This window comes from Oryctolagus cuniculus, chromosome Y (assembly GCF_051225735.1).
Source record: "Oryctolagus cuniculus isolate XC-2025 breed Fujian yellow rabbit chromosome Y, ASM5122573v1, whole genome shotgun sequence".
Taxonomy (NCBI): Eukaryota; Metazoa; Chordata; class Mammalia; order Lagomorpha; family Leporidae; genus Oryctolagus; species Oryctolagus cuniculus.
Window position 1 is genome coordinate 33,710,592 of NC_142889.1, and position 69,969 is coordinate 33,780,560.

Here is a 69,969-nt window from a genome sequence, read left to right on the forward strand (position 1 = left end):
AAGTACAACTAGACTAGATTGTGTTTGAAGAACTGCCTGCTGCAGTTGTTTCTCCTCAACCCTTTCCTAATTATAATCAGTCCCGCTCTTGTGAGATCTCCAGGGCACCCCCACCCTCCAAATGACCATGTAAATACTCTCAGCTTTTCCAAACCTCCAGACCGAGTGCAGGCGGGGAGTGTTTTTGTGTTTGCCCACATATATAAATACCCTCTTTTCAGTTGAGTTTCTGAAGAGGATAAATGTTTCCCCTCCTCCCTCGGTGCACTTGTCTGTCTCCCAGCACTCCCCACAGTGCGGCAGAAATTGTAATATTCAAAGAGACAAGAACTGCCTGGCTCTAGACTGCTACACATGAAACAGGAGACTAGGAATACAGCGTGGGACTGAAAGAGCCCTTAGGAGGGATGAAGTGGAGTAGAGAGCTGGAATTCCAACCAGGGAAGAGATGCAATTCAGGGGTAGGCTAGGAAGAGAAAGAGGGGTGAGGGGTAAGTTGTTAAAGTATTTGCAAAGTCAAAAACCCAAGGGGCTTAGCAAGATGGGGAGGAACAAGTAGGTAAGGGCTAAGTTGGAAAGAGGTGAGGGACCACCAGAGTCTGCAAGTGATTACGGGGTAAGTTTAGGGGACCCAGAGGGTGACCTTCAAACAGTGGCCTGAGCCCCAGATTAAAGGTAGGGGTAGCAGGGAAGTGTAGGGGGCGGGGCACCCCCGGTAGAGACTGAACGGGCTCCCAGAATCTGCAGCGAGTGGAGAGAGAAAGGGGGCAGAAGGCAAGGGGTTCAGCAGCGGGAGAAGCCCTGGAAAGATGCTGGGGTGGCTGAGGGTTGGGACGGGGATGGGGGGGGGGGGGCTCCTGGAGAGCACACGAGTCGTGCAGCAGGAGCCCTTGTCCACGGGACGGACCTGTATCGGCCGTCCGGGTCGCGGGCGGGAACCCCGGAACCGTGGTCGCATAGCCACTTCTCCTGCACCGGGGGACCTTGGGGCGGGCTCCACCGCGCCTCCCTGAGGGACTGGAAGGAGGAGGGCTGGCGGGAGAAACGACCCGTTGACTGACAGCAGGTATCGCCCAGGAGCCTGCAACCTGAGCCGCCGGCTGTCCCGCTCAGGTGCCGAGCGGCACCGTCCCGGGAACTTGGAAGAGAGAAGTGACGCAAGCGCGCCGGGTTTGCCTGCCTCTCCGCGCAGGCGCAGCAGAACTGGCGAAAAGCGCGCGGCGGCGGTCCAGTGGCCGCAGGAGCCTGGCGTTAAGGATTCTTTTCCCTCCTAACAGGTTCCTGCGTTAGCAGCCGTGAGGTGGTCTCCAAGTTGGAGCCAGGAATAAAGCTGTGGTGGTGGAAGAAGCCCTCAGCCTGAGCCTCTCAGGTCCGTCAGCGCCTTCTGAGTCGGAGGCTGGGACGAGGAGGAGTCAGCGGGTGTGCTGCGTGCTTCTCCCGGTTCCTCCTGCGCTCCCGGTCTTGAGGAGAGTTGGTTCAGGCATCTGCAGTCTCCATGGTAGGCCCTCCTGTGTGCATCCATCCTCCTTGTGTTCTGTTGTCACTGACTGTGCCAGTGTTTTATTTTTTGTCTACACTTTGTTGAAACGGGTTACTCCCGTTAGTCCTGGAATCCTGGTCCGAGTCTGACCTCTATTTCCTTCTCTGACCCTGTTGGATACCCTTGTACATAAAGACAGTCGTGTGTGGTGCTATAATAGTTTTACTTGGATTTTAGTCGTTTTATTGTCATTATCCCCCTTCATGTTGATCCTCAGTTTCATTCAAAGTTGCTGTGAAATTCTGTTTCCCAACCACAAGGTCCTCTCTGACTTCTGATTGGATTTGCTTTTAGCTTAGATCTCAGCAGATCCCCAGTCAGGACGGACACTTCACCCAGGTCTTCCCAGGTGACCAGGCTACATGCTGATGGGTGCTCTAGCTGTAGTCACGCCTTTCTTGTTGTGCATGCTGAGGACAGGCCTGCAAATCACCCTCCCACCTCCACTGCTGCCCTTTGGGAAAAGCACATTAGCCCTAGTCATGGCCTTTGAGGATCCCCCAAATGCAGTCATGAGATGCAGACCTGCAATACAAGAATAAACAGATTTAAAGGGAAATAAATGCTTATTTGTGTTTTGTAAAAAATTAAACAAAGGCGAGGTAGCTATTCTTCCCTCAGAATTGACTTAAAGATAATTTTTTTAGAGACTGAGAAAAATCAGTTGTTTTAAGAAATTTAATTAAGTGTATTTAAAAGCTATACTTTTTTGTATATTTCTGTCAACTCACATATATAAAGTGAAAACTAGTGTAAGGGAGCTGGCAGATCGTAGTAGGAGACATAGTCACCTCTCTCCATGGGTTTATAGATGGAGTACAGCAAGGAAACAGGGGTAAGAAACAGAAAAGAAGAAAACAAAAGTAGGACCTGGACATGGAAGCTTTAGTTATTCAAACTGGATGCCCCAAATATTGATGCTCATTTTTTAATTTTTCACCAAGCTGGGAAGATATGATCCCAAAGCACTGGTCCCGTCCTGCAACTGCTTTGTATCAGACAAGCGTCTTGCAGAGTATCTCTGCTCCCCAGAGTATCTTTCAGGCAGTTGGGAGACCCAGGCTCCGAGAGGGATCAGGAGTGGGTTGACCTGGGGAGGTATATATTTGGACAGAGCTGAAGCCAGGTTTACTTGGGAAGGTAGTGACTTCAGGGCCTTCTTCCTGAGCCTGCATGTCTCAAAAATGAGGTCAAGGGGTAGAGGGAAGGAGTGACTGGGAATGATGGGACTCACTGTGAGTGCAGCATGGATTATGGATGAGGCTGCACACATTCTATCCACACTGTGAGTCTGATCTGTCTCCTGAGGTGGAGCAGTTTCAGTACCTGGTCACCTGGTTCAGGAACCACCAATGGCAGTGGGCAGGACCTCATTTGCTTTTGCTTTCTGAGATGTGTGCAGCTGCTCCTGTGACTGGACTAGGGTTCTGATTTCTCTGCCTTTCTTGACCACCACTCATACTGTGTTCATCAAGATCCTTGCATATCCCCTGGTCTCCAGATGAGACATGGGGATCATTTTCCTGATGAAGAAATTCTGTATTTATCAGTGAGTAGCATAGTTCTCTCTTTTACCAGGGTTGCAGATATACTGTTAGTGTCCAGGAGATCCAAACATGCTCAAGCTGCTTACATGTGAACTTGGCTTACACACTATACATTTCTTGACACTGCAAGCTAAGCAAGCCTGCCAGGCGTTGGGTGGACAGAAGCAAGTGGGTTGTGAATCTTGCATGGCCTGTCCCAGAGGAATCAGCAGAATGCAAAAGTGAGACAGGAATGAGTAGAGCAAATTGGGGTCAAGGAGAGATCCTGTACGGTATGGCTGGGTGCAGAGATAGCAGGATCTTGCTGGGCAGAAAGATCTCACAATGTGCCATCATCCCTAGCCCCTGGTTCCCTACCTGCAAGTAGCCACCGCTGCACCGTCGTTTCTTTGTCTTTTTCCACTCTACTCTCTATATCTTTTTCCTCTTTGGTTTGGCTTTAGCTTTTTCCAATTTTTCTAATTTCTTAAGGTAGAAGGGTAGTTTACTGATATCAGATATTGTTTTTAAAATATCCCCCATTCACTGGTTTACTCCCTAGATGCCCACAACAGCCAGAGCCAGACCAGGGTGAGGCCTAGATCCTGAAACTCCATTCCTGTCTCTCTCATGCACGGAAGAGACTCAGGTACGTGATCCATCACTTGTGTGCACATTTTCAGGAAGCTGGAATATTGGGCAGAACCAAGGCTCAAATCCAGGACATGGACACTTAAAGGGGCATTTTAACCACTAGGCCAAATGTGCGCCCCTAATTTTCTCTTGTGATCCTTCATAATCAGAAAATACCTCCTGTGAGTTCAGTCCGTTTAACATTTATTTAGTCTGTTTTATGACTTAGTGAATCTTATATGCATTTTGGCTTTTCAGAGTTCAGATATAAACAAGATAATATATTTGCCTTTCTGTGCCTGACTTGTGTCACATAATATAATGTGCTCTATTCATGTATCTTGTCATGTGACAGAATTTTCTTCTTTTTCAATCTGAGTAGAATACATTTTAAGTCCATTCATGTGTTGGTGAACATGTTCATGGATTTTATTTCTTATGTACTCTACATGGGAGTACAGCTGTATCTTAAATATAATGGTTCATGTTCAAATATATACTTAGTTTTGGAATTACTAAATCCAATGCAAGTTCTATGTTATGTTTTTAGAGGAAACTTCATACTGCTTTCTAAGCTGTCTGATTTAATTTACATTTCCAGAGACTATTGTACTTATGAACACTTACTATTTTGCATCTTTTTGATAGTAGCTATTCCATCAGGTGAAAAGTGATACATTATTTTTGTTTTATTTGTGTCTCATCATTAATAATATCAAAGATGTTTTCATATGTTGACCATTTATATATCTTCTATTGAGAAATGTCTATTTGGGTCCTTTTCCTGTTTTAATAAAAATATTTGAGTTATTTTGAGTACTTAGATTCCCTTATACATATTTGTTGTTAGCCTCTTACTTTCTAATGTGTGGCTTTTCTCTTCACTTTGTCATTTTTCTTGCAGTATAAATATTTTTTAATTTCCTATAATCCTAGTAATCTGTGTTTCTTTTAATGCCTGGCTTTTGGCATCACATCCAATAAATCATTTTCTGGACTGATGTCTTGGGACTTTTTCCTGTTCTGTTAGTACTTTTCTAGTTTTAGATTTTATGTTTGAGCATGAAATCTATTTTTTAGTGATTGCATGTAAATATTTAGATGTAGCCAATTTATCTTGCATGTGGATGGCACATTTTTTTCAGCAGGATTTGTTGAAGAGACTACTATTACTACATTTTATGTTTACTACATTTATGTACCTTATTTGAAAATCAGTTAATTGTCAATTTTCAGGTTTATGTCTGGGCTTTCTGTCCTAGTCCATCAGTCAATGTTTCTGTTTTTGTGCCAGTACCATGCTGTAGCTTTGTAATACATCTAGCTTTGGTGTTTTTGCTAAAGATTGTTTTGGTGATTCTGAATCTTTCCTGTTTATACAAATTTTAATATTTTTTTCTGTTTCTGTGAAGAATGACATTAAAATTTTGATTGGGATTGCATTAAATATCTACATTGTTTTGTGTGTGTAGGAAGGACATTTTAACAGTATTATTTTTCTGATCTATGAACATGGACTAGCTTTCCATTGTTTCTGCTGTCTTCAATTTCCTTTACTCATATGTCACACTTTTGAGTATACAGATCGTTCTCCTTATTGGTTAATTCAATCATAAGTAGTTTTATTTTTTGATGTTTAAATGAGAGCTTTATTTTAACTTTTTTGATTTATTTATTTATTTATTTGAAAGGCAGAGTTACAGAGAGGCAGAGGCAGAGAGAGAGAAGTCTTCCACCCACTGGTTCACTCCTGAAATGGCTGTGGTGGCCAGAGTTGGGCTGATCTGAAGCCAGGAGTCAGGAGCTTCTTCCAGGTATCTCAAGTGGGTACAGGGACCCAGGGTCCTGTGCCATCTTCTACTGCTTTCCCAGTCCATAGCAGAGAGCTGGATTGGAAGTTGAGCATCCAGGACTGGAACCATTGCCCATGTGGGATACTGGCACTGCAGTCAGCAGCTTTCTCCCTATACCACAGTGTGGCCCCCCACAATGTATTTTTAATTACTGCTTTAATCTCTGTCATTTCCTTTTCTTGCTGATTTTCTTATTTAGTGTTTTTTCTAATTTGTTGAGCTATAACATTAGATAATTAAGTTGTTTATTTCATATCTTCTTTTTTGTTGTGGTGATATTGTACTACATTTTGCTACATCCTATTAGCTTTGTATGCTGTTTCCTTATTTTCTTCAAGGTATTTTTAGCTTCCCTCTTTAGTTTTTCTTTGATCCTGTAGTTATTTAGGGTTGTATATAGCTTAGTTCCTACATATTTGTATATTTTCTAATTCACCTATTATTAATTTCTATTTTCAGACCACTAGGGTGTGAAATTATACTTGATATGATTTTAATCTTAAACTTGTTGACATTATTTTTGTGGCTTAATGTATGACCACATATATTCTATGTGTACTTTGGATGACTTTTGATTTTATTGTATTGTTCTTGGACAAAATATGTTTTTTTTGTTTGTTCTTTTTCTAGATTTTATTTATCCCAAAAGTTACCTTTAGCAAGGTCAGAAGTACTTTGGGAGCTTCCAGTTTTATCATGAGGTCTTTGACTCTAATAAATCTTGCTTTTAAATCTCAAAAAATTATTTTTTATTTATTTATTTGGGAGGCAGAGCTACAGAAAGGGAGAGACAGAGAGAAAAGTCTTCCATCTGCTGGTCTGCTCCCCAAATGGCTGCAATGGCCGGAGCTGAGACAATCTGAAGCCCAGAACCAGAAGCTTCTACCAGGTCACCCTCACGGATTCAGGGGCCCAAGCACTTGGGCCATCCTCCACTGCTTTCGCAGGCCATAGCAGAGAATTGGATCAGAAGAGGAGCAGCCAGGACTAGAACTGGCACCCACATGGGATGCCTGCACCATAGGCGGAGTCTCAGCTCACACCATAGCACCAGCCCCCAGAATGTTTTGTATATGTCTGGTAGGACCATTTGTTCCTAATGCATAATTCAGTCCCAATGTTTTCTTGTTGATTTTCAATCTAGATGATCTATTGTTGAAAATGGGATTTGAAATCCCTGCCTTTATTGTGTAATAGTCTGTTTTCCTTTAAATTTCTTATATGTATTCCTGTGTTTTAGAGACAGAGAGATAGTCTGAGTTTAGGTGTGTGTATAATTTTATATCCACTTGATGAACTGATACTTTTATCACTATACAGTGACCTTTGTCTCTTTGTTACAGCTTTGGCCTAAAGTCTGATTTAGTTGATCTGACTTATAGTTACCTCTGATTATTGTTGCTTTTCATTTACATTGATTATCTCTTTCCATCCCTTCACTTCCAATCTATAAATGCCCTTTAAAGTAAATGAGCCTCTTGTAGCCTCTATATAGTCATATCTATCTTTTTTATGTTCTCCATCCATTGTTTGCCTTTTATTTAGAGAATTCATTTACATTCAAAATAATTATTAAGAGGTGAGGATTTATTACTATTTTATTAATACTGTTGTTTTATAAATTCATCTTTTTTTCATCTCTAACCAATATCCTTTGTGACTTGATGATTTTCTATAGTGACATACTTTGAATCTTTTAAAAAAATCTTTTTGTTATCTTTATTTCAAAAAGTTAATGAAATTAGAATTAAAATATAAGTTTATTTTGGTGAAAAATATTTTGAAATTACACATTTTCCTAAACTTTTAAGAGATCCCTCATGATATAGTTGTTTGCCTAGTGGTTTCCTAATTCTTCTATTAAAAAACAAAACAAAACAAAACAAAACAACTCTAGGTTGAGAGCCTTAATTCTGATATCATTCAAAGACTATCCTTTTACTCCCCCTCCTCCTACATTTTATGTTGGAATGTCACATTTTCACCTTATACTTTGTATCATTTAGGAAATGTTGCAGCTATAGTTATTTTTCATTTATTTATTTATTTTATTTAAGAAGTAGAGATACAGATGGAGAGAGGTAGAGAAAGAAAGAAAGGTCTTCTGTGCATTGATTCTCTCCCCAAATAGCCACAACAGCTGGAGCTGGGGTGATCTGAAGCCAGGAGCCAGGAGCCAGGAGCCAGGAGCTTCTTCCAGGTATCTCATGCAGGTGCAGGGGCCCAAGCACCTCAGCCATTTTCTACTGCCTTCCCAGGCCATAGCAGAGAGCTGAATCAGAAGCAGATTAGCTGAGACATGATCCTGAGACAAGAACTGGTGCTGACCTGGGATGCCAGCGCCACAAGTAGAGGCTTAGCCCAGTATGCCATAGCTTCAGCCCCTATAGAGTGGCTTTTAACCTTTTACTAGTGATATAATTTATCAGTCCTCCATAATTAGAATATTAGAGGTTTGAATCTGATACTGTATGCACACTGGCTGATGAGCTTTGTATTTTCACATGATTTCTTTTTTTTTATTTATTTTTATTTTGACAAGTAGAGCTATAGACAGTGAGAGAGAGAGACAAAGGTCTTCCTTCTGTTGTTCACTCTCCAAATGGCCACTATGGCTGGCACTGCACTGGCCTGAAGCCAGAAGCCAGGTGCCTCCTCCTGGTCTCTTGTGGGTGCAGGGCCCAAACACTTGGGCCGTCCTCCACTGCCTTCCCGGGCCACAGCAGAGAGCTGGACTGGAAGAGGAGCAACCAAGGCTAGAACCCAGCACCCATATGGGATGCTGGCACTGCAGGCGGAGGATTAACCAAGTGAGCCACAATGCTGGCCCCTCACATGATTTCTTTATACTAGTTAGTATCCTCTTCCTTCCCCTTGAAGAATTTCCTTTAGCAGTTTTTCCAGTGAATGGCGATAAACACCTTTACCTTTTTTTTTTTAATAAAGTTTCTTTATGTTCCATTTTTGAAATACAGGATCACTGAAAATAATACATTGATTCACATTTTCTTGTTTACTTCTTTCAGGACTTTGAATAAACCATACCACTCCCTCTGGACTGCAAAATTTCTGCTGAAAAATATATTGACAGTCTTACTACAGTTCCATTGCACATAGTGAGTTGTCTTTCCAACACTACTCTCCAAAGTCTGTTTATGTCTTTAAGTGAAGAGCCAATTTTTCAAACCTTCCTTTTAATGTAAAATGTAAAAATGTGCATTTCCTTCCCTGACCCTCTGTCCTCCACCCTTCTTTCTTTACACTTAACCCAAAATGAACCCATTTCCTTTCTTCAAAAGTTTTAGAGTAGGAATCTTGCATCTCCTGTGCTCCTGCCCCAGGCCCTGACTTGCTCTGACACACACAGCAGCAGGCAGGGATGGTGCTGTGCCTCTTGTCCACTGGATATGCTGAAAGTTACTCCCTGTCTGAAATTCTCCTAGGTAAGGTACCCTGCACTGGTTTCTTCATGCTGGATTCATCCCAAGGGTTAGGGAGGTGGGGGTGATATTGAGGCCTGAATTTCTGAGGGATCCCTCCTTCTTTAGGGCAGTCTCTTCCTAAGGAGACATGTCTGGGGCAGGGTGGGGAGGCAGGAAGCACAATAGGAAAGGGGTAGATGGAATGTTTGAGAAAGTTGTTGAAAGTACACCTGCAGTTTGGGGAAGTTCCATAGGGATATACTTGCTGGCCAAGGATGGTAACTGCCCTTTGGAGAGCTCAGATACAGTGCATGGGACAGAGCTAGGATATCCTTGGTGACCCTGGTATTCTAGCATACATGCTATCCAGTCACTCCCTGGCATTGAATATGGGGATTGGCATACCAGTGTCATGCCCCTAGAGGGCAGAATCTCATTGTTTAGCAGCCTTCTCTCCAAAATCTACACATTCCTCTCCAGGGTGAGTCTTTGTCACAGTCTTCCTTGTGTCAAGGTCCCCCTCTTCTCCTGGCATTCCCCTTTCATTCTCCCCTCTCTTGGTGAAAAGTGACTTTCACTTGTGTCCTTCCCATGACTATAATTAAGATGGTTATTGTGCAAAGGCTAAGTCAGTTGTGTAGACATGTGGATGGCACCTGCCCCTTTCTTAATGAATAGAGCTCACCTCCACATGCCAAGGCTGCTGTGACAGTGTTGGTATGTGTTAAACAGAACCCTCCAGCTTGCATCCCCTGTTCCCAGCCCTTACACCATTGTCACCATTTTGTGTTTTTACATTGCCATCAGAACCTAGAACTTTTGTTTTCATTTTGAAAGGGAAATGAGTTTGTTGAGAAGGCTGAGAACACAAGTATCACATAACAATTTAGCTCAGTTTCTCCTATACTTTCAGGTGCAATGGAGAAGTCATTTGGGACATAGACTCCTAGGAGTACTTTCTCATCTGGCCTTGTACTAGGCATGCACTTTGTCATCTCTTTCCCTTACATGTCTGTTCCTCCTTAATCTGTCCTCAAAACCTATGGCAACTTCATTATGGTGCATGATGTGTTAGAGTAAATGTCCCTTTGTCTATAGCACAGTCTGTAGCACAGGAATGCCCCTGGCCAGAATGTCCTCACTGTAGCCATATTACCGCCTTATTGGTGAGAATGCACATGTTCTTGTTAGAATGTGACAAAGAGTAGACATCCTCAGACATCAAGTAACAGCACTGGAAACAGCAATCTAAAGTCACTTGAAGTCATACTTAGTGGTCCATCCTGCTTTACCTGCCCTTATGTGGGTCTTTTTGAGATGACGCCACTTATCTCTTACCACTTATCTCCAGATACTTTTGAGGTCTCAGAATCAAGAGATGTATTCTTCAGGTTTTCTGTTGTTGCTAGGGCTTGAGACACAGCACCCCTAAAGTGATAGTAGGAAACCAGAATACACTGCCCCAACATTCACTGCTCTTCGCTATTATGTGCTGGTTATTCTGGGAAACTGCAAGCACCAAGGAACTGTGAAGTGTGCTTTGTTAATAGAAGTTTCCTTCTATAAAAATATTAGAATTATTATCCTGTTATTCTAATAGTAGACTAGTATTAGTAGTATTCTAACAAACATTTCAGGAAGAAGGGGGCTCTGGATAAGCATTACTACCAAAGAGGGTTTTTATCCATTTTGAGCTTTTAGCTGCTGACACATTAGATTATGAGTCAGTTCTGTGTCCTTTCCAATCAGATTTCATTAGAATTACATACTTTAGTGCAGTAAGAGATTCCTTTTATATATTGCTCACAGATGCTACATTCTTTTTTATAATATATGTTATAAAAACAAAGGCAGGCTATACTTGTATATGTGGACTAAACATATGGAAATATTACCCACAAAATGTGGCTCTTATAGTCTGCAGCTTTGTAATGTAGAATTTTCAGAGGCTCCTGTATAGCAAAGACTTTAGCTTGGGAGGTTTAGTGTAAGACTCAAATTGTAGGCTGGCGCTGTGGCTCACTAGGCCCGTCCTCCGCCTGAGGTGCTGGCACTCTGGGTTCTAGTCCCGGTTGGTGTGCGGTTCTGTCCCAGTTGCTCCTCTTCCAGTCCAGCTCTCTGCTGTGGCCCGGGAAGGCAGTGAAGGATGGCCCAAGTGCTTGGGCCCTGCACCCACATGGGAGACCAGGAAGAAGCACCTGGCTCCTGGCTGGCTTTGGATCAGTGCAGTGCACCAGCCATAGCGGCCATTTGGGGGGTGAACCAACGGAAGGAAGACCTTTCTCTCTCTCTCTCTCTCACTGTCTAACTCTGCCTGTCCAAAAAAAAAAAAAAAAAAAAAAAAAAGAAAAGATTTTGTGCTTAACTTCTTGGAGGAGGCCTACTATGGGCCTGTGTTTCAAAAGTCAAAGTATATCGTGCAGAATTCAATGGATATGCTTTGAATTAGCCTCCAGCACTTCACTTTAGCCATGGACACACTCATTGTGTTTCCTTTAGAAGGAAGGTAAATATCAAGACTTTACTGCTTGCAAAGTTTTGTCTTTCCCTATTAATGTTCACGGTGATTTATGGAGCGATTCTGCAGAAAGTTCTATGAGTGTTGATAGGGAATGAGTTGTGTAGTTTTATATGTACACATACACACACTCAGAACATTCCTTTAGCTCTTTTTCTCACGACTCAAGACTACTACAGTTAAATGATCTGATTATGGACTCAGTCAATAAATGTAACTCATTTTTACTGGATGCTGTTTTGATGTCATAGCCATGATTTTCTATTAATTTTAATTTTCCCATTCTACTGTACTTTTCAAGAGGTCTATTTGATCAAGAATAAGTCTAATGACTGAAAGGATATACTGGATTTGGAGACTCGACCAAGACAGCACTGTGATCATCTCGGAGTATGAGGCAGCTACATGTAGCCTGTGAGCAGTACATGATGAGAAAGATGTGGAGGCACCCTGTGGTGAGCTCCTTGTATGCATGTCAGTGTCTGCTACTTTAGATCCACTCATGTGTGAGCTCTGCTGAGAGGGAAATACTCTAGTCAACTGGAACTCATTCAGCCAAAACCTTGATTTTGCATCCCTACTACCTATTGACTGGACTTCCATGTGCATATTTTGAGCTTAATTATACCTCTATTATCTCATTTCAGATAGTGAAAACTAGACAAAGAGTATAGATTGTGATCAATGATCATTGTTACTAAGCAGCCAAAATATGATTTAAACTAAGATCTGGGGCAGGCATTTGGCCTGGTGGTTAAGATGGTACCTGGGACACCTAAATCCCATGCTAGAGTGTCTAAGTTTGCATCTTACTTCACTCCAAATTCCAGCTTTCTGCTGATGCACAGCTGTCATTTATTTCTCACTGCCCCATTTGGAGACCTGAATTGAGTTCATGGCTCTGAGACACAGCCTGGTCCATCCCTGGCCATTATAGTCATTTGAAGAGTGAACCACCCAATGGGACTCCCTCCCTCTCTCTATCTGAAACTCTCTGTCCCTCAAGTAGATTAATATAATTTTAAAAATACAAAAATTAAGGTCTGTTTAGCTTTCTAAAAATACATATTTATTTATTTTTAAGTCAGTTACACAGAGAGAGCGAGACACAGAGATCTTCTATCCACTGGTTCATTCACCACATAGTCACAATGGCTAGAGCTGGGCCAGTCCAAAGCATGGAGCCAGGAGCTTCTTTCAAGTTTCCCATGTGGGTGCTTGGGCTGCCCTCTACTGCACTCTGAGGTACGTTAGCAGGGAGCTGGATCAGAAGTGGGGCAGGTGGCAGCTTAACCTGCTATGCCACAATGCCATCTGTTTAATTTTTAAACTTGAGTTGTTTGGGGACCACAGGTAAGTCTTAAAAGCACCCAAAGTGTTAATTTTAAAAAGCTGTGGATGTAGTTGAAAAGCTGGAAATCAGAAGACTAAGCACATTGATCTATATAAGATCTGCAGCTGCAAAGGATGATAGGCTGAATGAACCATCAATTTCTCTTGACTCTTGTTAAAATTTTTGGCTGCAGGGGTCTGTGCTGTGGCACAGTGGGTTAATGCCCTGGCCTGAAGTGCCAGCATCCCATATGGGTGCTGGTTCGAGACCTGGCTGTTCCGCTTCCAATCCAGCTCTCTGCTATGGCCTGGGGAAGCAGTAGAAGATGGCCCAAGTCTTTGGGCCCCTGTACCTGTGTAGGAGACCTGGAAGAAGCTCCTATCTCCTGGCTTGGGATTGGCACAGCTCTGGCCATTGTGGCCAACTGGGGGAGTGAACCATCAGATGGAAGATTCTCTCTCTCTCTCTCTCTCTCTGCCTTTCTCTCTGCCTCTTCTCTCTCTGTGTAACTCTGACTTGCAAATAAATAAATCTTTAAAAAAAATTTAGCTGGAAGGACAATTGACACCTTTTTTTTTTTTTTTTTAAATTTGAGACAGGGAGATAAGAGAAACAGAAACAGAGAAGTCTCCCACCTTCCAGCCCAACTTACATATAAATTTCTTCAGTGCACAGGCCAAGGACAGGAAACACAGTTCTTCTCTTCCATGTAAGTGGCAGAGACAGAATTAAATGAGTCCTAACTTGGTGTCTCCTGGGATGCACATTAGCAGGAAGCTAGAGGTGGGAGCCAAGCCAGGATTTGAACCTAGGTAACCTAATATGGGACAAGGGCATCTTAAACCTATATCTTAATCACTAGAGCAATCACTAGATCAAATGCTCAAACTAGATCCACAATCTCAGCAGGCCAGAAGTATCATTTATGGTTTATATTCTTATGACAATGAATAGAATCAGGATGCAGGGAACTGTAAAATCTAAAAATAACAAGGATGATCTCTGTAGAGAGATGTCAGAGTCATATTGTAAATCCTGTGCCAGAGAGAACCAAATCACTCCTCCCTCTGTAACTCTGGAGGCCTCTTAGTCAAAGTCAGTTTCTCCCAATGGGAGCTTCTAGTCAGGTTTGCTCTTGCCCATATTATCCAACAGCTCAGTGATCCTGCTAAAGTGCTTTGTTGTGGGACATTTTCTTTGATACTTCCCTCTCTGAATTAAAAAAATGACAAGGCAATGAATACCTTACGTATTACTCATTTACAAAGAGACCTGAGGTGTATAAGGCAGGGGACCTTTATATCAGGCAGTCAGAAAGGCTCATTTACAAATTAGGGATCGATGTAAATATTGAGGTCTATTGGATTTTTTTTAAAAAAAGAAAATTTATTTGAAAGTCAGTTACAGAGAGAGAGAGGGAGAGACAGATCTTCTATATGCTGGTTGACTCCCCAGATGGGTGCAATGGCCATTGGTGAGTCAGACTGAAGTCAGGAGCAAGGAACTTCTATTGGGTCTTCCACATGGGTGGCAGGGGCTCAAGCACCTGGGCATCTTCTGCTGCTTTTCCTAGGCCATTAGTAGAGAGCTGGATCAGAAGTGGAGCAGCTGGGACACGAAATGGCACCCATAAGTGATGTCAGCATAATAGGCAACAGTGCTATCTGCTACCCCACAACACCAGACCCAAAGATACTGTTTTTGGATGGAGATTCTTCTGGGCATTTTATTCCCTGTCTGCCCCACCCTTTATTCTCTTACACATATGTTCCAGGTAGATTATGTTTAGAAGATAATCCTACTATAATTTATTTCTAGTAAGGATTGTTTATCAAGATTAATAAATTGTAATGGTTTTAAGAACTTTGGATTACATGCAACTGAAAGACCATGTTATAAAGAATTGGGTACTATGTTAAACACTTGGCATGTGCTAAGAATTAATAAAGTAACCTAACATGCAATTATGAAATTAAGAATCCAGCAAAGATAAAAGTCTGGGTAAACCTAAAAATGCATGTAGAGGATGGGCATTTGGAATAGCAGTTAAGGTGCCAGTTATGATATCTGCTTTCCACATTGGAGGGTCTGATTTCAGATTCAGACTCTGACTCCTGATTCCAGTTTACAGCCAGTATGGGCCTTGAAAGGCAGCTCAAGAATTTGGGTCCTTGCTGTCCATGTGCGAGATCTGGATTGAGTTCCCAGCACAGAGCTCTGGCCAAATACAGCCCTGACTGTTCCAGCATTTAGTAAGTGAATCAAGAGATGCAAGCTCTTTCTTTTTCTTTCATTCTTCCCACCCCCATCCCTTTGCCTATCAAACATGCCTGTAGAAATTCATGGTGTAATCAGTCCTTGGATTGATAGAAATTCTCCTGAAGAGATGCTTACATATTGATTTAAAAATGTACAACTGTATTTATATAAATGATCATATTTAAAATTTCCCCTGTATTATCACTGTAGTTTTACATCATTCAAAATCTTTTTAGCATAGTGATTTTTTTTCAGTGTGAAGCAAAAATATTCCCAAACTATTCCTTAGGTTTCCATTCACCTCTTTTTAAATGAATCCCAGTCTTCACCTCATTTCTCTTAAAAGTAGCATTTCCAACTAAGGTACAGAAAAGGGAAATTTTTCTTAGAATTGCTTATTTTATTTGAGAGGCAGAGGGACAGAAACAGAGCGATCTTTCATCACTTGTTCACTCCTCAAATGACCGCAACACCCAGGACTGGACAAAGTAGAAGTTCATCTGGGTTTCCCATGCGGGTAGCAGGTCCCAAACACCTGGGGCATCAACTGATGCTCACGCAGGTGAGTGAGCAGGAAGCTGGATCAGAAGCAAAGCAGGGAATGGTGCTGTGGCATAGTGGATGAAGCTGCTGATTGCGGTGCCGCCATCCTGTATGGGAACTGGTTCAAATCCTAGCTGTTCCTTCCAATCCAGCTTTCTGCTATGGCCTAAGAAGGCAATAGAGGATGGCCCAAGTCCTTGGGCCCCTGTGCCTGTGTGGGAGACCTGGAGGAGGCTCCTGGCTCCTGGCTTCAGATCAGCACAGCTCCAGATGTTGCGGCCATTTGGGGAGTGAACCAGCAGATGGAAGACCTCACTCTCTCTGCCTCTGCCTGTGTCTCTGCCTCTCAAGTAAATAGATAAATATTAAAAAAACTAATCAGTATTTAAACTGGCAGCCAGATATGTAACTGAAGGGTTAAAAATTTAAAAGCCGCTCCCGTTTCCCCTGCCCTCCTCTGGTGAACTTTCCCAACCTCATTAGACTTGCTCTGTATAGCCATTCTCTTTAAAGTTAGTTAGTCAGTGAATTACCCCAATGTAGATGTAACCTTAGTTTCACCTAAGTAAGATAGAAGGAGTCACTGTTTAGAAATTAACAAACCTTCACTAAGAAATCTCTTTGCTCCTGGAACTCTGACCCCACCATATGTCCCTTATCGCCATGCGGCTGCATTCCTAGGTATCATCGAGGCAGTTCCCGTAACCTTGTTGTGTGGCCCTCCCTTTTGGCAATAGGAGGCTTTTTGATCCTCCCTGTATAGGCCATGTGGTTCTCTGATGTCTAATCAAGCCCTTACTCGATATCCTGTACTCCCTGTATTCATAAATCAACTGATTGTAAAATCACTTAACTTGTATCAATTGTTTACTCTGCACCAACTGTTTGATCTATGCAATGATTGATTTTCTTTGTTTAAACGTGTATAAAAACCCCAACCGTCTACTTCTCAGGGCCACCTGTTCTCTTACGCTCAGGGACCCCAACATGTTGGATCATCAATAAACCTTACCCTTTGCTAATTGCATGAGAGAAAGCCTCTTGGAGTCGTTCTTGGGGTGGCGGATGCTTTTTCAACTCTAACATAACCTGCTGTACCACAGTGCCAGCCCAAAAGTAAAGTCTTGAAATTAGTCACGCATAGTTGTTCTACATTAGTATAGGTGATGTGGCCTAACAGGTGGGGCCACCACCTGTGGTGCCGGAATCTCATATGGGCACTGGCTCAAGACCTGGCTACTCCACTTCTGATCCAGCTATGGCCTGAGAAAGTGGTAGAAGGTGGCCCAAATTCTTGGGCCCCTGCACCCACATGGGAGACCCAGAGGAAACCCCTGGCTCCTGGCTTTGGATCGGCTCAGCTCCAGCTGTTGTGGCCAACTGGGGAGTAAACCAGTGGGTGGAGGACCTCTCTCTCTCTCTGCCTCTCCTTCTCTCTGTGTAACTCTGACTTTCAAGTAAAATAAATCTTTAAAAAAAGTTCTGTTCACAGGCATTTGTGTGTGTGTATATGTATATATATGTATATATATTTTATATATACATATATATACATATAAATGTATACCAAAATGGATTATATATTAAAAATAAAACATTTGGAAAGGGACTATTTTAAATCAAAGTCATAGTATAATAAATTTGGGTCCTTATTACATAAATATTTGTATGTGGTTTATAATTCTTGATATGTTAAAAAGATTTCAAGGATTTAGAAAGAATAATGTTTAATAATGTGTGATTTATATAATTACTGAAAATTGATGGTAGTAAAGTTAGATATAAATTTCAGATTTTTTTCCAGTGTCATTATTCTGTCTTATTACATTTTATTCGTATTTCCAGATGCAAAAGCAACATTTTTGGTATAATCTTTTTATAGCATTAGTTCTCTCTTTTATAAAACATTTTGGTTAAGTTGATCAGATTTAGGCATTTTGAGAAAAAAGAATCTTAGAAGGCCTAGGATCTGAAAAGTGAAAATCAGCAATTCAGATCAATAGAGGTTACCTGTGAATATCCTCACATAATATCTCAATAAGTTAGAAATTAGCATCAGGAAAACTCTTCTAAAGATGTTCCTTGGCTAGGTAGTCTAAAGGTCTAAAACTCTTAAACTGAATCATAACTTACATTATTTAGGAGAAAATGATTTTTAAAGGTCACTGGTCTTGGCCAGAGCCGTGGCTCAATAGGCTAATCCTCCACCTTGTGGCGCCAGCACACCGGGTTCTAGTCCCGGTCAGGGTGCCAGATTCTGTCCCGGTTGCCCCTATGCCAGGCCAGCTCTCTGCTATGGCCCGGGAGTGCAGTGGAGGATGGCCCAAGTCCTTGGGCCCTGCACCCCATGGGAGACCAGGATAAGCACCTGGCTCCTGCCTTTGGATCAGCGCAGTGCGCCAGCCACAGTGCGCCAGCCACGGCGGCCATTAGAGGGTGAACCAATGGCAAAGGAAGATCTTTCTCTCTGTCTCTCTCTCTCACTGTCCACTCTGCCTGTCCAAAAACAAAAAAAGTCACTTGTCTTAAAGCTGTCAATGTCAGAGTCCATGTTGGACTGAATGAAGGGCATCTCTCACTGGTGCTCTTAATAAGGCATAGTTGGTGACACCAGTTTGTTTTTAGCTCCCATCATGGCAGTTTATTAACAGAAAGCCATCTGGTGAGTCAGCAACCACAACTGTCACCTTTCCTGTGGGTGCTGTGTGAGCATCTGGGTGACATCCTCAATCATACCCAAGTGGGCTGACTGGGCCCTAGGTCCAGGGGTCTTGGTTCTGTTCCTCTGTAGCCCAGAGTTTGATGTGTAGGGTAGTGATACCTGACTGGTTGCACCTCTGGGCCACGTTTGGCCAGCCAACATGGAAGTATATGGTGAGGATTTGTCTAGGTCAGCCTTCACCTTTGTCCCACCTGTCACTGGGCAGATGGTTTCCTTGACAAACAGTGACATGGACAAAGGTGTCATTGAAGGATGTGAAGAAGTGACAGATACCAAAGATACTCTCTCTTTCAGAAACCTGGTATCCAGGCTAATGACCTGTTCTTTTCCTTCTCTTTGTGAGGTGTTACTTCTGTGTGTCTTCTTCAGACTCTACCACTGAAATGAGAGGACAAGGCCAAGGCCAAGACACCAGTTTTTACAAAGAGGAGTTCACTTGGGTGGCCAACATAGGAGGTAAGGGCTCTTGCTCCAAACCACCTGTTTCCTTGTTGCTCAGGGAGGGCTTTGCCATAGGCACAGAACAGCAGCTGGGGGAAATTCAGGAGGAGTCTTGGGCTTTCAGGAATGGCCTTGTATGTTTCTTCTGTGCACTGGAAGATTCTCAGGTGATCTGGTCTTGTGATCAGTGATAGCGTATCTTTGCATTGTTACACTTGGACACATCTGTCCTAGGAGATATTTTTGAAAGAAGCAGCAATTGTCCTCTCAAAAAACAATTTGCATGTGGTTGGTGATATATAACAAAGTTGAAGAAATTGGTTTCTTTTTGCTGGCAGGGCAAGGGAAGGAACTCATGAAGAAACCATTTTTTTTTCCTTTTAAAGATTTTATTTATTTGAAAGGTGAAGTTATGGGGTATAGTTGGTGGGGTGGGAGACAGAGATCTTTCTTTGGCTGACTCACTTCCCAAATGGCCACAGTGGTTGGGCTGGGTCAGTCCAAAGCCAGGAGCCAGGAGCTTCTTCCACATCTCCCATGTGGGTGCAGGGGCCCAAGTATTTGGGGCATTATGCAGGGAGCTTGATCAGATGTAGAGCAGCCAGGATTTGAACCGGCACCCATATGGGATGCCAGTGCTGCAGTTGGCAGTTTTACCCACTATGCCACAATGCTGGCCTCACCTTTTGTATTTTGGATGAGCCTCTTACAATATTACTTTATTAATTATTTTTTAATTTATTGATTTTTATGAATCTTTTTAGTGTTTTCCTTGTTCCAGAATCTTTTGAGGCTTGTCCAACTGAACCAGAGAGAGACATTCTCTCTCCAACCTGTGAGAGGCCTTTATATAAACAGGTAAATAAAGAGGAAAATATTCCTGGCAATAAGCACTGCGGGTTCTTGAATAAGGGTAAAGGGACAAGTAGCACTGGCTAAAGACATGCCTTTAAGCAGCCACTTCTGCAAATTTAACTAACATGTTGCCATTTATGTAGATTGGGAGAAGAGTAAGCCAGGGAGAACTTTTTTTTTTTTTTTTAGATTTACTTATTTTGAAAGAATTCAAGGATCCTAGAGGGTGTTGGGGCAGAGGTTTCTAAAAGGCTGATTGTTAGGTAAGGAGTCTTGAAGGTGGGCTGATGCTGTCATGGAGCTGATTTCTCTTTTCTAGAAGTTCTCATGGAAAATTGTGGCCATAGCTTTTTCTCTTTACAGTACCAAGGTGGATCTTGTCGCTCCCCCATTCGTGGAGGAACGACGCCATCCCGGGTTAGCTGCTGGCCCCTCCACCTCTGTGGAGGGGCGGCACCCCCTGCCGCTTTTCCCGCTTCTGCGGAGGAGTGGCACACCACTGGCCGGCTCTCTCGGGGGCTGCTCAGATGTTGCTCAGATGTTCCTCAGGTGTTCCTTCAGATGTTCCTGGTGCATGTTGTCTCTCTCCTCCTTTATAGTCCTCTTCCACCAATCCCAACTCTGCTACCCACATGCTGAGCATGCTGCTCTCCTCCAATCAGGAGCAGGATCAGCTCCTGCAGTTTATTGGTCAAACTGGAGGCAGCTGCGCAGAAGCTGTTTACTCCTCTCCCAGCACCATATTGTGGGAGAGCAGATGCATAGAATAAGTCTTAATTCCAGTAACTTAGTCTAGTCTCAGTTGCTCCCCACAGATCTCAGTCATCTATTTTTGTTTGTTTTAGTTGATGGGCTTTTCTGTTTTGATCTTTGTGATACATATGGATCTTTGTATAACCTTTTTTGTCTGAAGAGATGTTCCTCAGGATTTAACTTAATTAGCAGTTTGTGACATCTGTTGATCCTTGGGAAATGTCAGATGTACAGATGTTTCCCAAAATTAACCCTACGTAGGTAACTTTGAGTAACTTATCCTATGTGAAGCAAGTAGAAAAATAAGTTGTTTTTACCTTTTGAAGCTCTCAAAATTTTCCTCTCTCTGCTTCCCTAATTAAGCTGCAGCTGTCTCCTGCCTCAACCTGATGCCCTGATCCTGTCTCATGCAGTTTTGTTCCTGTACTTTCATTGGTATAGTATTAGAGTCACAAATGCAAATAATGAAATAAAGCCTTCAGATAACCAGAATGACCAAGCAAAAGTGACAACCAAGCCCCAAATTATTGTTTGTTCATGGAATCCTTCTTTGGCAGAGTTTTGAAGTGCTGATACTGACCGACTCTCCTTTTCCCTCTAAGCTCTTTAAAATTCCCTAAAGTCTCATTATTTGCAAGACCATAAAAATAAGATGATACAAATACATTAACAGAAGTTAAATTTCCATCAATAAATTTGTGGAAAATATGCATTTTTTTAAAAAATTTTTATTTAAGTTATACAAATTTCATATATACAGATTTAAGGACATAGTGACACTTCCCTCCTCTACCCTCCCTTTCAATTTGCATTTTTTGAAGAAATTTTTGAAGCCCTCACATATATTATGTCACTTAATATTTAAAAAATTATTCATCTTTGAAATATCAAAGTATTATTCCTTCTTAACTCCTTAGGTGAGTACAACAAAATCTATTTTTTTAAAGATTTATTTATTTTATTTGAAAGGCAGAATTACAGAAGGAGAAGGCGAGAGAGAGATCTTCCATCAACTGGTTCACTCCCCAAATGGCCGCAATAGCAGGAGTTGGGCCAGACCAAATTCATCTTCCTCATCCTTCCCAGGTGAATTAGCAGGAAGCTGGATCAGAAGCAGAGCTGCCTGGAATTGAACTGGTGCCCATATAGGATGCTGGTTTCTCAGGTGGCAGTTTAACCCACCACACTACAGTGCCAGCCCCTACAGTAAAATCTTCTGGTTCGTATTTCATATATGAAATTATAATTTAGCACAATACCAAAATTATACTGTTGAGAGTGAAGTTCATCATACTGAATTTATTTTTAAATAGTTTTAAATGAGTGTGGTTCTTTTTTTTAAAAAAATGTTTATTTTAATATGGTTGAAAGGCAGAATGACAGATTTTCCAACTTCTTCTTCAGTCCACGAATGACTGTAACTGCTTCTGCTGGGCCAGGCCAGAGATAGAAGCCTGGAATTCCATCTGGGTTTTGGCAGTGGGTGTCAGGGTCAGGTCACAGACATTTGAGGCAACATCTGCCTCTAAAGGTGCATCAGCACAAACCTATATCAGAAGCAGAGCAGCTAGAACTTTGAGCCAGCATTCCAAAATGGCCCAATTTTGCTTGGACCTCTGCACTGACCTGGGAGACCTGGATGAAACTCCTGGCTCCTGGCTTTAGCCTGGCCTAGCGCCAGGTGTTGCAGCCATTTGGGGAGTGAACCAGCAGATGGAGGACCCCCCTCTGTCTCTCTCTGTCTCTCCCTCTCTCTCTCTAACTCTGATTTTCAAATAAATAAAAAATAAACCTTAAAAAATTTAAAACCTCTTAATTATAAAAACCCTCCCCACATTAGGTATAGAAGGAATATATATGACAGACCAGGTGTCCCAAATGGTAGCTTTACCTGCGGTGCCATATATTCTTTTAGAGTCAAAAAATATATCTCCCTTTGGCTTCCATTAGATTCCATTCTAATTGCTTCTCAGGCTTTTGGCTAAGATAAGTGTAGATTCCATTCTAGTGATGGGTTATGAATGGCTGACCTGGTAAGGAAATTGATCAGAAAGTTAGGAATAAAATTGCTTGCCGCATGTATTTCATTGAAGTACATAAATAATATGATGTGTGTTAATTTTGAATATTTTATTTATAATAGAAAATAAGGCCTATGAGTACATTAAAAGTAATTATTGGCCGGCGCCGTGGCTCACTAGGCTAATCCTCTGCCTTGCAGCGCCGGCACACTGGGTTCTAGTCCCGGTCGGGGCGCCGGATTCTGTCCCGGTTGCCCCTCTTCCAGGCCAGCCCTCTGCTGTGGCCAGGGAGTGCAATGGAGGATGGCCCAAGTGCTTGGGCCCTGCACCCCATGGGAGACCAGGATAAGCACCTGGCTCCTGGCTCCTGCCATCGGATCAGCGCGGTGCGCCGGCCGCAGCACGCCAGCCGCGGCAGCCATTGGAGGGTGAACCAATGGCAAAAGGAAGACCTTTCTCTCTGTCTCTCTCTCACTGTCCACTCTGCCTGTCAAAAAAAAAAAAAGTAATTATTAACATCAATCAGAATATTTGAATTTCAGTCTTAGAATCTGATTATTCATTCTCAATGTTTCTGACAAGTCGCTCTTCATGAATGCAGTGATTCTCAGCTAGGACGGGGTTGCACTACCTCAGGGACATTGAAAGTCTGGGAGGGCCTTTTCAGTTATGGTAGTGTCTGGGGAGCACTCCTGGCACCAAATGCTCATTATTAGTGCTCAAGGCAGTCCTTGCTGCCTGAGTTTCCTTTTGCTGGCCACAGTTCTTCACAGATTCCATGGGAGAATCTGCTTGCTTTTGGGAGTTGCTGGAAGATGCCTGCATTCCTTGACTAGAGGCTTTTTCCACCATCTCATTGTCCTTCTGCAGTCCACTGTTCCTCTGACCACAGCTAGCAAAGCTTCTTCACTTGTAAAGACTTCGTGTACTGAGAATGGTCTCACCTACTTTATCTGGGTTAATTTTCTTACCCTAAGAACTTAGACACAATCGCACTTGCAGTCTGTTTTGCCACGTAAGCTAACACATTCACAGGTTCAGGAGATACGGACATCTTTGGGAGGAGGGCTGTTACAGGATGGTCTAGATATACGAACAGAAAGGTGAGGGGGCAAAATCTGAGGCAACTGTTCCTCATTACTTCCAGGCTGATAAATTTGTGTTAAATCCAGGGTAGTTACTTTGTACAAGAATTGTCTAAATTTCAACTAGATCTGTATGATGTTGTACATTTGATTTCAAATGGAATCGTTTTGGGGCTGGCTTTGAGGCACAGTGGTTAAGCTACTACTTGCAGTGCCGACATCCCATATTGGAGTGCTGATTTATGTCCCCTCTATAATTCTGGTCCTAGTTTGGAAAATGGCCAAAGTGTTGGACCTATGCCACACATGTGGGAGACCTGGATGGAGTGCCTGGCTTTGGCCTAGCCTAGAACATTCTGTTGTGGCCATCTCTGTTCCATTTTTAATTTTTTTTAAGTTTACTTATTTATTTGAGAGGTAGAATTATTGAGACTAGGTCTTCCATTTGCTGGCTCACTCTCCAGTTGGCCACAATGGCCAGAACTGGGCCAATCCAAAACCAGCAGTCAGGAACTTCTTCCAGGTCTCCCACGCAGGTGCAGGGGCCCAAGTATTTGGCCATCCTCCACTGTTTTCCCAGGCCATTAACAGGGGGCTGGATCTGAAGTGGAGCAGCTGGTACATGAACTAATGCCTATATGGGATTCTGGCGCTGCAGGCCGAGACTTAGCCTTCAGCCTCGTGCTGCTGGACAGCGCCCGCGGAGGCCTGCCCTGGGCCTTCACCACCTGCAGGAGCAGCTACCTGCCCAACACGGTGACTGAGAAGCTGCGCGACAGCGGCGCGTGGGGGCTGCTGCTACGCCGCCTGGGCAACATGCTCATGCACCTGCTGGCGCTCTGCGCGCTCTACCTGCTGGTGGCCCTGAGCTGCGCCTACCAGGTGTGTGGGCCGCCTCTGTACGAGCTCTGCGCCCGTCGCCCAGGCCCAGCCCTCCTGCACCATGCGCTTGTGGGACCCAGGCGGGCCCTGCGGCCACGCGATGGGTTCGGAACAGCAGCGGTGGCGAGGCCTGGGCGCCCCTGGGGTCGCCCGCCTGCAGTTCGAGGCGTGGGCGTGTCCCGGGCCTGCGCGGTGACGCCTGCGGAGTGTTCCAAGACCACGCGCTCCAGGGCTTCTGCGGGAGTGGACTAAGCGGGAGCCCGGCCAGTCCGCCGCCCGGCGGTCACCGCGTCTGAAGGTTCAAGTGTACGCGGAGACCAAGCGCTTCCTCTACTACCTGGGCGACGGCGAGCGGCTGCGCGCATCTTTCCCACTGAGCTCCCTGCGGCCCAGCCTGGAGGGCGCCCGGAGGCTGCCGGAGGCCATCTTCTTGGGCTGGACGCCAAGGCCCAGGGGTAGCCGCAGGCCGCGGCCCCTGTTCCGGAAGCTGCTTGCGAGACACACGCGGTTCCCCTACGGCTCGCTCCTCCGGACACACTGCCCGCTGCGGGGGCCGGCCACGCAGGTGCGGTCTCCAAGGCCGGCCGCTGACCCCCAGGAGGACACGGGCTCCCGGCGCCTGGCATCTGGTGCGGCTCCTGCAGCAGCACAGCAGCCCGTGGCAGGTGCACGAGTTCCTGCGGGCCTGTCTCCAGGCACAACAAGCTTCCCTCCCGAGGAATACAAAGAGGTTCATCTCGCTGGGGAAGCACTCCAAACTCTCCCTGCGGGAGCTGACCTGGTAAGTGAGGGTGCAGGACTGCACCTGGCGGTGCGAGAGCCCAGGTGAGCGGGCGTCGGCCAGCTCCAAGCCGGGAGCTGAGGGGGTGGTGGGTAAGGCTGCCCCGCGCCCCCTGGACTGGAAGGTCCCCTGCTGATGGGGTGGGGTGGGGGATGTCGGGTCATGTGCTGGGCAGGGGAGAGGAGCAAGGTTAGACTTCCTGTGAATGCTGCCCAGGAGGAGGGAATGGGGCTCCTGCCCTGGCTCCCTGGGTGGCTGAGCCAGCGCCCCCATCATGTTTCCCATTTGAGCTCCAGGGGACTGTGGCAGTGTCTCGCCAGCTCAGCCCCCCCCCTCCCGGACTGCTCCTGGATAGGTGGGGCTTGAGTCAGATGGCTGCCTCCCTAGGGCCTGATGGGGAGGGCTTGTGGGGGTGGATGCCCTGCCACGCTCCCCAAGAAACCGGGCCAGTGATGGAGATATGCAGTGACTGCTCTGTCCTTGTGTCGTGGAAATGCCCCCACAGCGGGAGGTGTGACATCGGCCCCAGGCACCCCCAGCACTGCTCTGTGCACCCACCCAGACATTGTGTGCTCAGGCAGTGGCCACTCTACCGCCTTCGCGGAGGGAGCAGAGATGCTGGGGTTGGGGATCTGCCTCCTGCCAGGCCAGCTGGCCGCCTGCTGCACGGGGCAGGATGAGCCGGCTTTCCCAGTGTGGGCTGTGCACGGGAGAGGTGGTGCTGCTGGTGCTGGGCTGTTTCTGGTCCCTCTTGCTGCAGCTGCGAGGACCCTGTCTCCCTTGCTCTGCCTGCGGCGTCGGCCCAATGGCCTCACCCAGGCCGCTGTGTGCTGCCTGCCAATTCCTCCCCTCCCTGAGGGCTGGCCCTGTGTTCTTGTGTGTGGCTCTGTGTCTGGCTCAGCCTCCTGTCACCCCTTCCCCATTGCCCTTTGACCTTCAGAGTGACTGAGTTCTGTTGTCCCCATGGGGTCCTCTCTCAAGCCTTTGTTTTGAATTTCAGTGATTTCTGTTTATCTTCTTCCTAATGCCTTTTTCAGGCTTTCCTGTCATTCTATAACTTCTGATGGTGGATGTGTGGCTATGCATTAGCCTCTAAGTACTGCTTTGGCTGCACCTTATGTAGTAATATGCAGTTATTTTGATATTAATTACTTTTTAAAAGATTTGATTTATTTTGAAAGAGAGGAAAAGAGAGAGAGCTTTCATTTGCTGGTTCACTCCCCAGATGGCTACAACTGCCCGGGCTGAGCCAGGCTGAAGCCAGGAGCTTCCTCCAGGCCTCCCACCTGGGTGCAGGGACCCAAGCACTGGGGCCATCTTCCACTGCTTTCCCAGGAACATTAGCAGGGAGATGGAGCAGCCAGGACTTGCGCTCAGCTCTCCCATGAATGCCGGCGTTGCACGCGGTCCTTAACCTGCAACTCCACAGCAACGGTCCCTCTGTGGTGACTTCTGAGGTGGCGGAGCCTGCACAGGGGGACAGTTGAACCATGAGTCCTGGGTGGTATCCTACGGCTCCTGCGCTGGACTCCCGAGGGTCAGCTCTGCCCGCTCAGCATGGTCGACTGCAGGGGTGACGTGGGGTGGTGAGTTCTCAGTCTCCGCGCAGGCGCGTGGTGGGACCCTTGGCTGCTACAAGAGCCTCGGCCCCGGGGGCCATCTCCTGCGCCCTGCCACCTCTCGGCTCAGCTGACGGCTCCACAGCGCCATCCTCGGCTGGGTGTGAAACCGCGGTGCCGTTTGCTCCTGGGTTTTTACTCTGCCGGGTTCCTTGGCTTAGCTGCAGCTCAGCCACACACACGGGTGAGGTTTCCATTACTTCCAGCCCGCTGGACGGCGTTTAGGGAGAGGCTGGCCTGAGTGTGCTACTCATCATTTCTTTGAAAGGCAGAGAGAGACGGTGAGACAGCGCCCATCCTCTGGCTCACCACTGAAACACCTGCAGCGGTCCCCAAAGCCAGGAGCCAGGAGTAGCCTCCAGGTCCCCGGCGCCGTTGCCGCTGCCTTCCTGGTGTCCCCGTTCCTCGGGCTTTGCCGTCTTCTGCCTTTGGGTCCTTGTAAGCCACCTGTGGGTGGCTGAGGGCATTAAACCCGGCCCAGTGCCGTTGGCTCCCCTGAGCAGGGACCTGGACTCTGGCCACTGTCCCTGCTCGCCCAGCTGCCATCCCTACGATCAGGGTCTGCCCTGCCCCAGCCCCTCCCCAGTTTCTCTTGAACCGGTTATTGGTGGGCCCTGAGTTGCCTGCGAGGTCTGATGCCAGGGCCCCCAGGGGTCCAGCCGTGTAACCATGCTGTGTGTCCCGCCAGCCCCTGGTCTTCCGCCCGGAGGCTGTAAGTTTGACGCCGCACCTGGGAGCCCTTTCCATGTTGTCTGCTCTGCGTGCCAACCCGAGCGTTGCCTGTGAGCCGCGTGTGTGATGGGATGCCAGGGGCCAGTACACGTGCAGCGACATGTTCACCAAAGCCAGGGCAGCCAGCTCAGGACCGCAGGGCCCCTCATGCCCTGCACTCCCACCGTGGCTGCCTCGTGAGGGTGCACGTTCGGGGTCTGCCTCGTTCCAGGGCATGGCCACGTCCCAGCCACGGAGCACAGACTGAGGGAGGGGATCCTGGCTAGGTTCCTGTTCTGGCTGCTGGACATCTATGTGGTGGGGCTGCTCAGGTCCTTCTTCTACATCATGGAGACCACTTTCCAGAAGAACCAGCTCCTCTTCTACCGCAGGAGCATCTGGAGCAGGCTGCAAAGCGTGGGCATCAGGTACCGCATGTGGCATCCGTGTCCCGGCTCCCCACAGGCTGCGAGGCCCTGTGCTGGCCCACGGAGTGGAGGCCTCGTGCTGGCCCATGGAGGGGAGGCCCTGTGCTGGCCCATGGTAGCCCTGTGCTGGCCTGCAGAGACCCTATGCTGGCCCGTGCCCTGTATGCTCATGCTTGGGCTCAGTCCCCTCAGGGCCCTTCTGAGGGACTTGGGTCGTGAGTCGCAGAGACCCCTCCTGCAGGGACACCTGGGGGTACAGGCATCCCCTCTGGATGACCTTGATGGGGGTGGCATCAGGGGATGGGGCCTGAGTGGTGGAGATGCTGGCTCCTGGTTCTGCTGAGTCAGACTGAGGGATCAGGACTGATTACGCCGAGTCATGCCAGGTGTGGGATGGGAGCCTCGGGCCCCCATGTGGGGGTTCCTGGGAGGTGTCTGTGGTGGGCGAGGGCTACAGATGCCCCACAGAGTGTGCTGTGTCCACGGGGACCAAGGTTCCCTGACCCCAGCCCCGGGCATGTTGCAGGCAGCATCTGGAGCGGGTGCAGCTGCAGGAGCTGTCTGATGCAGAGGTCCAGCAGCAGCCAGGTCGGCCCTGCCCATGGCCCTGACCCCCTCTGACCCCAGCCCTGACCCCAGCCCCAGGTGTGTTGCAGGCAGCACCTGGAGCAGGTACAGCTGCGGGAGCTGTCGGATGCAGAGGTCTAGCAGCAGGTCAGGTTGGCCCTGCCCATGGCCAGACTGTGCTTCATCCCCAAGCCCAGTGTGCTGCGGCCCATTGTGAACCCAGACTCTGTGGTGGGAGCCAGAACATTCTGCAGGGAGAAGGTGACCTGGCCTCCGTCTTGCCCCACACAAAAGCTCACAGGCTTGTGCCTGTGTGCTCAAAGACAGGTCCTGCTGTGAGTGGACGAGGAGCTGGGGGAGGTGCCCAGCTGGGCCTGGGAGCCCACAGGGGGCACTGGCCAGGGCCCTCGGAATCCTGCCGTGGCGCCACGTGGAGGGGAAGGAAGAACAGCTGTCGCTGCCCCCTGAGGACCACAGGACTCGTCCCGTGGCTCCCCCGCCCCCTGTGGCTCTTTCTGTGGCTTTGCCCCCCTGGCTGCTGGTGCCTCTGCCACGGTGGGGTGATTTTGTCATCAGTTAACATTGCTGCAGTCACTCCAAGGACCTGGCCTCTGGGGGGGGGGGGTGCTGCGGACCCCAGCCCCAGGCAGCTGCTCAGCTGGAGCTGGATGGATGGCTAGCATCCCTGAGGGTCACATGTGTTGCTGGGTGAGGGTTCCTGAGGTGCAGTGACAGGAACCCTGAGGAGCCCGGCCAGTGGGCTGAAGGCCGGCTCTGCATTGGGCTCTCCCAGGACCCTGGGAAGCTGGGTGGGCTTGTAGCTGCCCGCCCTCTACAGCCCCCCTGAGGCTGCATCCTGTGTGCCCCAGGCCCAGCCCTGGACCTCGCACATCAGGACACTGTTCAACATGCTCAATTACGAGCGGGCACAGCGTCCTGGCCTGTTGGGTGCCTCTGTGCTGGGCCTGGGCAACGTCCACCGGGAGGCCCTGACCACAGCCTTCAAGACCATCCTGGACTGAGGCTGGAGGAGCCGGGCACATTGCTGTCAGGGGAGGGGTCATCTGTGACACAGGGCAGGGCTTGTCCTTGGGGCCTTCTTCCTTCAGGTCAGTCCCCTCCCTACTGTCCTCAGGGGAGCAGAGCCCACCACCGAGTCCTCTCAAGACCCTGTCATGAACAGCCAGGAGGCATCTCATGGAAGACCTGGCCATGGGCCGTGGGCCTGTGAGCATGTACCCTGCCCCGGGCCTGCTCATCACCCCCGAGTGATCCAGGGCTGCCAAGGGAAGCCCTGTGCTGTGTGCTTGGTTAAGCTGCCCAGCTTGAGTGAGGGGAGGCCCCAGGGCACTGACCCACATGTACCTGGGAGCAGCAAGCTACCCAACCCCTCATCCAAAGTCCAGGCTGAGCATCCCTGACCCAAGGTGTCCACTGTGCAGTCCCGGCCAGGCCTCCCCTTGCCCCATCCCTGCCTCTGTCCCTGCAGTGGTCCTCTGGAGCCAGTGTCTGGTGCAGTGTGTGTGGACTTCCCTTCCGTCCTCAGATGCCAGGGCAGGAGGACACATGGCCGCTGTGGGGGAGTCTTGTTCACGTGCTGGAGCCACGTATCTGTCAGGCAGTGTGGCGCTGCCTAGTGCCTGATGAGGATGAGTAGGGAGCCCCCTTCCCCCCGGCAGGCCCCAGTGTACAGGGGGCCTGATGTGACCTGAGGACCCTACTGAGAGCAGGAAGGGCAGTGTTGGGGGGGATTTGGTGAAGGAGTGGCCTCAGCCACAGGGGTGGCTTGGGCAGCCTGAAGCCTGGCAGAGCAGGCACCTGTGTGATATTTCAGCTGCTGTGAGCAATTCCAGAACCTAACGGGATGTCACAGATGAGGTCATGGACATGGACCTTGGACAGGGCTCCTGGCACCTCATGCTGGGTTTTATGGCACGGGATGTGCCCCTTTGCTGCTGAATTCAAAAGATGTCCTGGTGACTAAGCCGACACACCCAGGAGACCCCAGACCATCCTGGTGATTAAGCCGATGTGCCCACAGGGACCCCAGACCTTCCTGGTGACTAAGCCGACATGCCCAGGGCACCCCAGACCATCCAGGTGACTAAGCTGATGTGCCCAGGAAGACTCCAGACCACCCTGGTGACTAAGCCGATGTGCCTATGGGGACCCCAGACCTTCCTGGTGACTAAGCCAACATGCCCAGGGGAACCCAGGCCATCCTGTGACTGAGCCAATGTGCCCATGGGACCCCAGACCATCCAGGTGACTAAGCTGATGTGCCCAGGGGACCCCAGACCACCCTGGTGACTAAGCTGACGTGCCCATGGTGACCCCAGACCATCCTGGTGATTAAGCTGACGTGCCCATGGGGACCCCAGACCGTCCAGTTGACTAAGCCAACATGCCCAGGGGACCCCAGACCATCCTGGTGACAGCCGACATGCCCACAGCGACCCTAGACCATCCTGGTGACTGAGCTGACGTGCCCACAGGGACCCCAGACCATCCAGTTGACTAAGCCAACATGCCCAGGGGACCCCAGACCTTCCTGGTGACTTCCTGGTGACTAAGCCGCCGTGCCCATGGGGAACCCCAGGCCCTGCCGTACTGTCACTCATGTTCTCAGGCTTCACTGAGTTTGCCAAACCTTGGAAAAGCTGAGCTTTCATAATTCACAGATTTATTGGTTCATTTGAGAGCGACAGGGAGGGGGAGAGAGCTTCCATCCACCTGCTCCCCTGGTGGCTGCCACGGCCAACACTGAGCCAGGAGCTCCATCGGGGTCTCCCACATGGGTAGCAGGGGCCCAGGTGCTTGGGCATCCTCTGCTGCCTTCCAAGGCCATTAGGGAGCTGGGCGGGAGCAGGGCAGCCAGGACTCCAGCCAGTGCCTACAGGGGATGCAGTGTTGAGTGGCCACTTTGTGGACACGGGATCCCCACAGGTGAAACGGCATCAGCCTCTTTGCTGCCCAAGCTCTGGCCTTCGCAGTGAGCAGCTCCTGACAGGGGCGGGGCAGGGAGAGGGAGACAGGGGCGGAACCCCCAGGGGGCGGGCTCACAGTCACCTGTTGGGGCTGCTGTGACTGTGAGGGATAGCGCCCCCCAATAAACAAGATGGCTGTGCCCTGCTCTCCAGCGCCACCTGCTGGTCGTGCTAACTGTAGTCCCCTATTGGGTGACCTTGTGGTGGTGGTAGCCCTGTCTGCCCCTGGGGGCTGTTGCCCATGAACACGGTGTCCAGGAGGGAGGGACCCTCTGTGGACTCCTCTGTTGCGGCCACATGAGGGCAGCATCTGCTCCTGTGCCAGCCCCTGCCAGTCAGGGATATCACATGGAGGGCTCATGCCCATGGGGGTGTCACGCTGGTTGACCATTGCCCTCTACAGCCCCTGGGCCATGTCCACATTCACAGGAGTGTCCATCTGTCCACACATCCATGGCTGAGTTTTCTGGAGGCTGGGTGTCCACTGGGTCTCTGTCCCCATGTCCCATCCCTTCCCTCTTGGCCACTGAACCAGGGCTCTGATACCACCACCACCAGCCCCCGAGGGCCTCTCCAGGCCAAGCTCCTGGGCACGGGGTGGCCAGGTGAGGTGTGGTCAGGAAGGGCAGCCCCGGAGCCATTCAGGGCAGTGGTAGGGTTTGTAGGCCACAACGGCAGTGTCAGGACAGCGTTGCCCTCACTTCCCAGCCCTGTGGGGGCCCTGCCAGCACTGTCCACTGTGCAGAGGGCAGGTCATGAACCACGAGGTCTCTACAGCATATGAGGGGGTGCTGGCCAAAGGGACACCGCAGGGCAGAGCTGAGAGTGGGCAGATGCCTGTGGGTCCCGTGAGCTCCTGTCCCCTCGGCTGTCTGCTCAGAGCTGCTGTCAGCAGTGATGTCCAAGCTAGCAAGACAGGGCTGAGCCCTGGGATGCCCCCTGTGGTATGGGCTCCCCTGTGTGACACCCCATGCTCACTGCCACCTGTCTCAGCATGGCGTGGGGAGGGGGTGTCATGATGGAGGGCTAAGTGCCAGCCTCCCCCACTGTGGGCTCAGACGTGCACGGAGCGCTGGGGCTGAGTGGGTGTTTAGCTCTCAGCTCCTCTGCAGCCGGGCCTTGGTCACACCCATGGTGGCGAGAGCTGCTCCCAGCACAGATGCTCCTTGGGTGATAGCACACACATGCTTTGCCAGGTGCCACAGGGGGTGTGGCCAGCTGTGTGTTTCTGCAGGGCACTGGGAAAAGGCTAGGGTGGGTACTGGTCTGGCAATGTGAGGCCGAGGTCAGTGGTCAGAAGGAAGTGGGGGTGGGGTGGGCAGGTGGGGGCTGACTGCCTGGGTGCTTGGTGGGTGGAGGGCGGCTGGGGACCTGGAGGGAGTGGCCGAGAGGCCCCACGGTAGGAAATCTGACTTCAGCAGCCTCTGCCTTCGAGCATGGGTGCTGACACTGGTGGTGTCTCCCAGAGTCCTCCCTGGCTGGGCTCCCAACACCCGTGTGTCCCCCTCACATGTGTGCAGATGACTCCTGCCCCCTATCCTGGGCTGGACTTGGGGGTCAGCCTGGGGCTGGATTCCTGGCAGGGAAGCTGTGCAGGGCCTGGCCCGCCGTCAGCATGCCTGCCCTTTGTCCATTGCCACAGCTTGAGGCTGTGTGGGCAGCACTGTCGCAGAGGGCCTCCCATGGCAGCCAGGAACTGGGTGTGCCCCTGGGTGGACTCTGCCTCCCATTTGAGGGCGGAGTGGACCCTGGATAGAGCAGGCCCAAGACGTGGGGAGCCAAGGGTCCTGCAGAGTCGGTGGCAGGGTGTGATGAGGTCACCCATGGCCATCCCTGCCCCTCAGTGGGCCCTGCTGTCTTGCAGCCTCAGGCTCCTGTCCAGCCACTCATCCTGCTGCTGCCTCCTGCACTTGGCCACCAGCCGGGCCAGTGCGATGCCTGAGACCCACAGAGCAGGCAGCAGGGACAGGAGCATGCAGATGGCTTGCACCCAGCCAGGGTAGAGTTTCTCCTGCCTGGTGGGGAACTGCTCCTGCAGGGGGTGCAAGAGAGAGAGAGAGAGCTCAGCCTGGAGGGGTCAGACCTCTGGCTCCAGACCCCAGGCCTTGGGCAGAGCGAGGCTGACCCGACCACCTGTGCACGGAGGCAGCCCCAGTCCTCCCTGGGACTACAGGAGGGCAGCATCCTGGGTGGGTGCTCAGGGATGAGGGAGCTGGGGCTTGAGGCTCCCTCTGGGTGGAAGCCCTCAGGGAAGGCAGGGGCATGTGGTCCCCACCCACTGGCCTCCAACACTTGTGGACAGGTGAGGTGTGGTCTGAGACCCCGGGGATAAAGCAGAAAATTCTCACTTCCCCCAGGCGGACCCTGGGGGTTCTGGTGCTCACTTGGAGGGGCGGTCCAGGCCAGGTGTTACATGGTCCCCTGTGTGGACCAGGCAGGGAGTGACGCTTCACCAGTCTGCCTCCTGATCTCTCCCAGACACTAGAATTGTCGCTTCCCTGGCTGCCTGTCCACGTGGAAAGTGCGGGCTGGAAGGACCAATGTCTCCAGGGTCTGGACACTGCTCTGAGGCCCTCGAGAGGCTCCGGTCCTGCAGGTCACTGCAGCCCCTTGATCCCTGTGGGAGAACCTACGTGCTGAGGGTTCCAGGCCTGGTAGCTCAGTGTCCTCTGGGCCAGCAAGACGAGGTAGGCCAGGAAGACACTCAGGAGGAGCAGGGGGCTGGCCACGAGCCACACCGCCTGCCAGTAGAGGCCTGGCTGCTGCCCCATCATCCACACAATGTCATCACAGAACCTGCACAGACGTTGGGCTCAGTGGTGCTGCGGGGCCCTCCCACCCCCCGGGTTCCCTGTGGACCTCAGCTCACCACTGCAGGCTGTAGACGTAGATGACCCCCACCACCTCGAAGAAGGTGAAGACTATGAGGTTGAAGGAGGCCGCGTAGCTGTTGAAGATCTCCAGCCAGTAACTTCTGGACTGCAGCATGAAGCAGGTAGCTGAGAGCAGGCAGGCTAGGCAGGCCAGCCCTGAGGTGCAGGGTCTGGGTGGGAGGCCTGCACCTGCCCCTTTCCCCCACCCCACCTCACTTCACCTGCCGGAGGTGGGTCAGAGCTTGGCCTCAGTGGGCCACGGTCAGGGCAGGTCCACCCATGTCCTGCCCAGAGCCGTTGGGCTGTCCTCGGGGAGTGGGCTAGCCCAGGGCCCCTGAGCTCTGTATAGGAGGCAGCAGGCATCCCTGTGGCTGAGCTGTGCACTCACCTGTGAGGGCCTCCTTGGGGATCCCCGTGGGGATGGCCCCCATGTCCAGGAGCAGTGTGATGATCCCCTCCATGTTGGTGTCTTGTATGATGCAGGGTCTCACGCAGCCATGCAGAGAAGGGCCAAGTGCAGCCAGGGCAGGAAGTGCGAGCCTCATCCTGATGCCCCAGGTGCCCAGCCCAGCCCAGCACCCCCAGTGTGGGCACAGCCACCGGAGTGAGAGCCCCAGCCCAGCACTCCCTTACCAGTGTTGGCAGAGACCCCGGGAGTGGGAACCCCAGCCCAGCACCCTCTAACCCAGAGTCAGCAGAGACCCTGGGAGTGGGAGCCCTGGAACAGAGAGAAGCAGCTTTGCATGGTGCAGCATGGCCACCACTTGCTATGCTCTATGAAACTCCAGGAATCCAGCTAGGACGTGACAGGGCCCTGTCCTTGGGGTCCAGGTGAAGGAGCTAGAGAAGCCCCTCTTGCACTGGTGAGGGTGGTGCTGAGGTGAGGCACACACAGTGAAGCACATGTGAGGCACACAGGCACACATGAGGCACACACACACACGTGTGAAGCACACACACTCTCACACAGTGTTCCTGGGGCACCGGCTCCTACCGCACTGACCATGGCTGGCCTGTCCTCTGCCTCCTCCCTCTGAACGGTGTGGGATTGGCACAGGCGCCACCCATTGGCTCTGCATGTGGGGGCCGTCCTGGGTGCCGACGGGTTCAGCAGGACCCCTGCCCCACCCACGGTGCCTGAAGTCCCCTCCAGGGATGTGTACTCTGCAGGGGCAGAGCTCCCTGTGCCAGAGGCTGCAGCCCACCCAACTCCCTGAATGAGACATGTCTGGATGGTCGGGTGGAGGGCCTCAGTGTTGCTCAGGCAGCATCGGCTTCCTGGGGCTGCCTTAGGGCTGTGCACTGTGCATATCTCAGAGTGGAGACATGCATAGTGCGTGTGATCCTAGAGGCCCCAGGCACACAGGGTCAGGTGGCAGCCCCCAGAGGCTCCAGAGGGCACCCCTCCTGCCCCCTGTGGCTGTCCCCTACTCAGGGCCCACATTCCCCAGGGCAACCTCAGCTCTATCCACACCCGAGTTTTGTCTGCTGAGACCCTTTTTCCAGTGAGAGTCCTCGGGAACACTGGCATGCCTGCCCCACCCCTGCCCATGGCATGGCCCGGCCTCACCTGCCCAGGCACTGTCCATGGTCTGTGGTGGCCTTGAAGCCCATGACAGAGAAGATGGCAACAGAGGCATACAGGGAGGTCATGCTATTCACCAGGGAGATGACCATGGTGTCCTTCTCACAGTTGTTCCTGCACACGGGGGCACTCAGGGCCTCGGGAGGGCCCCCACCCACTGAGCCTGGGCCCCTCCCCACTGCCTCACTCTACTCCTTGACCTTTTGTGGAAAGGCTCAGAGCTGTGCTGAGTGCCCTGTGGGCCCCAGACCTGCCCAGGCCACAGTCAGGCTGGGCACACACAGCAGCTCCTGGAATGGACAAGCCAGGTGGAGCCCACCCCAAGCCAGCAGGTCCCACAGCACCGTCCCCAGCAGCTGCCCACCTGGATGGATTGTAGCTGGCAAAGGCGATGTGTCCACTGAAGGCCAGAGACCAGGAGAGGACCTGGGTGGCTTGCATCCAGCCACACCCACAGGTTCTGGAGAATCTGCCTCTGAAACATGAACACAGCAGATGCTGTTCCAGAACGTTCCCTGGCCCTTTTGGGTCACACCATAACCAGGTGTGACCTGTACAGATTCCAAGAACCGTTCAGGACTTTGTGCCAGGAGGGAGCTTGCTTGGCGTGGTAGCTGACACGGCTCCCCTGTTCTGCGATGCAGTCAGCAAGCTGTGGCTTTGTCAGGCCCACGGCAGAGTGTGGCTGGCACTCGGTGGTGGGGCCTAGAACCAGATCTGAGCTAACTCCGACCCGGGCATGCTCCCTGTCCTCTCCCACATGTGGCTTTAACTGTGTGAGGCCCCTGGGCAGGGGTGTTTGCACCCACTGCCCCATTTGCCCACTGCTGGGTGTCTGGGGAGACAGCCTCATGCCCAGGTGTGCAGCCGACTCCTGGTGGTGGTCAGCAGCCCTGGAAACCCCCTTGGGATCCTGGACCAATGGAATGGTCTAGAAGTGCTGCAGGCTCTGAGTAGAAGCCCCTTGGTCCTGTGTGTCACACCTGCTGGACGTTTCTGCCCCAGGTGACAGCTGATTCCTGCCGGCCCCTCCCCCACACTCCTACCTTGTCAGCACCTGGACTTCCTGCAGGTGCACTGGTCCACACACCCCAGACCAAAGTCCTTGCCCCAACCCTGCCGAGACCCCGAGGCCCGCCTCCCTTGCCCACTGTGCCCCCTGCCCCCTCCACTTACGTTGGGGGTGAAAAGGTAGCAGAGCCTGTGCTTGACACTGGGCAGCATCAGGCCTCTGACGAGGAAGATGGTCAGCACCAAGTAAGAGAATAGGGCCGTGAAGTAGATGGCCTGGAGGAGATGCCAGGTCAGATGCACAGTGGCCCTGCAGGACCGGGGGAGGGGTCTTGCCCCATTGTGACCACTCATGTGGCCCAAGGTGACCACACAGGCATGGTGCTTTGGGTCAAGCTCTGAAGGTGTATGGTCACACAGGACCCGTGGGTCTGCTAAGGTGGGCACCAGCACTCGGGACAGGCAGGCCCCCTCCCCCCACCCCAGGCTGCCCCTCGTCCTGCCTTGGGTCCTCCTGTGCACACCTCAGGCTCTCAGCCCAGCCCCCTCTTTCCCCTGTCCTGGTGGCTCCCAGTCAGCGGTGGGCCAGGGCCGGCCCCACATCCCCACACAGACCAAAGCCACAGGGCCTCCCCAGAGCATTCCTAACAGAATGATCTGTGAGAGCCACAGGGTCTGGTCACTGGCTCTGTCCTCAGAGCCTCATGGGAAAAGGCTCAGGCTGGTGGCTGCTGGATTGTGTGGGCTGCCCTGGGGCAGGGGGTGTGAGGAGCCCTGACCATGCCATGAGTGTTCAACACCCCCCATCCGTGTGCCCCAGCGGCCCCAAGGGAAGGCCCTGAGAAGCCTGTGAGAGAAACCAGTGTCTGCTCTTTATCACATGTTTTAAGTAAGTGTAAGAACATGGCCAAGGCTTGGAGAGGAGTGGAAGGGAAAGGGGGGGGGTGTTCCTGGAGGACAGTGCATGCAGGCCACTGCACGTGGGGCACACGTGTCACCTGAAGACGGCCCATGACAGGCCCTGAGATCCGGTACCAGCCAGTGGGTGCTTGACCTTGGCCGGGGGATTTGGGTGCAGACCCCACCCATTGGTGGCTTGGCAGGGCCCGGGGGGTCACGGCAGGGCCTCGAGGGGTGGTTCCAGTGGGAGCGTAGGTTCTGAGAGCTGTGAGCCCCCTGTGTCTCTTCTCCTGGGGTGGTCCCTTGCCACCCTGCAGCCGCCCGGCTGCCTGAACCGAAGGCGCTGCCCATCTCGGAGCCTGAACCTCCAGACCGTGAGCTCGTGCGCCCTCCTCCCTGGTGCTGCTCTGGGATCCAGCGAGAGTCAGAAGCCTGACAGTGCCTCCGCCACACAGGAGGTGGAGTGGAGGCATAAAGAGCAGAGGAGGAGGACCAGACAGGGAATGGTCAGGAGGCAGAGGCAAACCTGAGCTGCCAGGGAGGTGCTGGCTCTGAGTGGGGGCTCCTCAGGCCAGACCCAGTGGAGCAGTGGCTACAAGAGGCACTGTCCACCGAGATGGAGGGACAGGGAGAAGTCACAGTGGCTGCCAGAAGAGAGCCAGCATGGCTGTCTTGGCACAGAGTGCGGTTCAGGGCAGAGACTGTCACCAGGATGAGAAGCTGCCCATGGGGCCCCGAGTGTGCCTGCTCCCCCATGCCGAGCCAACACTGGCAGCATGGGGAGGGGGCCTTGGAGCCGGAGGAAGCTGCTCTCACCTTCCCAGTGGTCTCAATGCCTCTGATGATGCACAGATACACCACAGCCCAGCAGATGACCAAGCAGATGAGCAGCCGCCACTGGACAGTGCCACTGTCACTGATGTCAGCAGTGATGTCCAGCATCTGCCGGTACCAGAAGTAGCTCACGGTGCTGCTGCCCTGGCACTCTGCCATGAACCCTGCAGCCAGCGGTCCCGTCACGGGCTGGCCACAGGGCCCGGGCCCAGTGCATGCTCTGCCTTGAAAGCCAGCAGGGGCACGGGCACCATCATGGCTGACCCTGCACTGAAGCGGCCCCCACCCTCCAGCCCAGCCATGCTCTCTCACCTCCCTCTGAGGCTGAGATGGGGAAGGGAGGCCCAGGGCTTGGTGTGTGAGCGGATGGGGATCTGGGTGGTCCCTGGGTCCAGCGGGGACCAGTGAAGAGGAGAGGTCACCTGTCCACACTGGCCACGCCCTCACCCATCCTGTTGCCTTCCAGCAGGCAGTGGCTCCAGGGCAATGGGTGCTGGAAGGAGTTGAGGAAGTACCACAGCACCCAGGTGAGGATGGTGTTGTAGTACAGGCTGACCAGGAAGGACATCGTGAGGCAGCCCAGCCCTGCAGACAGCGAGGACAAAGTGTCACACAGCAGGGGAGGAGCGGTGCCACCCACGTGCAGAGCAGGTCCTCCTGGGGAGCCGAGAAGGGGGTGGCCTGCCTACGCTGCCCAGGTAGGGGGAGATGGCTGTCCACACCCCAATGCTGCCCTTGTGCAGGTGCTGGCCAATGGCGAGCTCAATGTGGAAGAGTGGGATCCCCTCAAAGACCAGGGCGATGAAGTAGGGGATGAAAAAGGCCCCTGTCAGGACACAGGGGTCAGGGGTGGCCACCCTCTGCTCCCCATTGGGGCACCTGGCATGCTGCCAGTGGCCAGCCCGGGTTCTGGCTGGGTGTGGTTGGCGTAGCTGCTGGCTGCATGCTCAGCCTCATGGGAGAATAAACCAACCGGGCAGAACTGTGGGGCAGACTCAGAGGCTGTCTGTGTGGCCAGTGTGGATAGGCGGAGTGTGTGTGGCCAGTGTAGACAGGAGTGTGCCCAGCTAGTGTGGAAAGTGTGTAAGTGGCCAGTGTGGACAGGCAGAGTGGGCATGGCCAGTGTGTACAGGTGGAGTATGTGCAGCCAGTGTGGACAGGCAGAGTGTGTGCGGCCAGTGTTGACAGTGTGTACAGTGTGGACAGGCAGTGTGGGCATGGCCAGTGTGGACAGGCAGAGTGGGAACAGCCAATGTGGACAGGTGGAGTGTGCACAGCCAGTGTGGACAGTGTGTATGTGGCCAGTGTGGACAGGCAGAGTGTGCAGCCAGGGTGGATAGGCAGAGTGTGTGCAGCCAGTGTGGACAGTGTGTATGTGGCCAGTGTGGACAGGAGGAGTGTGTGCAGCCAGGGTGGACAGGAGGAGTCGTGTAGGAGTGTGTAGCCAGTGTAGACAGGTAGAGTGGGCACAGCCAGTGTAGACAGGTGGAGCGGGCAAGCAGACACCTGGAACAGGAGCTGGCGTGAGGATGAGGAAGGGCCACAAGCTCAGAAGACCCTGGAACTGCCCAGGAGCGAGGAGGGTGAGTGCGGCTGTGCAAGATGTGGGGGCGCTCTTTACAAAATTCTGAGTGATGGGCGATGGGCACTGAGTGGCTGGGGTGAGACCACCTGTCAGCGCAGCCCGGGGAGGAACGGGGAGTAAGAAGACAGAATGTTCCGGCATGTTTGGCCATGCTTGCCGCATCTGGAAACAAGTGCCATAGCAGCACGTTGGGGCGGCCACTCCTCCCTCACCTGCATCCCTGATGAGAAGCCCCCTCCCCCGACCTCTGCGTCCCCGAGGCCCTGGCCCCTGGGGAGTCTCCCCAGGTTCCTCACTGGAGAGCGTTGGGCGTCCCAGGCCTGCCGGTCACATGGGGGCACTTGGGCAATGACAGCCCTGAGGGCAGCAGCCCCTGGCTGGTGCACACGTGTGGGCCACACAGGTGCATCCATGTGCTGTGACTGCTAGTGAGCCCGGGGCTCCTGTCACCCCGCAAGGAGCCTTGGGAGACACCAGCCCACACGAACATGGACACCAGGGTGATCGCCCCCTGGAGACTGGCTCCACACTGAGGGGCAGCGCCGCTGAGAATGAAGCTGCATGCTGGCCTGGGACCCCATGTGCAGACCCATGAAGTCCCCAGGGCTCAGATGCCAAGGCTGGGCTCTTCCTGGGGCCCTACATGTCTGGCTTTTTGGGACAGTGATGCTGCCCAGAGGTCAGGGGTGGGGAAGGCCAGTCCCTTGGGTACTCAGATGTGGCTGGCAGGCTCACCTCCACTGTGGTTCTGGCACCTCCAGATGTTCCCCAGCCCCACAGCAAACCCCACGCAACTGAGCATGTACTGGAGCTTGTTGTCCCACTGGGGCCTCTCATCCTCCCATGCATCCAAGGCTGGATCTGGGCCAAGGTCCTGGGCCATAGTGGTCCAGTGTCTCTGGGAGCATCCAGACCACACCGCACCTGCACCCTCTGCTGGCCTAGAGCCCGAGCATCCCCTCTGTCACATCCTCTGGTTTATTTAAAGGAAAGCTGGTGGAGCCCTGTTAATTGGTAACCTGGGGCCTGGCCATGCCTGCATCCCTGACCCCTTTCCCATGAGTGTGTCCAATGTCAGCTGCAGGCTGGTACCACCACAGAGAGAGCTGTCCCCGCGACAGCTGTGTGCTCCTGTTGGGGATGCTCAGGGGCACGGTGAGTTGGCTTTTAGTTATTTATCTGTAACAAGTGTTTTGATGTTGAGGTAATGCAGACTCATGCTCATTGGTGACAGGGTCAGAGGTCCCTGCTTCTCTCCCCCACCCTCAGTTTGCCAAGGTGGCCACATCCTGTGAAGCTGAGTCGAGGATGTGGACACCTCAAGACCCAGAACATCCATCACCAGGGACCCCCACTCTCCATCCAGGACCCTGGCAGCCCCTGACCTCCCCATGCCATGCAGTTCCCAATGGGGTTAGCAGATAAAGGCTGTTGCCTGGCCACATGTGGCTGTGGTGGCTGTGGCTTCCCTGCTTCTGGGGCAGCGTAGGAGGGGGCTTAGTCCTCAGGCCACACCTGTCTCCTGACACCTCGGGAGTCTGACCATGGCTTCCTGGCCAGTCCTATGTGGCCTGCACCAGGGGCTGCACCTGCTCCCTAGCCCAGCCTGGGGGCCTCAGAACGGAGCCCACACCCTCCCCAGAGCTACAGGAGTCCCTGGGGTGACCCCCACTGAGCACAGCAGGGCCTTTGAGAGGCAGACAGTCCTGCCCAATGCCCAGCAGGTCCTGGCCACAGCATGTGGCTTTGTGGACAGCATCCTGATTGCAGCCCACGGGGGAGTGGAGCTGACCGCCAGCCACACTGTCCCTGGGGGACACACTCACCCGTCTGGATGCACACTCGAGGACAGTGGATGCAGTGGTTTATTTAGATGGGGACACTTGATGTCCATGAACCTGCCTGTCTGTCACATTGACAAGGATGCCAAGCAGCAGCACTGTGCTCTGGAGGTGTCACACAACCGCCAGCCTCCTGATGGCACACCTGGCTGGGCTGTGCCAGGGGCACTGCAGGGCAGTGGAGGGGTAAGTGCTGAGTGGTCCAAGCTCCACCCTGCTCCGTGTCTGCAGTGTGCCGGGTAGCTGGAACTGCAGGACTGGAGTTTGTGGCCGGGGTCTCTGGGAGGAAGGGGACCCCCCAGCATCCCAGCCCAACTTGTGAGAATTCTAGAAAGTCCACTTGAAGGGAAGCACTCAGGCTTTTCTGCAGAACGTGGAGGTGGCCGTTTGTGGAAGCAGAAGCCACAGGCACAGCTTGCATGGGCTGAGGTTGGTGCCAAGTCCCAGCGCCATCCACCCTGACACAGCCCTGGGCTCCAGGGGGTCCAGGAGGCATACAGCGTCCTTGCTGGCAGGGGCCAGGGCCAAGTTACCCTGTAACCCTCTCTCCCAACATCTGGCTAACAATTCAGTTAATGTCCCTGTAAGAAAACAGCTGATGTCTTCCTCTGGCTGGGCCGCAGTGAGCTGCACTCAGAGCGTCTGTCCATGGCAGGCAGAAGCAATGATTAAATGGTGAGTATTCATTAAGCCAGGGGTGGTGGGGCCAGGGCATGGAGGGGGTGTGTGGCCATGTCAGCACAGGCTCAATGGGCTTCTGGTAAAAGGGCCCAAACCCTGACCTCGGGGGTCTCTAGGTCAAGCATCTGTAGCTAGGGGGAGGACACAGGGTGAGGGCTGGGAAATGAGAATGGCTGCAGGGGCTGAGTCAGCAGCCCACACTCCAGGCTCCACGGCCATCCATGGCAACCTGGGGTGCAGCAGGTGCAGCCTCCCCACCCCTCAGCTCTTGACTTTGGGGGACATACTCAGGGCTGTGTGGCATGCTGTACTGTGTTCATGACAAGGAGACTGGGCCCACATGGTACATGTGTGTGCCATGAACATGTAAACAGCAGTGTGCGTATACATCTAAGCACAATGCACATGTCCACATGTGCACAAAATATATAGCTACATATGTACAGATGCACGTACACACATACACATGCATATGCACACACCCATAAAACATGCACATGTATGCACACAGGCATACATGCACACAATACATACATATCCAGGCATGCACACAATGCTGACATAACTCACATGTACACACACGTGTGCATAGACATGCATGCATATGGAGAAACATCACATACACATGAATGAATATACACATGTACAACATACGTGTCTACATATTCAATCTAGTGCACACACATATGAAATGCTCACACACACACATAAATGTGTGCATGCGTGCACTCACACACACACGCAGCCTGGAGCTTGGCCCCTCAGTACTTGAGGTCCCCTTTCATGGAAGCCGTGGACTGTGTGCTGACCAGGCCCTGCTGGTCCCCTGGCTGCTAGCAGTGGCCCCTGATGAGCTTGCAGATGGCGAAGCAGGGGATGATGAGGCTGGGCATGCCAGCCACGACCACCACCTGGGTGTACATACACCCAGGGCAGGTACCTGACCTGCCAGGATTTGAGGAACTCCTCCTGGGGGAGAACCAGGCCAGAGGTGAGCACATGCGGGGCCTCTGCCCTGACCTGTGACCCTCCCCTGAGCACACACAGGGCCTCCACTCTGACCTGTGACCCTCCCCTGAGCACACACAGGGCCTCCACCCTGACCTGTGACCCTCCCCTGAGCACACACAGGGCCTCCACCCTGACCTGTGACCCTCCCCTGAGCACATGCATGGCCTCCACCCTGACCTGTGACCCTCCCCTGAGCACACACAGGGCCTCCACCCCGACCTGAGACCCTCCCGGCATGGGTGGCCCCAGGCACTCACATAGCTGGGGTCCCAGACACTGTAGGTCAGCTCCTTGCTGACTTCAACTGTGAAGTAGAAGAGGAAGATGACCAGCATGATCTGGGGGCTGACAACCCACCACATGAGCTGCCAGAAGATGTTGGGTTTGTGCCCAATCATGAACTCAATGTCCTTGTTGAACTTGGAGACAGAGGCTGGGATGGTGTCAACTGACCTGGGTTAGATGCTGCCTCACCCTGTACTCCAGGCCTTTCACAGTTGGACGTGTAGACATGTACAGTGCCAAGCACAGCTGCACAGCTGTGGGGCCAGGCGCATGGCCAAACCCACACTGCATGATGTTACCAGAGCATGGCCAACCCTGTGTACCTTGGCCTGCCCCTCAGCTGCACACCTGTACCTGCACACACGGCCTCTGCACACTTGGCCTGCACACACCTGTGCATACCTATATCTGCACACACCTGGCCCCTGCACATCTGTGCCTCCACACCTGTAACTGCACATCTGTACCTGTACACCAGGCCTCTATGCCTGTGCACACCTGTGCCTGTGCACACCTGTGCCTGCACACCTGTACCTCTGCACACCTGTGCCTGTGCACACCTGTGCCTGCACACCTGTACCTCCGCATGCCTGTGCCTTCACACCTGTACCTCTGCATGCCTGTGCCTGTACACCTGGCCTCTGCACTCCTGGCCTGCACACACCTGTGCCTGCACACCTGTACCTGTGCACCTGGCCTACACACACCTGGCCTGCACACACCTGTGCTTGCACACCTGTGCCTCTGCATGCCTGTACCTGTACACCTGGCCTACACACACCTGGCCTGCACACACCTGTGCCTGTACACCTGTACCTCTGCACGCCTGTACCTCTGCACACCTGGCCTCTACACACCTGTGCCTGCACAACTGGCCTCTACACTCCTGGCCTGCACACACCTGTGCCTGCACACCTGTACCTGTGCACCTGGCCTACACACACCTGGCCTGCACACACCTGTGCTTGCACACCTGTGCCTCTGCATGCCTGTACCTGTACACCTGGCCTACACACACCTGGCCTGCACACACCTGTGCCTGTACACCTGTACCTCTGCATGCCTGTACCTCTGCACACCTGGCCTCTACACACCTGTGCCTGCACAACTGGCCTCTACACTTCTGGCCTGCACACACCTGTTCCTGCACACCTGTACCTGTACACCTGGCCTACACACACCTGGCCTGCACACACCTGTGCCTCCACATACCTGTGCCTGCACACCTGTACCTGTATACCAGGCCTCTGCACACTTGGCTTGTGCACACCTGTGCCTGCACACCTGTACCTGTGCAACTGGCCTCTTCACACCTGGCCTGCACACACCTGTGCCTGTACACATCTGTGCCTACACACCTGGCCTCTGCACACTTGGCATCCACACACCTGTGCCTGCACACCTGTACCTCTGCATGCCTGTACCTGTACACCTGGCCTCTGCACACCTATGCCTGCACACACTTGTGCCTCTGCACACCTGTACCTGTATACCTGGCCTCTGCATGCCTGGCCTACACACACCTGGCCTGCACACACCTGTGCCTGCACGCCTATACCTCTGCATGCCTGTACCTGCACACCTGGCCTGCACATGCCTGGCCTTCACACATCTGGCCTGCACACCTGTACCTGTACACCTGTGCCTGCACACCTGGTCTCAGAAGCAGCTCGCCTTGATAGCTTCTCAGGCTGCTCTCTGGTGGCCACCCCACCCAGCAAGGTGAGTGCCCAGATGTCTGGCCAAGTGGGGGCTGAAAGCCCCCGCTCTGGAAAGGCCTGGACTCCAGGGAGGAACAGCCCCCCACTGCAACATAGGTACCCTGGGCTGAGGACCCCAGCCCCACTGCCCACCCACCCATAGTTCCTCTGCTGCACCTGCACCCAGGCTGCTGTGGGGGACCCAGACCAAGGCTCTTGCTCAGCCATGTGGCAGAGGGCCTGCTCTTGCTGTGGCCTCCATGCTCATACACCCCAAGTTCTGGGTGGTCTCCCAATGCTGCTGTCGGTGCTCACTCTGCACAGCTAGGTGTAGGAGAATCTGGAAGCCAGAGGGGCATGGACTGCCCCTGGTGGGCCCTGCAGAGCCCCCTCCCAGGACTCTAGGCTGCTGCACTGCTGTCTGCTCTGTGCCCCCTGAGGCTGGCCCTGGCCCAGCTCCCTGCTGCCTCCTCCCTCATACCTGTCAATGCCATACATGTAGAGGATCCCGAACATCTAGCAGAATGCAATGATGAGCAGGGGGATGGAGCCCGCATATCTGTCCAGGAGGGAGAGCCAGTACTGGCCAGAGTCCAGTGTGAAGATGAGGGCCAGGAGGTAGGTCGCCAGGCAGGTGAGGCCTGCAGAGAAACAGAGCCGAGCGGGTCCCAACCTGTGGCCCAGCGGGAAGGGGACACAGCCGGGCCCCCCGTGGCACACGCACCTGGGAGCAGCTCCTTAGGGCACTTGGCGGGGATGAGCTTGAGGTCCTGCAGTGGCACAGCCATGCCCTCCATGTTCCCAAACATGGACAACAGGCTCAGGCAGAAGAGCATGAGGAAGAACAGCACGGACCACAGCAGCAACACCGGCATCTTGGTGATGGCCTCTTGTGGGGAGCAACTCGGACTAGACTGTTACTGGAATTAAGACTTATTCTATACATCTGCTCTCCCACAATATGGCGCTGAGAAGGCAGTAACAACTACGCAGCTGCCTCTCGCCAACTTGAGTGATGACCTGCAGGAGCTGATCCTGCTCCTGATTGGAGGAGAGCAGAGTACTCGGCGTGTGGGTAGCAGAGTTGGGATTGGCGGAAGAGGACTATAAAGGAGGAGAGAGACAACATGCACGGGGAACATCTATGAGGAACATCTGAGCAGCCCCCAAGAGAGCCGGCCGGCGGTGTGCCACTCTCCCGCGGAAGTGGGGAAAGTGGCAGGGGGAACCGCCCTTCCACGGAGGTGGAAGGGTTGGTAGCCAACCCGGGAAGAACCAGCAGCAAACCCGGGAAGGGCCGAGCAGACAAAAGAACAGCGCAGGGTCCTGTGTCGTTCCTCTGCGAAGAGGGGGAGTGACATGATGGTGCCGTGACTCGGATAGGAAACCTAGGAGGGAAGAAGTGGGAAAATACTGGAGAGAGAGACTAGCAAAGAGCCTAGGGAAAAGCTGGACGGAAAAGGTGCCGGAAGAAGCTATCGAAAGCCTAGGCATAGACTCGGATACGGACTACAGGGGGAAGCTGGGAGAAATCTCTAAGGTTGAAAGTGAAAGTGAAACCTAGAAGAAACTTAGACTCGGACATGGACTGTGGGGAGAAGCCAGGAGAAATGAGGGAGGAATATTGTTGGAAGAAAAGTTAGGAAACATACCGGGTAGAGAAAAATATGTTAGGGAGGATGAAGCCGCGGGGGCAGGCTGAGGCGGAGACGTAAGCTATGTTGGGATTCGTTAAGTCAGCCTGGGGAACAAGGGGCGAAAATCTGGAACCAGAGGCGGAGACGTGGGCCAGGTTGGATTTCGCCAGGTTAGCCCGGGGAACTTAGATTGAATACTGGTGGCGGAAACGTAAGCTAGGCTGTGTGATTCGCGGAAGCTGCCGTGCGCAGAGAGAGCGCACGGGGCACAAACGGGGAGAGTGCACGGGGCGCGAGTAGGAAACGTGGGGCTAGCGCAAAGGCCGTGGTGCAGGCGCGAAGGGGTGTGGAGACCACGGAGTGCGCGTGAAGCTGGGAAGCGGCACAGAGCCGGGAAGCCGCCGCGGGGCGAGGCGCCGAGAAGCAGCCTCGGGGCGGGCGCCGGGAAGCCGCGGGGATAAGAGAAACAGAAGTTTAGAAGTAAAATGAGAGAAATAGGAATGCTGGCAGATAGAAGTAAAATAGGAGAGATAGGAATGCCCGGAGGTAGAGAAATAGAGAAAAATAAGGCCTCCCCACAACATGGCAATGAGAGAGCTTGGATTCGGTCTGCCTGATTAGTAAGACGATAAGCACCTGTGGGTGGCTGCAGGTCACCGAAGACAGGCACGAATCAACATCAATAAGTCTCCCCACAATACGGCAATGAGAAGGCTTGGATTTGGTTTGCCTGATTGCTAGGGCTTGTAAGCACCTGCAGGCAGTTCTAGCAGAGCAGAGCATACGCTGCAGGGCACCGAACATAGGCACACATCAGCGCCTAAAAACCTCCTCACAACATGGTGAAGAGAGGACCCAGATTCAGTTTGCCTGATTGGTAGGGCTTGTAAGCACCTGTGGGCAACTCCAGCAAGCAGAGCAGAGTGTGTGCCACGGGGCACCGAAGACAGGTGCGTATCAACGCCAAAAAATAAAAAGAAAGGGGGAATTGTGGGGAGCAACTCGGACTAGACTCTTACTGGAATTAAGACTTATTCTATACATCTGCTCTCCCACAATATGGCGCTGAGAAGGCAGTAACAACTTCTACGCAGCTGCCTCTCGCCAACTTGAGTGATGACCTGCAGGAGCTGATCCTGCTCCTGATTGGAGGAGAGCAGAGTACTCGGCGTGTGGGTAGCAGAGTTGGGATTGGTGGAAGAGGACTATAAAGGAGGAGAGAGACAACATGCACGGGGAACATCTATGAGGAACATCTGAGCAGCCCCCAAGAGAGCCGGCCGGCGGTGTGCTGCTCCCCTGCGGAAGTGGGGAAAGTGGCAGGGGGAACCGCCCTTCCACGGAGGTGGAAGGGTTGGTAGCCAACCCGGGAAGAACCAGCAGCAAACCCGGGAAGGGCCGAGCAGACAAAAGAACAGCGCAGGGTCCTGTGTCGTTCCTCCGCGAAGAGGGGGAGCGACAGCCTCTGAAGACAATGAAGGCCAGGCCTGTGCCCTCGATGCCCCGCATGATGGCACCCAGTCACCCAGGGCCTGTTGGTCCCTGACAGCCACACTGGTCACCCTGTCAGTGCACGGCCCACTGACCGAACCACACCAAGTGAGAATGAGGCTGATCCTAGGCCTCCTGTTGGCTCCAGATACACGGGTAAAGCGGAGCTGCGGGCCGGGAGATGAGGGTGCATGGGGCCCAGGCCCCTTCACCAGGTGCACCCGGCCCTGGCAGAGTCAGGAGCAGCCGAGGGCACCTGGGCTGGGATGGGGAATGCCAGCAGCCACCTGGGGCCCAGGAGGTGACACACAGCTGACAACAGGTGATGCCACGTCCTGTCACCAAGCTTGGCGCTGTGGGAGCCGGCCTGGAAGTAGTGACACCCCCACAACCTGGGGGCTCCCGAACAGAGAGGAGGCAGTGTGTGGGGAGCCGAGCGGCAGCAGGATGTGCCACGGCCAGCGTCGTGGCGACCAAGGGGAAGTGGATGGCAGCCCCAGGGAGCAACCTGAGGGGCTGGCGGGGGTGCTTCTGCCTCCCGCTTGCTGGGGTGCCAGGACCTGCCTCCGAGAGGAAGGAGTTCATGTCGCAGCTCTGGAACATGAGCTGGGCGTAGGCCGCGGGGTCCGTGGCATTCCACCAGAGCTGCATCTCCGCGAAGTTCTCCTGGGTCACATTGCCCTCCAGCAGGTCGAAGGTGTTGATGAGGGTCAGGAGGTTCCTTGGAGCAGAGCCAGGATGACACTGGGCGCAGGGCGTGACAGGGGCGGGACCACTCACGTGCTGAAGCAGTCGTCATAGCGCTTGGTGGCACAGAAGCCAATGATGGAGTAGATCACTGTGGCCACTTACACGGATGTGAAGCCATTGATGGAGATGACCACCATCTCACACCCCACAGACAGAGGTCAGCAATGGCACCACTGCCAGGCCCAGGACTGAGGGCCCAAGGCCTGCTGGGAAATGGGCTGGGCAGGAGTCCACCTGTGCCCCTCCAAGCAGGTGCAGGCGCTGAGGACTCAGAGGGCCAGAGGGCTGTGCCCAGCATGGGAGCCCAGAGCAGGGACCCTTGGCCCTTGCCTTTCATGCCTCCCCCACCACAGCCTACTGGTTCTGGGGCCCCCGAAGCAGCTGTCGCCCCTGATTCTGGAGCAGGAGAGCCCTGGGTTCAAGTCCCAGCTGGGCCTCAGGTGCCCCTGGACCTGCCAGGCATCGGTGCAGCTGACACACATGATGCCGTCGGCCATGGAGGCCCGGCGGGACCCACAGCTCCACTCCCAGGCACGCGCCTGGAGGTGGGGTCGTTCCCAAGAGCCACGGAGCCCCAGGCACCTGCGGAGCAGCCGCAAGGCCCTGTAGAGCTGGCAGGACAGGCAAAGTGGGTCACGGGGTGGGGCTTGGGTGGGTGGGGTAGGGAGAATGTTCTGGAACTGGATAGAGGTGGTGGAGACGTGGGAGCCACCTGTCCTGCCAGCCAGATGGAGCCTCTGTAAGGGTCAGCACCCGGGAAGCCTGGTGCCACAGGGTCAGCAGGGTTGCCCTCCTCATACCTCCCCCAGCACGCCCCCACCAAGGGCTGCCATGCACGCTCTCGCGAGGGCGGCCGGGTTTCCAGGTCTGATGGAGAAACCGAGGCGTGGCCTGCTCCCGGCGCCCCAGGACCCCTGCACCCCCTACTCACTGCATCGAGTTGTAGCTGGAGAAGGAGACGAGGCCGCAGAGGGCCAGCAAGAAGGAGTAGAACACCTGCCCGCCCGCGTCCAGCCAAGTGACCGGTTGGCCAGCTCGGTGACCTGCGCAGAGCGAGAGCGCGGCGTCAGCGGGCAGTGGGCAGCGGCGGGCGGCACTCACGTTGGGCGTGAAGAGGAAGGCGATGCTGGCGCCCGCGCCCTTCAGCCTCAGGCTGCGGATCAGGAAGATGGTGAGCACGAGGTAGGGCAGCGTAGAAGTCATGTACACGGCCTGCAGCGGGGCAGGGAGGCGGGCTCAGGGCGGCCGGCGAGGGCGCGCCCTGCACCGCAGCACCGCAGCACCGCAGCACCGCAGCACCGCAGCACCGCAGCACCGCAGCACCGCAGCACTGCAGCCGCGCGCGGCGCCCGCCCCGCACCTTGCCCGTTGTCTCGATTCCGCGGATGGTGCACACGTAGAGCACGCTCCAGGCACACGTGAGGCACAGCAGGATCCACCGCTGCACCGAGCCCGTGTCGTTGATGGACGTGGATATGTTGAGCGTCTCGCGGTACCAGAATTAGTCCACGGAGGAGCTGCGCGCGCACTCATCCGTGTAGCCTGCCAGGGTGCGGCCGTGACGCGTGTCGGCGGGAGCAGCACACGTGCACGCACCCGGGGCTGCATGCTCCCTAGCTCCTGACGGCCTCCCTCTCCTTTGGCTGCCCTGGGGGGAGTGGAGTCTCGGGGCTCCCTGCCCCCAGCCCCTCCAGCACCCTGGCTTCGGCCCCAGGCGCAGTTCACCAGTGAGGTTCTGGTCCAGCGGGCACTGGCTCCAGGGCAGCCGGTCCTGGAAGGAGTTGAAGAAGTACCAGAAGATCCAGGGGGTGATGGTGTTGTTGTACAGCCCGACCGTGAAGGACGCTAGCATGGCGGTGATGCCTGCGTGGGCGAGGGGGCTTCAGGGGAAATTCCGCACGTGGTGGGACAGGGGCTCCTGTAGGTGCTTGCCTCTAACAGAACCAAGCATGAAGGGACCAGGAGAGGCAGCCAGGGGAGGCCTGGATTGTGGGCTTCAGGGCAGGGGCCTCCTGCCCCAGGAGCTCTCATCAGTGGACCCTGCCCCCTGCCCTGGCCGGAGGTCTGAGGGAGCCAGTGCCCCGGTCACAGAGCTGGTCAATGAGTGACCCCCGGGGCTGGCAGGGTGTGGGAGTAGATGGAGGCCGCCTGAGCAGGTGGCCAGCGCCCCCTGCTGGGCTCTTACTCTGGGCAGGCAGGCTGTGCCCCTCCACTCTATGCCGATACTGCCCACACTTCCCAGGTGCCCAGGGAGGGGCCTACCTACACCCTTGAGGGCTGGGTGCATGGCGCTCCACAAGCCCACAGGCCCCTTGTGCAGCCTCTGTCCGATGGCAAACTCCAGGTACAGCAGGGGGATGCCCTTGAGGACCAGCAGGATGAGGAATGGGATCATGAAGGCCCCTGGGGAGGCAGCACCAGTCAGGGCAGGTCCCCTTCTGGAGGGGCCACGTAGCGGCTGTGCAGTGCCAGCCTGGTGGCCCTCCCAGCCCGCGACTGCCCAGGAGCCCCAGTGTGTGCGGGCAGCACCTGTGGAGGCAGGCAGGACCAGGCTGCCTTGCAGCTGAGTGACCGATCCATCACAGACTGGCTGCTGCCCCTGGAGCTGCCCCCCTGGGGCTCCCAGTGAGCTTAGCCAAGATGCAGGAGCTCTGTCGTCCATGTATGTCCAGCCCCAGACCTGACATAACTGTGCACATGTGTGTGTGCATGCATGTATTTTGCATGTGCTGCGTGTACATGTATGTGTGTGCATGTCGATATACATGTGTGCATGTATGCACGTGTGTGCTTGTGTGTGGGCGTGTGTGTATTGTGTTTTGTGTGTATGTGTGCTTGCATGTGAGTGCATGTGTGTGCAGTGCATGCATGTGTGCACACGTGTACATGTGCTTGTGTGTGTGTGTATATTTGGCCCTCAGTTTCTGTCAGGTTCCCTGGTTGTGCCCTGTGTATGCTCCATGAGAATCACATTGATGGGAATTTTTCGCAGTCCAAAGACAACACCAAGGTGGTTGTTTGGCCTGGGGGTGCGGGGCCCACAGCCCACTCCAGAGGGCCTGGGTTCGAGTCCCAGCTCCACTCCCAGTTCCAGCCTCCTACTGACAGCCACCAAGGAGATGGCTCAAGGACCTGGCTCCCCGGAACCCACGTGGCTTGGCATTCAGGGAGTAAACCAGCAGGTAGAGCTGTCTTTCAAGTAAGTTAGTTAAGTAAAAAAACACGCAGCACCAGGGGACAGTGGCAACCTGTGGTTGGTGAGGAAATGCTGGTGCGTTCTGACCTCAGGGATTCTTGCCCAGGAACCCAGAGAGCAGCCGGACTCTGCTCAAGACATCACCATCACTCAGATCCGGACCAGCGAGGGCATCTCAGTAGATGAGGGCCGAGCAGAGTGCCCACCCCAGAGCTAAGCCCAGGTCTCCCCAAGACCCAGCCCCCACCCTGCAGAGCAAGGCATCTGTCCCCCAATGGATGGACAGATGGACAGAGGAGCAGAGTTCTGTGCTCGGGCCTGGGTGCTGTGTGACATTAGTGGATGGCAAAGGATGCCTGTAGCCCTCACTCACAGGAGGACCCCAGAGAGACAGGAAGCAGAGCAGGGCTGCCTGGGGTGGGGCCTGGGAGTGACAGGTGGGCACTCAGCTTTGGGCTGGGGAGATAGAGCTCTTGAGAAGGTGGCAGAGGCAGCTGCACATGGCCCTACCCACTGCCCCTGCTGCACACAGCACCATCAGCTGCACACGGCACTGCTGCCCCTACTGCACACAGCATGGTCTGTGGCCAGCTCTGCCTCCCCAAGGCCGAGGCCCCCCGTCTCAGGCTCCTCACTTCCCCTACCCTCCTCACCCTAAGGGGATGCTCCCGGCCATCCCTGGGAGCTCTGGCCTGAGACTTCTGGGAAGTGACCTTTGAATGTGGATGACATTGACCTCATTCTGAAATTACAGGAATTCAGGGCTGGGCAGGAACAGGAGACTGACCAAAAAGTTCAGTTTGTCGGGTTGTATGTGAACTCGAAGGAGAAGTCCCCACTGGTGCAAGTCAGCCTGAGGCTGGGATGACCCTGAGTAGAGGCCTCAGGCCATCACGGCTCGCACATGTCCAGTGGGCTGTGAGAATGGCCTGCACAGGTGAGCCCCCACCTGGAGTCCACAGGTGCATCCCAGGCCCCGGGCGGGCCAAGGTGGCCCCCTTCCAGCTGGGGGCTTCACCGGGAAGGAGTCACGCAGCAAACCACACAGCCAGAAGCCTGGATGCCAGTGGTGGCCCCACACCTGACACCCGGTGGGCGATGTCTCATCCCTGGACGTGGCACAGGATCACCTCGGCCCGTGCTGAAGGCAGCGCCCAGGAGCAGGAAGCAGAGGCCTTCCTGACCCTGTGCCACATGGCAGCAGTGGAAATGAACTTCTGTGTCATCAACGTTCTAGAACAGATCTCTCCCTGTGGCCACTTAACCACTTGTCCGGGCTGCACCGAGTCACACCGCCAGCATACTAGGTCGGCCAGGGTTCTCTGGAAGCGTCCTGGTCTCCAGTGCTGGCCTCCCTGACCTGGCCCCAGCTCTGGTGCTCCCAACGCCATGGTCTGCATCTTACTGCAAGCCTGGGCAGAACCCGGGGGCGCCGCCACAGAGCACCTGCTGGGCCTGTGCCCTCATCTGCCACCCAGTGCACCCCGAGAACCAAGTGTGAGGAGCATGGGCACCCAGTGCCTGTGTGTGGGGAGAGGCCTCTGCCTCCCAGCTGCTGCGGCCACAGATGTTCAGCTGCTCCCCTGGAGTTGTTTTCCGCCTGTACCCGCAATGAACTCTCATTCCAGCATTTCTCCGCACATCTCATGAGGTGAGTGGGTGTCGGTCAAGTCTCCCGCCGCTCCCTCGGGAACCACCTTGTGCCCCTCACTGACTCCTCACGGAGTTAACACATTCGCTGGGCAGAGACGGCCTCCTTCGTGGTGTGCCACTGTGCCACCGGGGCTGCAGCAGGGGTGGCCTTAAATCTGGCCAGTCCTGCCTTGGCACCCCGCAGTTATCCCGTCTCCTTCCGGCCATGGCCTGAAGCCCTCAGCCACGTGCGCCAGACAGCCAGGAGCATCCTGAGCTCCAGGACACTGTGAGGTACTTCCCCAGGAAGTACCTCCTCTTACCCAGGAAATGGGGGTTGTACCATGTAACATTTCCATTTTGCTTTCTTTTTTAAAAGTTTCATTTATTTATTTGAAAGCCAAAGTTATACAGAGAGAGAAGGAGAGGCAGAGAGAAAGAGAGAGAAAGAGAGAGAGAGAGGTCTTCCATCTGATGGTTCATGCCCCAGTTGGCTGCAATGGCCAGAGCTGTGCTGATCTGAAGCCAGGAGCTGAGAGCTTCTTCCAGGTCCCCCATGCAGATGCAGGGACCCAAGGACTTGAGCCATCTTCTACTGCTTTCCCAGGCCATAGCAGAGAGCTGGATCAGAAGTGGAGCAGCTAGGATATGAATTGGCACCCATATAGGATGCCGGCACTGTGAAGTAGGCAGACATACAGGCTAAAATTGATTAGATTTGTGAACTGGAAGACCACGCCTTCACCACACCCCTGTGTGACCTCATGCCCCTAACTGATGCCTTCACCATGGCCCTGTGTGGCCTCATTCCCCTACCTGGCCACACTTGGGTGCCCACCAGCCAATCAGGTTAATTAACCACTCACCTTTGGAAGTGGGTTAAAAGATGGAACATGGTGTGGCCTGGCCCTCTCTTCTTCCCTGGACTCTTGCCAGGAGGGGGCTGGCTGTAGCCCTGCACCACCAGGGCACATGGCCTTCGGGCCATGTGCTCCAGGCTTCCTGGCCTGGATGCTCTTCCATGTGGCTGGTTCCTGGTGCTCGGTATGAACCCCTATTTACCTCTCTTAAATAAAGCTCTCAACTCTCCTATGCATTTTTCTCACTAAATAAAAACTTAAAATGTACCATGCTGCCTCATTTATCTGTGCCAATATTTAGAATTGTTCTTTAAATAATAGGCAAGAACCCTCTAGGGCTTATTAATATTGGAGATTTAGTAACAAGCCCATGGTGAAATCATATGGCACCCCAAATTCTGGTAGCACATGTGACACCCCAGAACTTTAAGGGCACGTTTTTAGTGTAGATTTTAGGGGTCTTCTCCAATTTCAACTGCAGGCAGCAGCTTTACCCACTACACCACATCATGGGCCCCAACACTTCCATTTTTCTAAGAGTATAAAAAGCTAGGAAGAACAGTAGCTCTCTGTCATCCACCTAGACTCAGGAGGAGCAGAGCAGGCTATGATAATTCCCTTTCTTTGGCCCCATTCTTCCTAATTAAGCCCTTTTGGGTGTGTGTATGTTTCTCACTTTGTAAATAGTTTATCACATTGCATGCTGTGTTTGGGCCTGTATTTAGTATTCTTCTCTAAGTAAAAGCAAGAACCTGGAAAGTTAATTTAGGCCCTACACCTAGTCCATAACATTATAAGACGTCATCTAGTTCTATTTCCTAATAACTCATTATTGGGATTCGATCTCCCAATGACTGTCAGAGTGGACAAAACATGATCAATCCATAGCAATAAGTCTGGCAATAAATGCCTATATATCCAGATCTTTTTCCACATTACCAATTAACAACTTTCTCCTCTAATGCTTCCAAAACTATCAACTATTTTTCTCTATGACACACTTCATTCAGCTCCAATGTGTTAGGTAGGATTAAAAATTAGCCTATGCATGTAAGAGGGACCTAAGGAACACAAGGCACCACAGAAGGGAAAGCACTGCAGCAGCCCTTAGCAGCCTCAGAAGCACACATTCTGTCCTGCCTAGCATTTTCCACCATAGAATACTACTCCTACCCTGATAACATTACTGGTGGTCCTAGCCTTCTCCCAAGATAAGCTCCCCAGAGGAATCTCCTGGTACCATCTGGGCTACCAAACTAATAACATTCAGTAATAAAACCTTGGGAGCTAGTTTACCTATTTCATATCTGGCAAGTCCTTTGCCCAGAAGAGGGAAGGAGAAAGAAAAGTGGTGGGAAGAACTGGACCCCAGGGACCAGTGTTGTGATGTAGCAAGTTAAGCTTCCTCCTGTAATGTCAGCATCCTATAGGAGCACCAGTTTGGGTCCTAGCTGTTACACTCCCAATCCAGCTTCCTGATAATGCAACCTGGGAAAGCAGCAGAAGATGATCCAAGTCCTTGTGCCTCTGAACCTACATGAGAGACCCGCGTGAAACTCCTGGCTCCTGGCTCCTGGGTTTGACCTGCAGCAGACCCATCCTTGTGGCCATTTGGGAGTGAACCAGCAAACGGAAGATCTCTCTATCTTTCCTCTCTTTGTAATTCTGCCTTTCAAATAAATAAAATATTCTTTAAGAAAAGAAAAAAGGCCGGCACTGTGGCTTAATAGGCTAATCCTCTGCCTTGCAGTGCTGGCACACTGGGTTCTAGTCCCGGTTGGGGTGCCGGATTCTGTCCTGGTTGCCCCTCTTCCAGGCAAGCTCTCTGCTGTGGCCCAGGAGTGCAGTGGAGGATGGCCCAAGTCCTTGGGCCCTATACCCTATGAGAGACCAGGATAAGCATCTGGCTCCTGCCATCGGATCAGCGTGGTGTGCCGGCCACAATGCGCTGGCCATGGTGGCCATTGGAGGGTGAACCAATGGCAAAAGGAAAACCTTTCTCTCTGTCTCTCTCTCTCTCGCTGTCCACTCTGCCTGTCAAAAAAAAAAAAAAAAAAAGGAAAAAATAATGGGACCTCATTCCCTTATAAGCCCCAGTCTGAATACAGACTCGGTGCTCAATTCTTGGCTGAGCCACCTGTCTGGCCTGTAAGTTGTATTCTCCACACTAATCTTTGCAACCTTGCTTTTCCAGTCTGAATAACTGGGCACCCTCTCAGATTCTTTCTGGAGAGCTGTCCATCCCCATTCTACCCCAACAAATATGCTACTTTGCTTACAACTCTTCTGTACCACATCTGAATTCTTTCTTTCATGAAAACAAGAACATTTCCCACTCATCTTTGCTAAAATATATCTTGTCATTTTTCCATAGGACAATCAGTAAGTCTTTAAAATTTGTTTTTCTGTTTGTGAACATTTCACATTAGAGGAAAACAGACAATATCTATCTGACACACCAGTCTTAAAATGCTTTGTGCTGGAGTGCATGCTTGTAGAAGGGGTTAAGATGCCACTTGGATACCCACATCCCATATGAGTTCCTGAGTTTGATTTTTTTCTTTACTTCCAATCCAAATTGCTACTGTTGAATATCCAGAGATAAAGGAGGTAATGGTTCAAGCACTTCAAGTACTACCATCCATATGTTAGACCCAGATTTAAGCTTGGCCCAGCCCTAGTTCTGTCACTGGAGGGAAGGCTGTGGAAGCTGTGGAGTTTTTGTCTTCACCCAAGAAAGAATTCAGGCATGAGACAGAAAGTGGAATGATAAGGCTTTACTGGGGATAGGGCATCCATCAGATGACAGAGAGAGAGCACCCAGTCACTTGGACTGGGGGAGAGAGGTTACATGGTTGAATGGAGAGAACACACCTGCACAGGCCAGGCTGGTGGCTCAGCAGAGAGGCAGAGAGCTGAGTGCACAGTCTATTTGGACTCCCTGGTTTTTATGGGAGTCTTTTTAACCACCTCCCCCATCCTGATAACAAAGGATGGAGAGTCCTGGAAGAAGAGTTTGTTGGATGAAAATTAGCAAATTCCTCCCCAGATTTGCTGGCACCTGGCCAGAGTAGGGGGGCTTCCTAGGTTTTATTGCCCCATGTTATCAGGGCAAGTAACCCCTTTGGTCCCGAGGAGAGGAAATTCTCCCAGGAGCTTTCCTTGGGGGAAGGGGTGGGACCACCTGGGAGGTTATCAGTGTCTGAGCAGGACTTTGAAGTGCAAAATGCTGGGCTTCTGGAGCTTCTGCAGTAGGTGCCTGTATTCAGGCCTTTCTCGTACACACATAGGCTAAATTTCTGACTTGCTACCTAACAGTTCTTGCAGGAATTTGAGGAATGAACCAATAAATGAATGCTCTCTCTCCCTCTCACTAGCTCTAGACATTTGAAATAAATAAAATAAAATACTTTTTCAAATCTTTGCACATCTCCTTTTACTTATTTTAATGGTAGACATTTTATCAGAATGTCTTTTGTTTTAGGTTCCCCTGGGAAATTTTACAGGATGCTGTCTTCTCAACATACCCTTCAATCTCCTCCTTGTCCTGGGCTTCAAAACTGCCTGTAGGTGATAACCCAAGACTCCCACAGTGGCCAGTCCTTTGTAGTGTGAAGTGAATGTCAGCCCCTGAGTTACTCTCTGGGGATCTTTCTTCATTGGAGACAGCAGGGTTAAGAAAGTCTTTTCAGGGGAGCACCTGATCCCCTAAGACTGAGGGGGGAGGGCATCTACTCTTTTTCTACATTTACATATAACAGCACTATATTTTCCTTTCTGACCTTAGGACAAGCCACACATTTACACATCTGTAATTAACAAAAACTAAGTTTCAGGGAACTGACCAAAAAAAGAGCCCAGATAAGAAAGGAATTTGTGACAGGCCATTGGGTTTGCACTTGATCTCATATGAAAGAGATCTCAGACCACCCAGAAACCTGTTTAATTGTGTTCCCAAACTCTCCCTTTTCTTGTAAAGGCCCTGCAGTTAACATGCAAGCAGGAAGAGGTGTTTGGCACCACAGAGTATGTGGTCTCTGCTGGCCACACTAATAAACTTCCTGCCTCCTGCATCAACTCTCATTTCTGAAGTGTGCAGGCTGCTTGAGGTGAGCTGACTCTGAGGCAACCAAGGAACTGCAAAGGAGTCTTTCTCTTGGGGATTCTCCATTCTCTCCCTGCCTTGGAATCTTGGAAAAGCTTCTTGGTACAGGGAAACTGTGTTAGGAAACTGGCGCAGTTTTAGCCAGGTTACTGCATGGCCCAGCTACCTGAGCCAGGCTCCACCCCCATCCTAATGGGGATCAATGCTCCTGCTTCCCTGCCCACCCTCAGGCAAAGTATTAAAAGGGCCTGTTCCTGAACATGTGTTCCCTTGGTTCTTCTCTCTTAGCTCGCCTCTCCTGCTCTCTGCTCTCCTCTCTCCTCTTCTCTCTCTTCTCTCCTTGCTAGCTCCTCTCCTCTCTGTTTCTTTCTTATACTCTCTTTCTCTCTCTTTCCCTTCACCACCCCTTCACTCTGGTCTGTTGGGTGTTCCCCAATAAGCCCTTTCCCTTACTCCGGTGTTCGGTGTGTTTTGCGATGGCTAACATTAATATATAACAAACTGTGCTTGTGAGGGAGTCAACAGGATGTGAGACTGGGTCAGGTTCCTCTTTTTCTATCATTTGGGCTTCATGTCATTTGTACCTAGCTTGTTTGTTCTGGTACCAGTCAGTGGGGATAGGATTCTAAGACCATTACCTCAGGCCCTCCACAAGGAAGATTTGGGTTTGAAGATTGCTATGTTTGTATGAAAATTTCTTTGGTGAAATATGGGAGAATCAACTGTAATTGCATCCAAAATCCTAAATGATTAGGGTAGTCTATAGTTATGTCCCTACTGACTATGAGAAACTGATGATACTGCTCATGTTATATTCTAAAGAATGAGGTGGCCCAGGGGTTCCCTATGATCTCTTAAAAACAGTTATAACTTTCCACAAGAGCCCCTGAGGTAACTGACAGTGGGGAATAAGAATCAAAAATAATGCAACACAAAGCATTTCTGTAACTATTAGAGTGACAGCTGAATCTGAAATGAACACATAATTTTCTGTACAGGTGAAAATGTTCAACTCCTTTACTGAAACTAAAGTTATTTTCTAAACTAACTGCACAAGTGATTTTTTTCCTGCTGGTTGCAACTGAGAAAAATTTATGAATAATTAAGGGCAATAAATAATTCTAATCAATCAATAATTTTAAAAAGAGATAAAGATTTGAAAAAGCTATTACAGAAAATGCTTTGTTTATTTATTTTTTAAAGATTTATTTATTTGTTCAAGAGGTGGAGTTACAGACAGAGATGGAGAGACAGAGAGTAAGATCTTCCATCCACTGGTTCACTCCCTCAAATGGCTACAAGGGCTGTAGCTAAGTCAATCCAAAGCCAGGAGCTTCCTTCCGATCTCCCATGTAGGTGCCAGGGCCCAAGCACTTTGGGCCATCTTCTATGGCCATCCCAGGAGGTAGCAGAGAGTTGGATCAGAAGTGGAACAGCTGGACTCAAACCTGATTCCCATATGAGATGTTGGTGCCACAGGCGGAGGCTTAGCCCACTATGCCACAGCACCAGCCCTGACAGAAACTGTTTTTTTTAATTTTTGTTTTGACAGGCAGAGTTAGACAGTGAGAGAGAGACAGAGAGACAGAGAGAAAGGTCTTCCTTCCATTGGTTCACCCCCCAAATGGCCTCTACAGCCGGTGCGCTGTGCAGATCTGAAGCCAGGTGCCAGGTGCTTCCTCCTGGTCTCCCATGCTGGTGGAGGGCCCAAGCACTTGGGCCATCCTCCACTGCCTTCCTGGGCCACAGCAGAGAGCTGGACTGGAAGAGGAGCAACCAGGACAGAATCTTGCACCCCGACCAGGACTAGAACCCAGGGTGCTGGCACCACAGGCAGAGGATTAGCCTAGTGAGCCATGGTGCCAAACAGGAACTGCTTTATTATTCTGTCTTATGATATATATGTTTCATATGTGTGTGTGTGCATATGTTCTATGTTGCACCTACATGGTAAAAATTCCTTAAGAGCTCTATTTTATGTGACATACATCAGTGATGACTCACATAAATTAAAACTATTAAATTAATCCAAATATATTTTGGCTCATGTGACACCTTATATTGTTTCAAATTTATTGGTAAAAACAAACTAAAGATGTTTTCAGAGTCTTTAGTTTTTTTTGCTTGCAAAAGGTATACTTGTTTTTCTTAGATACTTTAAAATAATGTATAATTTTGACCTAAGAACAATAGTGCATAAAAGGTGTGATGCAAGGTTCCTTATTTCATTTGTAAGAAGTATAATTTAATTTAGTTTCTTTTAGTTTTTAAAGATTTACTTATTTACTTGAAAGGTAGAGTTACAGAGAGTAAGAGGCAGAGAGAGAGAGGATCTTCCATCCACTGGTTCACTCCCCAAATGGCTGCAATGGCAAGAGCTGGTCCTCTCTGAAGCCAGGAGCCAGGATCTTCTTCTGGTTCTTCCACATGGTCACAGGGGCCAAAGCACTTGGATCATTCTTCACTGCTTTCCCAGGCACATTAGCAGGGAGATGGATCAGAAGTGGAGCAGCTAGGATTCAAACCAACACCCATATGGGGGGGGGGGTGCTGGCACTGCAGGAGGTAGCTTTACCCTCTATGCCACAGCACCAGCTCTTAGTTTCTAGAATTGTTCTTTGGCAAGACATGACTTCAAATTATAACCATGCTTTTTTTAAAATATCTTAGTTTCTTAAAAAAATCTACAATTGTTAAAATAAGTTAGTAAACACAAAAGATAAATATTTTCAAATTCACATACTGTTGGTTTGTTAAAATATGCAAAATTCATTGGGCCTTTTAGTAAATATTTTCATAAACTGTTGATATATGACAAATCATTTTAATTACTTTTAAGTAACTATGTTAAAATACTACATTTTCTGTGGCCAACGCTGTGGCATAGTGGGTAAAACTGCTGCCGGCCATGCCAGCATCCCATATGGGCACCAGTTCAAGACCCAGCTGCTCCACTTCCAATCCAGCTCTCTGTTACTGGTTGGGAAAGCAGTAGCAGATGGCTCAAGTGCTTGTGCCCCTGCGCCCCCTGTGGGAGACCTAGAAGAAGCTCCTGGCTCCTGGCTTTGAATCTGCCCAGCTCCAGATGTTGTGGCCATATGGGGAGTGAACCAGCGGATGAAAAACCTTTCTCTCACTGCCTCTGCCTCTGACTCTCTGTAACTCTGCCTTTCTAATAAATAAATAAATAAATCTTTAAAAAAATTATATGTTCTTTGAAATGTTTTACACTTACTTTAGAGGCTTCAAAAGATTATTGCAAAATATAAATTAAGGAACCAGTAAGCAGGAGGGAGAGAATTGTTTAGGAAGTTCCAGACACAAGGATGTGTCTTAGTAAATAAAGCTATTTTAATTAAGGGAAAAGCAAGCAATATTTGACTTAGAGTGAAACAGCTGATGTCCTGCAAGGAGACAGAGGAACAATATAGAACAAATAACTGAAAGGAATGTTATAGGATATTATAGGTTTGTGGCAAATCTTGCATGAAATTAGAAGAAAATTATATACATGGATTTCCAAAACTTGGGCATTGTTATGTACAATGATATAGGGATAGGATTTGTTCCTCTACATTAAAACAATAAAGTTTCTAAAAATATATAGATAGATAGATTAGTAAATGTCTGCAAAGTGTCTCAATCTTTAATTTTGAAATCTTTTTCTAAATACATTTTCTCCTCTTAATAGTTTCTGTTTAATTAGTTATTCCCTTTGTCAATTTTCTAGGTATCTTCTGTAAGCTACTTTATGCTCCTTGGTTTGACACTGTCATGGCCTGACATGACAAAATATTTATATAAAAAGCCCCTTGACTCTAATGATGGCTTTTTTTCATGTATTTAATTGTTCAGTGTAATCAGACGATTTCCTCTGCTTTTGTTTGTAACAGATATTCTTCTTCTAAAGATATTTGAGTTCTTTTATAATATTTTTAGGTAGGAAGATAGAAATATAGAAGGGCCTAAGGAAAACAAGGCACCTGCATAAAGGAATGGAGCAGCCTGAGGGATAGCTTTGAAGCAGCCCACACGCCAGTAACTTATAGGTGGTCCCAGTCTTCACTCCCCCCCACCAAGAAAAGCAGTGAGAATAATCGTCCTTGCCAGTGTGAAGAGGACTACCCAGTACCACACTGGGTAATAAAACCTTGGGAGGAGTTTTGCCAATTTTGTACTCAAGAAGCCCTTTGTTCAGAATAGACTGGAGGAATGGGAGGAGAAACTGGGGGAAAAGTAGATTCCACACCCTTATAAATCCAAGTCTCGATGTAGACCTGGCACTCTGGGATTCATGTGTTCTAGCAGATGCACTACCTCATTAAACCTTGCTACATTGTGTGCCACTACTCTGTCCCATGTCTGAAACTCTTTTCTTATAGGAAGACAAGAACCTCTTTTAAGCCATGTCTTCTAAAAATACTGAGTCCAAACCACTACAATGTAAAGGCAGAACACAGCCTTTCATCTGTCTCCTTTAGCCCAAGGTATCCTTGTCTATCCTTTATCAAAAGGAATTCACAGAATTGATGGAGTGCTACAGTTGACAAAACACGGTTCTAATCACTGGACTTTCTTCCAGGTCTCCTATGCAGGTGCAGGGGCACAAGCACTTGGGCCATCTTCTACTGCTTTACCAGGCCATAGCAGAGAGCTGGATCAGAAGTGGAGAAGCTTGGACTGGAACCAGTAACCATATGGGATTCCAGCTCTGCAGGTGGTAGTTTTACCTGCTACACCACAGTGCCAGCCTCACAGTTTTGTATTCTTTTCTGAAATCATTGTCAGTAAGATTTATGAAGACACTAAGAAATGTTCTTGAATACAGGTTTCCAACAGTTGGAATTGATCTTCCATGTGGGATGCTGGTGCTGCAATTGGAGGTTTAACCTATTATGACACAACGCCCGCTCCTAGTAATGGTCTTAAAGATATACAACAAATAAAGAGATATTTATTGAAGAAAATCCAAGATTTGAAGAGCATAGAGAGTTAGTAGTATTCGAATCCACCTACTTACCCCCTCCCAGTTCTCATTTAGTGGAAGTGTGAACTCAGGGCTCCCTCTCCTACCAGCTTCTAGGCAAAGGGAAGACATCCTTCTTACTCCTGTGCCTAGTTCCCTGTTGCCAAGATCATGTTTTGGGTGAGTGCAGCTAGAGGTGAAGCACAGACCATATTTGACTGATGGAGGCTATATATTAAGCAAAAGAACACTTTGATCTCAGCTTCCATCACATGTAACAGCCCCAATCGGGAAATCTGTATAATCAGAGCACATTTGTTGTTGCTTTGGATTGGAGGAATGAGGATAGACACTAGGTAGCAAAAGGGTGCTCAATTATTTTTCAATTTCATTTATTTGAGTGCAGAGATGGAGAATATTCCCATCTGCTGGTTCAGTAATCAACTGTTCACCATAGGTAAGGCTGAGATAAGTCAAAACTGGGAGCTTGTGTGCAGGACATTGAAGCACAGCAGGCTAACCCACAGATGGGGATGCCCACATGTCATGTTAGAGTGCTGTATCATATGGGACGTGTGGGTGGAATTCCTGACTCCTAGTTGTAATATAGCCCACCATGGGACGTGAACCAGAAGAGGGAAGATCTCTCTCTGTTTTTACTGTTTTCTAATTAATTCCTTAAAGACTTCAAGGGAGGTGCTGGTACTGTTGCATAGCGAGCAAAGCCACTGCCTGCAGTGCTGGTGTCTCATATGGCTAATGGTTCGAGTCCCAGCTGTTCCACTTCCAATCCAGCTCCCTGCTAATGTACCTGGGAAAGCAGCAGCAGATGGCCTAAGTCTTTGGGTCCCTGCATCCATGTGGGAGACCTGGAAGAAGCTCCTGGCTCCTGGCTTTGGATCAGCCCAGCTCCAGCTATTGCCGCCATTTGGGAAGTGAACCAGTGGATGGAAGACTTCTCTCTGCCTCTGCCTCTGCCTTTCTGTAATTCTGCCTTTCAAATAAATAAATAAATATTTATAAAAACACACAACGTATCAGGAGTAGGGAGCTTAGAACTCAATCCAGGTCTCCAACATGGCTCAAAGGGTCAAAACTACTTAAGTTATTGCTCACTGGGCAATGTACTCACAGGGTGCACATTAGTAGGAAGCTGGAATTAAATCAGGTGTGGAACTGGTACTCAAACCCAGTCACTCTGGAATGTGGATGTAACCAGGTAGATCTTAACCACTTGGTCAAATGCCTATCCCTATGTATTTTGGGGGTGATAAAATATTCTAAAAGTAATGGTGGTGATTGCTACACATAACTGAAAGCTGGTGGCTTGTATGTACACCCTTAATGGGTGAATTTCATTGTAAGTGAAATATATTCATACCTGAGTTCTGCTGCTTAAGAATATGATATTGGTCAATGCCATGGCTCACTAGGCTAATCCTTCACCTGCTGCACTGGCACTCCGGGTTCTAGTACCGGTTGGGGTGCTAGTTCTGTCCCGGTTGCTCCACTTCCAGTCTAGCTCTCTGCTGTGGCCTGGGAAGGCAGTGAAGGATGGCCCAAGTGTGGGCCCTGCACCCACATGGGAGACCAGGAGGAAGCACCTGGCTCCTGTCTTCGGATCAGCACAGCTCCAGCCATAGTGGCCATTTGGGGGGTGAACCAACAGAAGGAAGACCTTTCTCTCTGTATCTCTCTCTCACTGTCTGTCTGTCAAAAAAAAAAAAAAAGAATGTGATATGATATTGACAAAGTTTTAGCCAGGTGTATTGAATTATCAAAATTTTATGTAACATTTTTAATGCATTTCAAATTCAAATTCATGTAAAATGTGACTTCCCCTATGTAAGCTGTACTGCACATTTATGTGTAGATATAGATATAAATGCATGAGAAAGTGATGGCAGCATAGAACTGGATGAAATACAATGATTTATTTGGGGCAGGGGATGGTGGAGAAAGGTGATATTAGTCTTATCTCATATTTCTTTCTTTGAAAATATATTCATGAATTAAATTAATGGATAACCAAGCACAGTCAGACACCACAGGTATATGCCTACATATTTTTATTAGTGATGTATCAGAAAGGACTTATTTCAGCTTTTATTCCTTACGGCATTCTCAATTAGTCAATCCTTCTGTTGAGTCATCATTTCCCTTATCATCACATGAGGGACTGTTAATTCTTCTGCATTTGGTACAAATCAGAGAACTCCTGTCACTTAGTTAATGCTCAAAATCATGAGCTCTACTCATTACATAGAGAGTACAGGTGGCCAGCGCCACGGCTCACTAGGCTAATCCTCTGCCTTGCGGCGCTGGCACACTGGGTTCTAGTCCCGGTCGGGGCACCAGATTTTGTCCTGGTTGTCCCTCTTCCAGGCCAGCTCTCTGCTGTGGCCCAGGAGTGCAGTGGAGGATGGCCCAAGTGCTTGGGCCCTGCACCCCATGGGAGACCAGGATAAGCACCTGGCTCCTGCCATCGGATCAGCGCGGTGCACCGGCCGCAGCGCGCAGGCCACGGCGGCCATTGGAGGGTGAACCAATGGCAAAAGGAAGACCTTTCTCTCTGTCTCTCTCTCTCACTGTCCACTCTGCCTGTCAAAATAAATAAATAAATAAATAAATAAGAGTACAGGTAAGACAAAGAGGAAGTGAGTGCCTGAGGTCAACTACCTATAAATGCATATGATCTTTCCAGTTTTTCTCTTATTAGAACTCCTCATGGAATCCACATCTCCAATCCTAGTATGAACAACTCCTGCTGACAGAGGTGTGTGACTACCACCATTCTGGAGCAGTAATTACTAGAAAAGGACTAATCAACTAGCTACTTCATGGAACAAACTAATTCATTTTAAAAATTTTTTAAAGATTTATTTGTTAATTTGAAATGCAGAGTTACAGAGAAAGAGTGGGGGAAAGAGAGATCTTCCATCTGTTGAGAAAGGCCAAAGCTAGGAGTCTGGAACTCCATCCAGGTCTCCCATGTGAATGGCAGAGGCCCAAGAACTTGGGCTATCTTTCACTGCTTTCTCAGGTGCATTAGCAGGGTGTTGGAGTGGAGGTGGAGCATTTGGGACTCAGACTTGTGACCATATGTTATGACATTGTTGCAGAGTGGCTTAACCTGCTGCACCAAAATGCTGGCCCTCAAGCTAATTCTTTGATTCCTGCAAATCATTTTCTATTTCAAGGAATACAACTTTGAGAACTACATATTCAGGTGCAATTGCCACTCTGATCTGAAATGGAGAGATCTAGGCTTAACATTTTGAGGCAGGTTTCTTAATTTGCAAAAGACAATCACTGAAGGGCAAAGGCAGGATCAGAGAACAGGGAAAACCATATCTTATGGATAGAAACAACAAGGGGTAAATTGTTGGGTAAGAGTGAGTATGCCTTCACATCCCTGTTCAAACCCACACCAACTCTGACTATAGAATACAGGCTTATCTCAATTGGAAGGAGAGCAGCAATAGGGGTGGGGTGCCATGAAACCCTTGCACTGATCTCCTTGCCTAATTGGTGGCAGAAATCACAAATGGAGGTAAAAGTTCAGGTTCAGCTGTTAGACAATGGAAATTTATTAGGTAGTCAGATAGATGGTGTATGGGTTGGACAGAGAGGCCTTATGAGTTCCTTCGTTCCAGGCAATGGCAGATCTGTGATTGTACAGTGATTTTGAGGTGTAGCCACCTTAAGGCCCACTATTTTATTCCAGTATATGCACTAGGATAGTTTTCTTAACTAGGAAATATGACCCATTGATAGGTAATGAATTATTGTAGTACTTTAGAGAAAGCCTCTTTTTTCAAGGGTGAAATATGAGTTGCCACAGAATATTAGTTTGTTGTTTAAGTATCTTAATGTAGAGTTATTGTGACTTTCCTCAAGCTTTAAGTATCTGTAATAAATAGATATTTATTCTTTTTTTAAAGGCTTATTTATTTATTTGAAAGTCAAAGCTACACACAGAGAAAAAGAGAGGCAGAGAGAGAGAGGTCTTCCATCCATTGGTTCACTTCCCAATTGGCTGCAATGTCCAGAGCTGCACTGATCTGGAAGGAGCCAGGAGTTTATTCTGGGTCTCCCACATGGGTGCAAGGGCCCAAGGACCTAGGCCATCCTACACTGCTTTCCCAGGCCACAGCAGAGAGCTGGATTGGAAGTGGAGCAGCTGGGATGTGAACTGGTGCCCAAATGGGATACCCACATTGTAGGCAGTGACTTTACCTGCTATGCCACAGTACCAGCCCCTAGATGTGTGTTCTATACCTACAAAGCAGTTAACAGAAAAATAGAAATAAAATAGTGACAAATAGCATTAAACAGCAATGTTCAAATTTCTCCATTCCTAGCACATTTCTTTCAAATGTGAATTTGTCAGGCTAAGAATTGATCATGAGAATTCCACTTGGATAGAGACCAATCTCAATGCATTACATGTATTCACAGGCAGTAGGGCTGAATAGTGAGCAAATAGACATACCACTCTTCTTGTTTCTTAGTGGAGGGGTGCAGAGGCTTATGAGAAATGTAGTCTCATCATCTTGTGACACCATTAGTGCAGAACCATCGGAAGGCCTTTCCATTTCCTTCTGAGCATGTGCCATCCTTCTCAGCCCTGCCCTGTTCTTCCAAGGTTTTCTGGGCCCTGTGTTTCTCCCAATGCTGCTCCACAAGCTGTGAATGAATTCTGCTTCCCTGAAGGTTGGGGATAAGGTAAATAGAGGCCTCACAGGCCCACAGGGAGCCCTAGAAAGTGAGACAGATGTTCCTCAGTTGTGGGTGCTGTTCCAGAAAGCCAGTGTGTTCTTTCACATGTGCAGATGTGGTTCCAGAATCTCCACAGATGGAATGGACAATCCAAGATGACAATGGAGAAAGGGGAGCCTACAGATTGTGTGAGCAGCAGGGAGGCCTGTGGTATAAGTCCACTTCCAGCTCAGCCACTGAGGAATCCTTTTAGTGGCCTGGATGACATTATTTTATCCATTGTAGCATTAAGATATTAACAATACCAGTGAAATACCCCCAAATTCACAGATAACTCACTGTGAAGTGGCGCAGGCTGCCCTACTATTAGACAGTAGTAGGTTTTGTGCTGCCTTCTCAGATAATGAAGTTTCTGGCCCATTCCTGCACTGTGTATCCTGCCCATGCTCTTGTTTACACAAAATCCACTTTCCAAGCACAGTGGATTCTGTGAAAACAATTAGGAAACTGAATGCCAATCCTGTTTAGTTTATTTTCTTAAAGATTTTTTAAAAGATTTATTTAATTTTATTTGAAAGTCAGAGTTACACAGAGAGAGGAGAGGCAGAAGTCTTCCATCTGATGGCTCACTCCCCAATTGGCTGCAACAGCTGGCACTGTGCCAATATGAAGCCAGGAGCCAGGAGCTTCCCCCGGGTATCCCATGTGGGTGCAGGGGCCCAAGGACTTGGACCATCTTCTACTGCTTTTCCAGGCCATAGCAGAGAACTGGATCAGAAGTGGAGCAGCCAGGATCAGGACTGGCATGCATATGGGATACCGGCA

The 69,969-nt window shown here is 51.1% G+C and overlaps 3 protein-coding genes across 24 annotated transcripts; 1 reads left to right on the plus strand and 2 right to left on the minus strand.

Moving 5' to 3' along the window:
• The first annotated feature begins 1,186 nt into the window (after positions 1 to 1,186).
• On the plus strand, positions 1,187 to 26,312 carry LOC149119514 (telomerase reverse transcriptase-like). 22 transcript variants are annotated; one of them, XR_016228699.1, is made up of 8 exons: positions 1,187 to 1,498; positions 3,629 to 3,715; positions 8,579 to 8,668; positions 11,794 to 11,947; positions 14,950 to 15,077; positions 18,693 to 18,805; positions 19,555 to 19,648; positions 20,009 to 20,890. XR_016228699.1 is itself a non-coding variant. In XM_089325238.1 (6 exons), the coding sequence occupies exon 6, from the start codon at positions 24,135 to 24,137 to the stop codon at positions 24,636 to 24,638; it is 504 nt and encodes a 167-aa protein (XP_089181364.1). In that variant the 5' UTR covers positions 1,187 to 1,498; positions 3,629 to 3,715; positions 8,579 to 8,668; positions 11,794 to 11,947; positions 18,693 to 18,805; positions 24,085 to 24,134; the 3' UTR covers positions 24,639 to 26,312. The 22 variants fall into 22 exon arrangements, 2 of the variants coding, with proteins under 2 accessions (XP_089181364.1, XP_089181365.1); XR_016228705.1 differs by lacking the exons at positions 8,579 to 8,668; positions 14,950 to 15,077 and adding an exon at positions 5,391 to 5,513; XR_016228711.1 differs by lacking the exons at positions 8,579 to 8,668; positions 14,950 to 15,077 and adding an exon at positions 5,395 to 5,513.
• A 6,846-nt stretch (positions 26,313 to 33,158) lies between these two features.
• On the minus strand, positions 33,159 to 41,218 carry LOC149119515 (sodium-dependent neutral amino acid transporter B(0)AT3-like). The gene is given in 12 exon segments (XM_089325113.1): positions 33,159 to 33,511; positions 34,113 to 34,275; positions 34,349 to 34,478; positions 34,741 to 34,838; positions 35,923 to 36,051; positions 36,302 to 36,372; positions 36,374 to 36,412; positions 37,114 to 37,224; positions 38,665 to 38,846; positions 39,130 to 39,267; positions 39,368 to 39,508; positions 41,003 to 41,218. Coding segments are annotated over 12 exon segments (1,542 nt in total). The 5' UTR covers positions 41,151 to 41,218; the 3' UTR covers positions 33,159 to 33,319.
• Positions 41,219 to 46,301: 5,083 nt separating this feature from the next.
• On the minus strand, positions 46,302 to 52,058 carry LOC149119516 (sodium-dependent neutral amino acid transporter B(0)AT1-like). Its single transcript, XM_089325114.1, has 8 exons — positions 51,926 to 52,058; positions 51,389 to 51,526; positions 51,260 to 51,306; positions 51,024 to 51,149; positions 50,595 to 50,875; positions 49,474 to 49,634; positions 46,510 to 46,674; positions 46,302 to 46,426 (listed from the first exon to the last, which is right to left on the minus strand). The coding sequence occupies exons 1-8, from the start codon at positions 52,056 to 52,058 to the stop codon at positions 46,302 to 46,304; spliced, it is 1,176 nt and encodes a 391-aa protein (XP_089181240.1).
• Positions 52,059 to 69,969: the final 17,911 nt, after the last annotated feature.

Coding starts and splice junctions, on each gene's coding strand:
- LOC149119514 (XM_089325238.1), top strand. CDS start 24,135: ATGCCTATATGGGATTCTGGCGCTGCAGGCCGAGACTTAGCCTTCAGC.
- LOC149119516 (XM_089325114.1), bottom strand. CDS start 52,058: ATGATCCCATTCCTCATCCTGCTGGTCCTCAAGGGCATCCCCCTGCTG. Junction 50,876..51,023: donor GAATCGAGACAACGGGCAAG/GTGCGGGGCGGG, acceptor GCCCCGCTGCAG/GCCGTGTACATGACTTCTAC. Junction 49,635..50,594: donor TCCAGCTACAACTCGATGCA/GTGAGTAGGGGG, acceptor CTCTGCTCCAAG/GAACCTCCTGACCCTCATCA.